The 63,208-nt window shown below is 39.8% G+C and overlaps 4 protein-coding genes across 5 annotated transcripts; 2 read left to right on the top strand and 2 right to left on the bottom strand.

The window, feature by feature from the left end:
* Positions 1-5,633: 5,633 nt before the first annotated feature.
* On the bottom strand, positions 5,634-14,768 carry CHCHD4 (coiled-coil-helix-coiled-coil-helix domain containing 4). Its single transcript, XM_048070984.2, has 3 exons — positions 14,640-14,768; positions 12,459-12,557; positions 5,634-6,799 (listed from the first exon to the last, which is right to left on the bottom strand). Exons 1-3 carry the CDS (start codon positions 14,659-14,661, stop codon positions 6,504-6,506), a joined length of 417 nt encoding a protein of 138 aa, XP_047926941.1. The 5' UTR covers positions 14,662-14,768; the 3' UTR covers positions 5,634-6,503.
* A 111-nt stretch (positions 14,769-14,879) lies between these two features.
* TMEM43 (transmembrane protein 43) lies at positions 14,880-27,459 on the top strand. The gene is made up of 12 exons (XM_048070330.2): positions 14,880-15,035; positions 15,642-15,791; positions 16,826-16,960; positions 17,656-17,750; positions 18,511-18,560; positions 20,069-20,138; positions 21,895-21,965; positions 22,118-22,239; positions 22,878-22,952; positions 23,034-23,135; positions 24,653-24,770; positions 25,754-27,459. Exons 1-12 carry the CDS (start codon positions 15,024-15,026, stop codon positions 25,954-25,956), a joined length of 1,203 nt encoding a protein of 400 aa, XP_047926287.2. The 5' UTR covers positions 14,880-15,023; the 3' UTR covers positions 25,957-27,459.
* A 1,206-nt stretch (positions 27,460-28,665) lies between these two features.
* XPC (XPC complex subunit, DNA damage recognition and repair factor) lies at positions 28,666-40,437 on the bottom strand. 2 transcript variants are annotated; one of them, XM_067002993.1, is made up of 16 exons: positions 40,183-40,431; positions 39,536-39,734; positions 38,453-38,589; positions 37,442-37,565; positions 37,261-37,345; positions 36,609-36,766; positions 36,278-36,398; positions 35,312-35,401; positions 33,886-34,821; positions 33,248-33,408; positions 32,933-33,014; positions 32,381-32,515; positions 31,723-31,892; positions 31,304-31,397; positions 30,693-30,782; positions 28,666-30,034 (listed from the first exon to the last, which is right to left on the bottom strand). In XM_067002993.1, the coding sequence occupies exons 1-16, from the start codon at positions 40,304-40,306 to the stop codon at positions 29,822-29,824; spliced, it is 2,919 nt and encodes a 972-aa protein (XP_066859094.1). In that variant the 5' UTR covers positions 40,307-40,431; the 3' UTR covers positions 28,666-29,821. The 2 variants fall into 2 exon arrangements, 1 of the variants encoding a protein (XP_066859094.1); XR_010833892.1 differs by lacking the exon at positions 28,666-30,034 and having other exon boundaries at positions 31,304-31,429; positions 40,183-40,437.
* LSM3 (LSM3 homolog, U6 small nuclear RNA and mRNA degradation associated) lies at positions 40,334-43,228 on the top strand. The gene is made up of 4 exons (XM_048070335.2): positions 40,334-40,465; positions 41,317-41,427; positions 42,404-42,499; positions 42,823-43,228. The coding sequence occupies exons 1-4, from the start codon at positions 40,445-40,447 to the stop codon at positions 42,901-42,903; spliced, it is 309 nt and encodes a 102-aa protein (XP_047926292.1). The 5' UTR covers positions 40,334-40,444; the 3' UTR covers positions 42,904-43,228.
* The last annotated feature ends 19,980 nt before the right edge of the window (positions 43,229-63,208 follow it).

Below are 63,208 nucleotides of genomic sequence, written 5' to 3'. Positions count from 1 at the left end.
GTCCATTTTGTATGAAAATGTACAGATTAAACACAGAACAAGTTCTGTTAATTTATGCTAATCCAATAACTGATTGAAATTCAATGCTGCAAAACCTTACATGCAGGTACTTGCAGGTATTTAATTCCCCATTAAAACACATACATGAAATTTTACAGGTTTGAGGTCTAAAATGATACTTACCAGGTCCTTAACTATTCCTTTGATTTGTGGGATGCAAGGGATGAAAATAGGTATTTTTGGTATGTGGAAAATGCCTTACCTATAAATGCTCAGAACTTAGACGGCTGCTTGTGTTGGTCCCCATGCTTAAAACCAAACCCAACAAGTTATCAGAGACTTACCTTTGCAACTCTGTTGTAGTTGAACTTATTCTTCAGTATACTGTAAAACTGTACCTCTGAGGCCTAACTTACTTTCTTCATACAGTAATGATGTGATAAATATTGCCATCACACTTTTGTCTTGCAGCTTGCGATGAGAAAGCCATGATGTACCACTTTTAAATGCACAGGTCTGAGTCCTGAATTAAAATTTTGTTTTAGGAGATTGTCCAGCACTGGCTTATGTTGTCATGGCAGCACTACACCTGACATAAAGCTGCTACATGGTACCAATGTAGAAGGACAATATACAATACAAATTCTGGTAGCTCAGATTCTCAGGACTGTGGCTCTTCTGTATTTGAAAAATTCTAAGTCTAGCTCTGAAAATACTAACTCCAATTCATTCATAATATGGCTCCTTAGGAGAAAATCACGTTAACAACATGTGTACACATTCCTAATATAAAAACAATGATTATAAACAGAACTAATTCTGAATCAGAAGCTTCATGTACAGCATTGGAAATACAAACTACAAGCACTGAACCCAACTGTCAAATTCTGCCAACCCTTGCTTGTCCCGTGCAATGCAGTCCCAAATCAGAACGGTATCGGCTGTATCCAACTTAGGTCATTTTTAGGCTCTTTGTATCTCAAGGAGAAAGAAGTGATGGCCCCTTGGGCCAAAGAAGGGAACAAAGCACCTGTAAGGAGAAAGGTGACTGGCTGCAGTGGAAGAGGGATGAAAAGAAAGCAGTAATAATATTTGGGAGTATATGAGAAGGGGACAACATAAAAAGGAAAAGGAACAGCATGGAAACAGCATGGTAACAGCAAGAAAAAGCACTGGAAACAGATGCAGAAATCTAATACCCCTCTCTCATGCAGCACCCTGTGAAAGGAATAAGAGTATTTTGAGAGGATGCTTTCACCTTCTTAGGAAGCATAAAGGACCTGCCACTTTCAGAAAAAAACAAATCAACAGGACCTGTCATCAGATCTGGTACAGCAAATCCTATGACCCTTCAAAGCATTGTGGCATCTGGGTTAATCTGCAATGTGCAATCATTACAAATCTTCCTGTGCTCTTTGTTTTGGCTATAACAGGGCCTTCGTGAATGGTCTGCGCACTGATTCATCAAGACTAGTCTGTAATGTGTTATCTTTAAATTTTTTTACAAAATACATTTGATATTGATTTAGAGATTTTATCTCCATTCAGGCTCTGACTGCTGACCATAGCTTATGCTAAGAACACAGAATTCACTAGAGGAAGCACAAAAAGAAATAAAATGTCCAAGGATTCCTGAGGAAAGTAAAGTCAGCAGCAGACAGGAGAAAATCACAGCCCTACATTAGGCAGCCACTGCCGTACATTCTACCTCTGACACTACTGGGGGAAACCTGTCACCTCAAGTTTATTTTCTTTGAATTGAAAAAAAAAAAAAATCAGTTTTTGTATATCAAGAAGCAACAGTTACTGCAGTCCCCATAACAAGGAGGACAAAAGGTCTATTGTTTAATGATTTCAATTAAATTAGCAAATGGCAGAAAATTAAGCAGCATTCCGAGCATTTCAGTGTTGCGTGGGGCTCCTTTCAGTGGATCTAAATGCCTGAAAAGGTCTTTCCAGCTTGAACCACTGGCCGATGCACAGCATACTCTAACCATAAGCCCTTGTGCTTCTGGCAGAGACAGGCATAGTGTTAGTAAAAGCAGTTACATATTACATTTACCAATACTTCACTATTTTAGCAGTCTTTGACATTATTTCTTGGTCTTCATAACACCAAGACACGTCAGTATTTAAGAGACAAGCTTCTTCTTCTTCCATGCTTAGCTACAGAACTAGAACTCCAGTCATCTTCCCTAGCAGTCAAAATTAGTCTACAGTGAAGAGCACAAAAACCCCTAATATCTTACCATTTCAAGCCTACAGAACTTCATGCTCTGGCTATGAATTTGATACCAAATTACACAGTTTGTATTTCAAATAGCCTAACACTGATAAATGAACAATACTAGGTACTGTTTGACATTACTGGGAAAGAATTATAACATTGGTGTTACAATTATTGCTGTACTTTTTCACCCTTCCTTTACTGGGGGGGATTTTTCTCATAAGTTCTCAGTATTACTAGCAAACAATCAGCTCCAGAGGGGTTAAAAGCAGTTAAAAAAAAACACAACTAACTGCAGGCAGGCTAGTGCTGTTCTACAAAATGAAGTCACGTCCAATGAACAGAGCTGATGAAGAATAAATGACAAACTGCTGGTAGCTTCTCTACGATGTACGACACTAACAGTTAGAATTTTAATGAGAAGTAAAACAAGAGTCTAAGAAGTATATACTATCCTTTTTTCTTCCCTAGGAATAAGAAAGTAGGTTCTACCTATTTAGATAACAACTTTCCTCAAAGAGATTCATTGACATGTGATCAGATAAGTGCCTTAGATGAACAGGAGACATTGCTGTAAGGTTTAACAAGGACGTTCTCAGTAAGAACTGGATAGAATCTAGATCTTGTTTCCAACACAGCCCTGCCAGATTCCCAGATGTAACGATCCTTAAAATAAACTGTAAGATATACATCTCCCTCTTGATACCCTTGTGTACGGCATTCCTACCTAGTGCAAGGAAGAAGGCAAATAAAGGTCATTTTCACATCTGAATCAAGGTCATATCTCTAGGAAGGTTACTAAGCACAAATTAATGCCAGGTCTTTGAAATGGAAGTCGGCTGTGTAGCAAAAGAAAAAAAGATAATCAGCAAATAATTTTAAAATGTTCTGGAAATACACTTGTAACTAATTTTAATAATTTTTTCAGGAACTATATTTTAGAATATACAGTATGTTAAAATATTTGCTAATAATAGGCAAGTTTTACAGAATCTTTATCATCAAAATATGTGACACTTTCTCCATTAATTAAAGGTTAAGTTGATTGTAGGAACAACCCCATCCTAACAAGTAAGTTACCACAAATTATATATGAATTTGCGGCCTGCATCATACATGGGTTCCAAGTGACTGAAGGCAGCCCTACCCAGCCTTCAGAATTACAGCTTGTTTCACCCCTGCACTACGTCTGGAATTACAAGGACGTGAAGCATTACACAGTAATATTGTACAAGGCAGTATTTTAGGAGCAATGACAAAAATCAGTTAAATGGATAAAATCCAACTAGGATTACATTTGCACATAACTGTCTGGACTAAACAGTTTGCATTAAAACCATGTTCTATCACGTCTAGAAGTACTTCATGTCTTGCTAACAGTTCCTTCCAGCTAAACGCTAATCAGCATTTCTTGATACTTGACACTTAAGTGTTTTTGTGATTTTTTTTTTAAGATAGAGAACAACAGAAAAGCACAGAATTAAATAAAGATCAGTTCTTTCATACTGAAATCTTTCCTTCCCTCCCAATGATTACTTTTGACCTGACGCATAGGAGTACCTGGTAAAGCATGAATATCATTGGAAAGTAACTCCATGCAAGCAATTTCTCAGAAATATATAAATCACATCCAAGATCTGGTAGCTCACTGATGGCAGACAGAGAACCCAAACGTTATTTATACAGCAAATAAGAAACGCATTAGAACATGACAGCATTATACAGCTACACATTTTGTATTCAGACAACAAGAAGACAACTTCCATTCATCTGTTTACTTCACAAGTTTGCCACATACTACGAGGGATCACTTTATCATACAGTTAAACTAGATGAGAAACTAGTTTAAAAAAGAAAAAAAAGAGGGGGCAGGTGAGAAAGACCAAAGAAATGTTTCCACTTTTAAGGGCTTATCCAGAACATGAATGCAGCGAAATGATGACTCTTTCTAATTTGACAGGGAGAGGGGGAAAAGAAAATGAATTTCCACACAGATGTCTTGAGGATGACAGCTGAGTCCCTTTCTCAAAACATCTCAAACACATTACATAGAGGTTTTCAAAGCTTCTAGTACAAAGCCCTTACACATTACACCGTATTTGTACCACATCTAGCACAACAGGTTACCAAGCCACAGCAAGCTCGAACAGAAACAACTCCACCCTAAACAATCCTTCATATATGTTAGATTATATGCTGTAAATTCCCTCTGTCCATATAGCTTCTGGATCCTAACTACTGTGGCACCAGGATTCTTACATTTTATGTTTTGTACACAGATGCTATAAACACTTGTTACAGAGGTTAAATCCAAAACCTGTAGAGCATTGAGGCAACGTGGGAAAGAAAAGCAGAGCAGGAAAAATTCAAGACAAACAAACAGGTCTTAGAACAGAGCACCCCTTCACAAACTGCTATTGCTCCGTCACAAATAACGCATTGGATTTCCATTTGAACAACCAAAAGCTCAGGTGCATGTGACTTTTTTTGTATTTGGTGCCCAGTGTTTATCTGATTGCCTAACATTTCATGTTCATGGTCCAACTGCCTATGTGCCAAGGTTTATCACTGCTGCTTTTGTGCCTATTTACTCGGGTTAACTTGGCATTTGTCTTCCTGTGCATGAAAGAGTCACGCTGAGAAGCTCTGTCACACCTTGTCTCTTTTAAAAGCAGAGATGCTGAGTACCTGCTGTCCATCCCCCCAGAACTGAGTTGTCAGCGACTCAATTCCCTCTTCTCTTTTTTTGAGGATCCAATGGCAATACTGAAATATAAGCAGTTCATGCAGACCTTAAAATTTAACAGAAATTCCCCTCAAACATTCAGAAACATCACTACTAACACTGAAATAACTTCTGCAAACAAGATACTAAAACATTGTGACGAAGCAATGTTGCTGAGCACTCAAGACTGCTGCACACAGAGACAGGCAAGTGTTTAAACATTATTAGACTTACTGCACGCTTTTTATGCTTTAGTTAATCAACACATGGAGGAAACCTGCAAGGAACACTTACTGAAAGGCACTAGTAAAATCTGTTCTGTACTATCATTCTCAGAGCCTACATTTTGCTATGTGAGAAAAACAATGCAGCATTCCCTTATCCATAGGTATTAAACTATAGTGAATTACTATTAAATTAGTTGTACCTCTATACTAATTCTCACACAGTTTACTAGCTCTTCAGGTCCTCTATAGTGCTGGTTCATGATCCAGTCAACTATGGCTACTACAAATGCTTTACATTTTTTACACCTTCTTGCTTGAAGAGAAATAAAGCAGCCAATGATCTTCACAACCCACAAATTGATTCCAAGTTTCATCCTTGCAATGCAGAAGAATCTTTCCAATACAAGCAGCATTAGTTTAAAAACAAAACAAAAAAACAAAAAAGAGCTTTCAGTGAAGGTAAAAAGTATTTGCTTTTTAATATGCACTTAAGTCACAGTATTTGTTTTGAGATCATTACACCAGGTAACATTTTCATTGTATTCTCGAAGTATTTTCTATGAGCCTGTCTAAACATTGAAGGCATAGGCGTTAACTAAGGGAAACGAAAAACTGCTTTAAGAACAAAAATAAAGCCAGTGATCAACATTCTTTCTATTCATTTATATCAGTGGTTGCACAAGACATTGTTTTTCAAAATTTAAAAGCCATCACCATAAGCAAACGAAATCAAAGGAACCACACACTTCATTGTTTTTCTAGCAGTCCTTACCTGATGTCAACAGTAAAATGCAACCCAAATCTAATCATACGATTTGAAATTATCTTACAAATTTTAGATTTAGGCTATTTTCTGCATCTTGTATCATTCTAGCAAAAAAAAATCATTAAGGAGAAACAATCATTTAATGCAATTTCTATTAACAGAACAGAAATACATTACAAAAGAGCAGCTACCGATCAGAGCATACTGAAATGAATACAGACCTGGTGCACTACCAAACTTTTTGCTGACAGCTATGTATATTTAAAGAGATTATTCAAGTCAAAACTCAAGGAGAAATTGAGGTGTGAGAACAGCTGTTAAAGTATTAACTGTGTCCGGTAACAGTTTATACAGCACACACACATACTGGTTCTTTCTGCAGTATTTATTTGCAAGGCTGTAGCACTGAGAGTTCTCCTTCTACAATAAATTACTTACTATGATACAGTGTATAGAACAATGGTGAAACATTTCTTGACAACTCAAAAGACAGACATTCTGCAAAAGTCCACGCCTCTGAAAATGAGAAATGGAGACAACAGCCTCCTTGCATCTTCATTAGCTAGATCCTTTCTCTTCTTTGGCAACAGAAGCCTCCACAGGAGTATCTTCCAAATCTTTGCTTGACTTCTCTTTCTCTTCATTTTCATCTTCTTGAGGGTAAAGATCTGGGTATTTTTGCATGCATTCCTGCATGGCACGGAATTGGTCCACACAGTCTGATCCCTTTATTTCTTCTGTGCTATAGTGGAAACAAGAAAAGGCTGACTTGAACTGCTCCCCACAAGGACCACTAGCCATTCCACCCAGACACGGGCAGTTCCAATTGATATCTCCATTGGGCAATATCAAGCCTGAACAAACAAAAGAGAGAAGAAAAGTTAAACGCTCCTTTCAAAAATTAATTTCATTCAATGAAAGCTGCTAAGCTGCAGGTGTAAGTGGAAGTATTAGTAATACCATACTAATTCTGTAGCTTCAAGAGTACAAAACACCTCATGTTTCCTGGCCCATTTGTTTCTCTCTGATCTTTATGATCCATTATTGGGCACAAGCAAGACTGGTTCTATATCTATGCCTGAATTAAGGCTCTGTCCCTTGACCACAGACCACTTAGAATATTCTAAGGCAACTCCAAAAGGAATCAGAGTCAAGTCAATCCACTTGCCAGACTCTGTCAGGGAAGCATGAAAGCCTTAAAATCACATCACACAGGACATAAGAATTTAATTCCTGTATTAAAATTAGAATTCTTTTAAATCAAGCTGAATGGATGCTTTTATTTCTTTGTTTTAGATGAACTCTGGAACACTAATCCAGGACTTCTCCCCTCAAAATTTGAGCAGGAAATCCATAATAACAAAAAAAGAAAATCAGTTTCTTTTAAGACATGCAAAGATTAAGTCTCATACGGCAGAACAAAAGGAATAGTGAGAGCATGACTGTCTGATCCCAGAAATCAAACAGCACTTTAGATGACAACTGAAAGTGAGTTAGGTAGCATTCTAGACCCTAAATAAACTGAAGTAGCTGGAAATTTCTGCTCCAGAACAATTAGTCATCACAGAAATACTTTAATGATGGAATAGCAAGGTGGAGATATAAACGGGGAATATGCTCTTTGATATATCAGCTGATTTGCATGATGGAGTTCAAGCAGAAAGCCAGAGAACTCATTTTCTCTGTACATTTTAGAAAATCCTTTAAACAGTCAGGTAGGAAAATTTAATATGATGGACCTGTTAATGTGCACTTCTGAGGTTGCTATTAATAAGCAATACAACTTCATTCCCTTTCTCTACTTTGTGAGAATGTACATGTAGTTATGTTCATCAATGAAGAACAATGAAGAAAAATGCTCTGCAATCCAAGCTGGTTTATTCTTCACTTCAACAGTTTTCTCCCCTCCACTCCAACAGAAGACTTCCCTAACTTCATCGCCAGGCTGATTTCCTGCAGGAGCGTAAAACTGAAGTTTAAGTACTTTCCCTTTAGAGGAAGGTATGCAACTACCATTATTAGATCGTAAGTCTGTAGAAGTTCTGATCTGAACAAGAAATTATGAGATCATGAAGTTCCAGATATGCTTATTGTTGTATTAACAAGAACAAAAGGAAAATTTTACTCAATACTTCGCTCTCAGTCACACCAGTTCAGCAGAAAATTTCACTAAGTCAAATCTCAGTGCTGATCTCCTTTTCATTCAGGAGGTAAGTCTCCTCAGCATGACTTTGTCAACTACAATATTGTCATTTTTCATAGATAAAGCTTTATTCAGCATGACAGTTTTGTAAAATATCTGCATTAATCACTGTACCGACAAGATATACCTAGTACAGTGCATCGGGGCACCTAGCTGTCTGGAGGAGAAGCAGAAAAGCTAAGACAAGGAGATGGATGGCTGGTGCCAGATTTCTTCTTGCCAAAGATGACAAAGGAGAAAGAAGGGATGTTGACCATACAGTATAGAAGAAAATTGGCTTGCTTTGTTAACTAGACTTTGAAGTCCTATATTCTTCCTAACATCAGCCAGTCATTTTTTCAATACTTAAAAAAACAGAAAACACAAGAGGAGCTTTGAAAGGTTCTTGAAGATTACACAGCAACAAAATTACTTATAAAATATTTATCTTTAATAAATACAAATTATTCATTTTGGAATCAGAACTGCTTGTGAGCATGCAAATTTTAACCATAATAGAAGAGTTACCTGCTAAACAGTACATTCCTGGATATCACATAAATACCAGTTGGTACCTATGTGACTGAGGTGGCACCAGTGTCTTATGTTGTTCGGACAGAAACCACACTTTAAAAAGCAGATAAATAACACAAACATTTCCTTGCTGATAATTACAACAGGATGCACACTTAAATGATTCAGTGTGTCAGTTAGATAATAACACAGTTAAAATGGAAGCAGTCTTCCCAAGTCACAAGTCTGCAATAGACAAGGTTACCATCTTTAATTCTCCGAATTAACACTTCTTTCAAATGCAGCCTGAATGTCACTGATCCAGTGGGATATAAATTATTTGAGCCTGTACTTGGGGGAAGAAAAAACACCTGTTTACATCACAGGAGATCAAGGCTTGGGTTAGCAATCAACTGGTAACTTCTATTAGCTCGTGGGATCTGCTAATATCACGGACAAATGCGGAAATATTTGCGTTGCCTACTGAAATCTCATAGCTGATAGGACAGAAGTCAAAAAAACCCCCACCACCATACAGCTTTATTTTCTTCCAAGGGAAACAAAGCACAAGTTTTCTTGAGCAATCTAATAACTAAATAGACTTCTCAAAGACGAATGTCTGTTAATGCCAGATGCTACGTAAGAACAAAGCAATAGTAGAAAACTACATGTTTATCTTAAGGATGGGAAAGGCTCCTACAAAAAAAAAAAAGGCTCCTACAAAAAAAAAGCAACACCAAGTAAATTAAAAAAAATCAGTTGTATTAAAAAAATACAGATTATTATGTATCTATATGATAAAACTATTCTTTCTCAATATGACTGTTCTGTATACAGTACAGCAGAGAAGATAAAAAGAGACATAACAGGGGATTATGCCACAAAAATTGAACACTGGAAACCAAGTCTTCTATTCAAAGTAGAAAGTAAATTAGAAAAGCCTTCCTGTTACTTTATGTACAAAGCCCTTTCCAATTTTCTTTTAAATAAAACCCACACAAACCAGAGCTTCTGCACTTCAATGTATTCTAGAACGTTTTGCCCGTATGTCTTTCCTGGCCACAAATTTCTCTCCCATTAGATGCAGCTCATTCTGTGATGTGTGAATTGTTTTGATCTGCTGCATTGTAACCTGAGGCTGTTCAAGTGAGAAGCTTTCAGAGAACCCTTAAAACATGGCAGCAACTAACCACATACTAAGAATAAACTTATTACAATTTTTAAACATCGAGTTTCACATTCTGAATTATACAGACACACATTGTCACTGCGAGGTGTCCCTGATGTAACCAGCTTCTGGCTTTCTCTGTTCTCTATAGTTCAGGAGGAAGGTGATCTAGCATACTGTAAATACAGGATTGTATACAAATACACATATCAGAGGAATCAAAGAATATGGCATTCATAAAAGGAAGAAGCAGCTCCTTTAATTTTTGCTAGTTTATAATCCAAATAAATGGCACAACACTGTGTACTCACCAAATACGTACAAACAGAAAAATAATAATTCGGGGTATAAGGACAGAGACAGAAGACAGAGAAACCCCTTCTTTAGAGGCGCCAAGTGAGTTGTATTTTATGTTTGCATTCTGAATCATCATACTACGTCTCTGTATTATCTCTGTGTTAGATCTGAGACAGGCAGCCTTTCCTCTTAAAATCCAGTGTCAAAAATAGATGCTTAGTTGCAGGACCAATATGCACCCTCATGCTGTGGCTACATACCCAGCTTTTGTTAATTGAATATCTTAATTATCACCAAAGAAAGACCATAAATGATTGTAACAGGGAAGACGGGCAAACTTGAAACTACCACATGTAACATCAATACAGCTTGCGCGTTTTGATTGCATACCTTTATTTAGTTCAACAGCAAGCTTCTTTAGCTGCATACCACACAAGGCAGCTTAACAGCTCAGTGAACAATAAACTCTCCAAAGGTTTGTATGCGCTACAGATGTGATACCCAGAAAAAGTATCTTCCTTTGCTTTATTTCGCAAGCAGTCACCAGTTTTTCAGAGGGAACAGAAAGCAACTGGCCAATGAAAAGCAATTGGGAAATTCATGGTGCCATTTAATCATTAGAGGCTGTTATCTCTTCACTTAACAGACCAATAATGGACTATAAATTTGTCTGAGACAGGAATTAAAAATTCAGATTTTGATTCATTTCCACATATCATACTGACCAGAGTAAATACCCTTAAAATTAGCTCGCCTCAGACACTGTTTTCCACATAAGGGTGAACTCCTTTATGTGAATCATTTGTATGTTCCATCTTCTGCACAAGTCAAGGCAGTAACAGATATGTGCCACTTGGATTTTATTGCCTTTGGGTGTCTCGATATGAAATCTTTAGCAGCTTAAGCACTGCTGTCATGACAAAGATGGTGACAAAGCCCAAAGCATAGACTGTGTCCACCACGTAGGCAGGTCTGGCATGGCATCGCAGCCAGAAAAACACAACCTGCCTGAAAACATGACAGGTAGAGGAATTCCTGACAGATACTAAGCTGCAGCTTTGAAACATCTTTCTGAAATAAGACACAGCCACCTTACGACCTAAGGCAACTTGATGTTTCTATATTCACTTCTCGTTATTCTCATGTGGGTCATTATAAAACTAACAGATTCTGTTCACATGAAATAAAACATTTGTGTATATATGTTTGCTGCACATACAGTTCTAATGAAACCAGGATAAACAGCTAGAGTGCAAGATCATTTTCACACAGCTCTATGTAAGAAAACAAAGTTATTTTAACGACACAGAAAGATACGGTTCAAATTAAACTACATATCACATCAGTTAACAAAGCATCCCGTGTGCTACAGCTGCTAAACAGTGCTTAAATGCTGCCCTCTAAAGGTCACACAGCCACTTGCATATCTTCAGTTTCTAACAAAATTTTAGTCTCAGTTGAGCTATAGGCAATGAAATCGCACAAAGTGAAAAGGGTAAAAGATGTATAAGCACAAAGGCAATTAAAAGAAAAAAAGAAACAACAATTTCACAGACATTCAGATCATTTTGTTAACCTAGGGCAAAATTTTGTTAATCATCATGATAGGAACAAGGTATTTCATTCACCCATTAGAAACAACCTAAAATACGCCCTATATAACCAAAATATTAAGAGTCAGTCTCAGAAATATTCTGATTTTTTAAGTCTCCTGAACTAATTCATTTGCAGGTTCGATGTACTTTCTGTAAGATCTATAATCTTCATTGAAAACTTGAACTCACCTCTTCTCAAGACAAGATGGTTACACCTGAAAACTAGTGATTTGAACTTACCTGTCATGAAATAAAAACATTTCACATCTACTGATTACATTGCCACTTGTACCATATAGGATAAGTGATAAACATATAGGATAACAACAAGAATTTACACTTTTTAAGCCCTAACTATGTTAATACAAGAAAGACTTTTTTTTCCTGGATATCTCTTCGGATATACTATCCGAAATCATAAGCCATCAAGTGATGTATTTGAACAGGTCACTTTGAAAGATTGTGACAAATTAAGGAAAAAAAAGCCCGCCATTTGGAAAGCATGTCATTTGCACTGTCCTAATTTGGAACTTAGGACTGACAAGAGTTTGTGTGTTTATTTACTGAACAGATTTCTAAATTTACTAAATAGATTGCTTATTTAACGAATCAGTTGCCCTGCTATCAGTCTGTAAAAATGAATCAATAGTTTGCTCCTACTTCATACAAAATTTGGTGGTTTTGTTCTTTTTTGGGGATTGTCAGATTACCATATATGTCACATGTCACTTCCTACTTCTAGCCTGCTTACTACTGACCTTGTTCTTCATAAGGGTCATCTGGGTCATCTGCAACCAGTTCAGCACTGCTTGGTGTTTCATGGTCCTCCTTGGTCACAAATATAATTTTGTCTTTTCCTGTCGCATAGGAGACAAAAAGCAAAAGTTCAGAGAAAGCTGAGACAGAATGAGTCATTTACAAAGCTGCTGAACAGCACGAGATGATGAGATATTCAACATGATGCTCTGGTGGTAATAGTGAATTAATTCTACTGTACTTATTTATCACCTTCAATTACAAGTTGTTGGTTCACAGGAACAAACATAGAAAAACAATCTGGAAAGTATTCACAGGGAAGGTGATAAAAACTATATAAAAAGACCTCGAAATAAGACCTACAATAAAATCAGTGGAAGTTAAAAAAGATTAGGTAGTAATTTATCTAGAAAAATGGTGAAAGAAACTGAGCCTGTCCTCTTTGTACCACGCTCATGTACCTGTAGGAGATTATTCTCATTAGTCAACAAGAAAAGAAAAAGACATAACCAATTAAATTGATTTACAATAAACATTTGCATAAAGCACAGTTAGGCAATGCAAACAAATGTCTACAGAGATTGCAACAAGTCCTCACTAAAGAGAAACAAGATAAAACAGGTACTTATTTCTGGAGGAGACGAGAATCAACTGTCAGGACTCACAGAAGCAGTAGAAGATTGCACGTTATTCCTGAGCTGTGACAGCATTTAACATTCCTCAAAGAATTTTAATTTATTTATTTATTTATTTATTTATTTTTAAAACACCAGCATCCCCCTCCCCACCCTAATGGAGGCGGGGACCAACACAGTGTGGTGACACGAGCTGGGTGCAAGCAACCCAAGAAAGGAGGTGGAGAACATGAAATAGTTTGGGAAGTGTTCTTTTAAAGCACTCATTTAAATAGTGTTAGCATACATAATAACAGATCGCCCATTTATTTGTCAGAATATACAGAAGCTACCTGAAATTCTTTTCCTCTACAGTTCCAGTTTTCGCAGCAACAAACCGTAATGGCTGCAGATCACAGCACAGTTCATTGAACTGTGAAGTTAAAAAGTTGTTTTGAAACAAGCTCAAGCTACTACTCTCCTATAAGGACTTGCTCAGCTGAAGGGGTTTAGACAAAAAAGGAGCAGTGAAAGCAAAACTATACAGAACTACAGGCAACCGTTCAGTAGGATACTCATTAAGATCAGCAGTCTCCATTAGGGACCAGTGCCATGTTTTGCAGTTATTATGTGAATTAAATACTGAAGAATACCTTAACGGTGTTGAACCAACTACACCGAACCGTGCTGCACACGTTACCAAGGGCAGAAAAGCACCAGGGTGTGCTTCCTGCTCCGGTGCCACTCCTGATTTAACAAAGAGGTTCTGAAGGGGAAAAAGGAGGCTTGGCTGGAAACCAGGGCAGAGTTTCCCAACAACTCTGTGAAACTATAAAAAATGTTCAGAGGCAGGAAGGTCACTACAAGGACGCAGCGTATTAGAAATTAGTCGCTCCTTGCATCTCAATGTGACCTCAACCAGCAGCTGCTCAGTGATTCCCTTGGCTTTGCATTCAGACATGTCTCACACATTCAAACGTGTCTCAGAAGCAAATAAACCCAAGTTCTTTTTAGGAAGAAAACGATTGTCTTTTTTTTTTTTTTCTGTCAATTCTGCGTTGTACTCCAGCACGCTTTACACCACAGAACACCTCAGGATTTCTTATAGGAAACTAGAAACACATGAACTCTAACCCCTATTACTCTAACTGTAATTTTGTAGGATGCCATAAGTCAATTTATTGATCTTATGATCCAGAATATTGTTAAATCAGGTTAAAACCATGAAGCAAAGAGGACTGTAACTTAAGGCTGCCTCATCACAGCATTCAAACAGCATTCAGCGTGCATCACCAGCTTCCTGAACTAGAGAAAAACAGCTTTTAAAACTAGAAAACGCTTCTTTCTAGCGTAAAACCAGTCACGTTATCAAACGGGAAAGAAAAAAAAGCACCAAAAAACCAACCCCCGGGGCAGGAGGCGGCCAAGCCTCAGCAGCCCCAGGACCCCTGCAGCAGCCCAGGCCTGCCCCCCCACTCAGTGGCCGCTTTCCCTCCCCGGCACTCGGGCCCTGCCCGCCTCACCCCGCCCCGCCTCGCCTCCCGGCGGCCCGGCCGGAGCCCGGCGCACCTTCTTGCCTGCAGTAGGACATGGCGGCGCCGCGCACACCACGGCAACGGGCGGCGGCGCGCGGCTCCCCCCTCACACACACTCCCGCCTCCGGAAGCGGCCGCCCGCCGCTGAGGCGCCTCCTCGCCGCGGCGGGAACGGAGCGACCAATCCACTCAGGACTACATCTCCCAGAGCGCTTCGCGCGAAGGGGGGGACGCCATTTTCTTGCCCGCCGTGCGGTGGCTGGTGGTTGGGACTACGCGTCCCGGCATGCACCGCGGCGGTGGCTGAGGAGAGGCGTGAGGCGGGGTCTGCCTGAGGCGGGGTCGGGCGGAGCGCGGTGCTCGCGGCGGTTCCTACGGCTCGTCCCGGGGTGCTGCCCGCTGGGGGAACGGCCCCAAGATGTCGAGGAACGTAAGTTTGGCCCTGCCGCCGCCCCTTCTCGCTCTGGGGGCTTCTTCGGCTGCCCCGGGGTGGTTCGCGGCCAGCCCCTGCAGCCCCCGCACCGCAGGGGGTGTAACCCCCGCTGTCATCCTTTAACGCCGCACCAGCGAGGGGGGCGATGCCAGATTTGTGTTGATAGCCCTCTTTGGTGCCCGAGCAGCGTTTATTTTAAAGTATGCTGGCGCTTGCCACTGGCGAAGTAAAGCGTAACGTGTTATTTATAGCTGTGTTGTAGCTGGTGTGGAATCTGGGAGCATTACTCAATTTCTCATGGCCCGAGTGCGGGGCGTGGGCACCAAGTTGGGAACGCTGGGACTGACTGAAGGAGGCCTGGAGGGATGGGCTGAACAACTGTTAAAGCAATTGTTTTCTCCATCAGGTTTAAGTTTGCTTATTGACTGCATTTCTCGTATCAAAAGCATGACCTGGTATTTAATAAGAGTGGGCAAGTTTAGGCCCAAGGCAGGAGGTACTACTTTGCAGAGTAACAGTTTTAACAAAACTACAAAACTCATTTTGGAACAGAATGCCTTCCCCTTTCACACCGATACTGCATTTTTGGTTTATCTCCAACAGTTCTCTGACACAAGCAGCAAAAAAGAGCATGTTAAAATCACAAGTGAGGCCAAACCGGGGTTCCTGGAGAGGCTCAGCGAGACCTCTGGAGGCATGTTGATGGGACTTGTGACATTTCTTCTGTCTTTCTACCTTCTTTTTACCAACGAAGTAAGTGAAGTACTGTCAGTCTTTATACACCGCTTTAACATGTCATAGCCGAATTGACATTCAACTGGTTTGGCATGTATAGACGCGCTGAAATTGTCATGCTAAAGTTTTAATATTGCATCCATGAAAAGAGAGCAGTATGTCTGGAGAGTCTGGTGCTTATGCTTGGGATGTAACAGAAGAGTGAAATCACAGGGCCACAGATGTTCTTTCTATAGAACAGAGTGTGACAGAGACGTAGGATGTGTGTGGTGGGAGGTAAGATCCAAAACCTATGAGGTGGTGGGGAAACAGGCTATATATAGTGTTATTGAAAGAGGCTTGTATGAGACAGTCACATTCCATTCATCTCCCTTCTTGAGATAACACAGGGTCCTCATTTCTAGTGCTGTTACAATTTCGTTAAAGGAATTCATATTCCATGTTGCAAAAGTGAAGGTGTTAATTATTCTCAGTGTTACTTTGTCTTGGTTTTAGATTTTAAAAGTAATAAAAGTAAACAAGGAATTCTTACACCCTACCCTTGCAAACGTGCATGATTTTGGCAGTTTTGAAGTGAGGTATTAGACCTTCACTTAGGTGAATTTTCACCTAACACTTTCTTTCGTACCTCGACAAGAGGAAAAGGAACTACTCCCTGTTTCAGTGACTGTGCAGGAAAAAAATTAAGTAGTCAAGTAGTTATACAAGCCTTTGGAAAAAGGATTATAACTAACATAATTTTTGCAGTCATTCAGGAACAATAAGGTAAGAGATGAAGAGCAATAATTTTAGACCTTTGTAATAATAAACTATGTGTGTTTGTGTAGTTAAGTCAGTGTTAATTGTCCTGCTGCATGGGTAAGAAGTACTGCACCAAACTGTCAGATGTGGAGAAAGAGAGTGAAGGATTACAAGTGGGTTTTGAGAGCGTGCCTTGAGTCTGAATGTAGGAGTCCCAAGGGTCTGCAAATTGCTTGTCTGCTAACCTTTTTCACAAAATACTGCAATATCTCTGTTTCTCTACAACTTGATTTTGTTTTTCTTGATTACAGGGACGAGCTTTGAGGACAGCCAAATCTCTTGATGAAGGACTTTCTCTTGTGATTCCTCTTGATAACATTCACAGTGTGTCTCAGCAGAATGAGGGGAGACTAGTGCACTTAGCTGGCGCTTTGAGCACATCAAAGGTAAATACAACCAGCATCTTGAAGATAGGAGAATTTCAAGCTCGGAGGGAAGAAATCTTTGCTGCCAATTAAAACTGATATCCAGGCAGAAAACAAGTAGCTTGTCTCCTCTCCTGTAAGAATTACGTGCTACCATCCGAGCTATAGTTCTTGGCCAAAATCAGGGAGGTGCTGTACAGCACCAGTCTTCATTCTCCTAAGCAACATGCTGTGTTTACCCTTCCACTAACTTGAAGGATAATTTCAGTTTCCTTTTGCATAAGGAACCTGTTGTACATTCATGGCATTGTAAAGTGTTTATGCTTTTACAGTACAGATGGGATGGAGATGCTACCTCATGTGTTTAAGGTACTTAATTCAGTTGTGAAGTTGTTAAAGATTTTTGAATGAAAGAGGCCGTGTGGTGAGAAGGCAGCACTGATGCATCGTGTTGCTCCTTTGGCCATGCAGAAGTAACAAACTGGAGAAGCTTTGATCCTCTATTTCATCTTCTGGGACTTTTGCACATTGTCGCTTTGTTTAGAAACATGTTTTTCTTTCAATTCATGTTTTCTAAAGGATGAACTTTACCTTTGCTCTAGCAAAGTAATAAAAGTATAGTAGTAATAAAAGTAATCAGTAATAAAAGTATAGTGTTTGAATTTGTGAAGTACAGCATTTATACTGACTTTTTTTTTTCTTTATATTTGATATAGCCTTTGTTTGATCCCAGCTATGGGCTGACAATCCATGCTGTCAAGCTTAAGCGCACAGTGGAAATGTACCAGTGGGTAGAATATGAAGATTCTAGGTCAGTGAAAGAAACTTTTAAAAGTTGTTTATGAATATGTTGTCTTAACAGGATCCCATTAACAAATACTCTTTTTGTTTTCTTTTCCCACTCACAAAGCCAAAAAAAAAGCCACCTACCAACCAACCACACAACTGAACTCTGTCAGGAGAGTTCTGGAATTCTGGGGTGTTTCATGGAATCACTTTAATTTCCTTAAAGATGTCAGGTTTTGTAGATGGCTGATGTTGCAGAATTTGCATTTGATAAAATCAAGGCTGTTTATAAAATGTTTCCACTTCCTGATTTAGTATAGCTTTGTATGGGGTTTGTTGACCTCCGTGCTGTGGCTGTGGCTTTTTGTTTTCATTATTGTTGTCCTGTTCTGGGCTTCTTCAGAAACCATTGATTTTTGGTCATATGTGTTTTCAGCAGAATTCAAAAATCTTTAACAATTTATGGAAAAAATATAAAACACTCCTGTTTTTCCCAAAGGCCCAGCTGACTGCTAACCTTTCTAACGTTCCTGAAGCTTCTCCAATGTATTGATGTTCTTTCTGACTGCTAGGAATTCCATAGTTCCACCCCCGTAATATTCCCTGCCTGTTAGTTGATTAGCCAAATCAAAACTGTTATTCCTGAATATTTGGTCCTGATTTTTTTTTTAAATAAAACTTTATAATCCTCTTTTTTTTTCCCCTGTGATTGCTAAACCTTTCCTTCTGTTCTTTAAAACTTGAGCATAGACCATGAAGCCAATTCTTTTATCTTTTCTTTGCAGGGAATATGAAGAAAATGGTGAGATTAAGAAAGAAACGAAGTATACATACAGTAAGTTGACAAACATATGTGCTGTTAGCAAGCAACTGCTACAGAATATCTGAGTCTTGTCTTGGAAATCCCAGCGTTCGGAAGAGCATCTGGAGATAGGATGTGTGCTCCAGGGGTAGGACCCATAGGGTCCTTGGTGATGGGAGATGGAGAGCACACTGTGCAGAGCTGGGAGCAGAGTGTGTTCAGAGCTACTTCTGAGATTGCTCTTCCAAAGTGTTGTAATTAGGCATATGTCAGGTGTGAGCAGAAGAGAACAGACAGGGAAGAACAGCGTAGCTCCAGCCTATAAAGGCAGCACGTTGAGAGTCTGTTTAGGTGTTGATACTATCTAATGAAAACCACCACCACCTTCTGATGTGTGCTGTAGTTTTTGCCAAGTATTTCTTTTTTGGTAGGAGCAGAAGTGGGAGGATCATTCTGATCTACCCAGTGGCAAAAATAATACTATTGAGTCATTGTGTATCTGGGGATGAGTCTCTCTGCTTCATTTACTCCCAGTTAAAGCACGTGGATACGTAACGTGGGGGTGCGGTTTCTGGGTGCGATCACAAAAATTTCCCAGCTCACTGTAGCATGGGGCTCTGTAGCATGGAGATCTGTAAGGAGCAAAGTTAGTGGTGGGTGTGAGCTATTAAAAATGGCAATTTAAAAAAAACAAAACAAAACAAAAACAAAAAACTGTGCTCTCAAGATTGTTGGATTCTGTCCAGGAAAAATTGGTATTTTTCTAGATCCTGGTGGGTTGTCCTTGTCTGGCAGCCAAGGGCCTAGATAGCTGATCGCTCGTTTACCCTGCAGCCAGATTTGGGGAGAGAATAGGAAAAATAAGAACAAGAGAGTTTATGGAGTCAAAGACGGGGAGATCACTTGCCATTGTGGACAGAACAGGTTTGGTTTGTGGAAAACTAACTTAATATATTGTCAGTTAAATAAAATACGTAATTACTGATTTGGATATTGGGAAAACCCCTTTGCTCCCACCCTTTTCCAGGCTCAAGTTCACTCCAGACTCCTCTCCCCTCTAACCCCCTACTCTGCTCTGGGGATGCGGGGAGCCTGCTGTAGCCCAAATGAAGGCAGTGTTATGCATTTTTGACAGTGGCAGCTACAGGTTCCATCTCTATCTTGTTTGACTGCGCTGAAATCTGCTAGTTCCAGCAGAGCTCACAGCCTTTCCTTGCAAAACCAGTTTGATCCCAAAGACTGGAGCCAGGACTCAAAGTCTGATCAGGGAAGGTGCCAACAGGAAAGCTCCCACTGAGTGAAGATGAGTTACAGTTTTATCTCTAAAATCCCTCTCTAAGCCCTTACATTCATTGCTAATATGTTAGGAGGCTGGATTTAAGTATCATTACAGACTATCACATTTTGTCTCTTGATGTAAAAAGTATTACTGTGAGTGTAATTATGTAATTTAGAACTGATTGATTGAGAGGTGTCTTCAGTAACTAAGATCTCAGTGGCAATTCTTTCCATCTTCTCAACCTTCGTATCATTTTCTTTAGATACTGAATGGAAATCTGAAGTTGTGAACAGCAGGAATTTCGATCGAGAAATTGGACATAAAAACCCCAGGTAATTTATCACCTAGCACAGTCTCTCTAGATTCTGTCAATGTATGTGATCAAAGATGAGAGCTCCATGACTGATCTTCATGACACAGCAAAGTAGATGGAAAGTGTTTGCCTTTTTCTATTTGGGAGAATTTAGGCACAGATAGGTAGCAGTTTCAAGCTGCCTGGTGGAACCAGCATTATGCTACTCATTAGCCATGGCTGGACATCAGGCTATTATTGTACCTCTGGACCACGTGGTTTCCGTGTGGGAGAAGTTGAATGGGTTTCTTTCTGGCTTTTATTGTCTGTTAGTGTAGGCTATTACTAGTTCTTTCTTCTCTCACAAATAGAGTGAGAATAGCAGGCATCCCATGAGCTTGCCATACCACTTGCATGCTGTTCTTTTAAGCTAGCATGTATGAGCTCAGGCATATTTGTGGCAATTGCTTTTATATAATCAGTTTTGTATTTCTCTCGTCTGCAACATTTTAATTACACTGCGGTGTGCCATTTTTAATACTAAGTTTTAACTTGCTTGTCATTCTTACAGCACCTGCTAGGTTCCTTAGGATGCAGGATACCATCTGGCAAAAAAAATAAAAATAAAAAAAATGTGTAAGTGACAAATACAGCCAAAGGAATAGGAGAACCAGGATCTGAATAAAACTTACAACTCTGCCTAATCTCCAGAGCTTTGTTTTGGCCCTATGGGCTCATCCAAATAAACTGCCCTTTATTTGGAAATACTACGTTAGGAAGGAAAATGAAGACATACACGTTTTTAATTATAAGTCCCAAGTAACATAGACCTGTTTAGATGAGAATGGAAAAAGGATGCATAGATGACATACCTGCTTTGTCTCTTGTCCCCATGCATGCTTTTTTGTTAACGAACGTTCAGTGAGCATTCTCCAGCAAATGCAAATCTGCACTTGAGAGTAGGGAATATTTGATTAGTGCTATTGGAGTACATCATTTAAAAAGTGCTGCAACTTAGAATGCTTCATCTGAGTGTACAAACCAAGGAGTCTGAGTGTAACTGTGGTGGATCCTTGCCTGAAACAGCACTACGTATGCAGACATGATGAACTTTAGAATACATACTTGGCATTAATGAGACTATTTTGAGTGTGTACAGCATGTCTTCCTTTCATCCATCCATCTTACTGTTTATGCAGCTTAATAGATTTTGTTTTCAAAAACGTTTATTTATTGCCGAGGAGAATCCAGTAGGGCCACTTATGAAAATGAAGTCAAGTCTGTAATTAAAGGTTTACAGAACTGGGAATTTATTTAACTTGGCCATGATATAGAAGTACCTTTATCTGGAGAAGGTTTATGATCTGTTTTTCTTAATTTAGCAAATAAGATTTAATAACTTCCAGCAGAAGCTAAGTAAATTCAGGCTAGAAATAAAGTACATTTAGACGTGTAGTTAAACATTGCAAGTATTCATCTGGGAATGTGATTAATCATTGTCACTTGAAACATAGGGTCAGCACAGAAAAAAAATGATGAATTCCTATGGTGTGGATGGAAGGTTAAGCCAGGTGATGAGACAGTCGTACCTTGCTTTAACTTACTCTAGTGGTTCCAATGCCAAGAAGTCAGGACAGTTTCTCAATGGATTTGTTCTCACATATGTCAGCTATTTAGCTCATTGAGTTTCTCCTGATGTTTGATACAGTACCTTTTATGTGTTTTATATTACATACTGCAAATTAAGAATTTGATCATAATTCTGGAACTAATCAGGGGCTCTTTCTGTTCCCCAGTGCCATGGCTGTGGAGTCTTTCACTGCTGTTTCTCCTAATGTTCAGGTTGGAAGCTTTGTCCTTTCCAAAGGTAAGAATTGCTTTGTACTGACTTCGTGTCTTCTGTTAGCAGCAGACTTCAGTTCTTTCTGCAACAGCAGTCATTTCAAATGAAGCCAGGAAGCCAGCCTGCAAACTGGCTGTTAGACACCAGACCTGAGCTTGTTTCTTTATTCTGCTTAGGTCTTGTGGATAAGATTGATGACTTCAAGCAGTTGAGCTTGTCAAACCTTGAGGATCCACATGCTGACGTTACCCGGGGAGGAGATTATTTTTACCACAGCGAGAACCCCAGGCGTCCAGAAGTAAGATGAGAAAAAAACTAAAGCAGAAATTGCTATAATGTGAAAAAGAAAGCTGGGGTATGTCCCATTTCTATTTCAACATGTAGAACTTGGGGTACAGAGTACCACATAGGACAATACCGTTAGTACAGTCCTTCAGTGAGAGTGATTGTCTTGAAGGAAGCTTCTGACTCTGCTTGCATCTTCTCTGTTTGTTTGTTTGCTTGTTTTTTTTGTCTAGCATGCTTTTAGATAGAATGGCATGGGATGGTGTTGGGAGGTAGGTTCCACCCGTGCCTTGCTGTACTGAACTGAGTACAAAGAAGTAGCTTGTTCTCAGCTTGTGCTGCTTGCCCTCCTCTGAAAAAAGATGAAATGACAAGGGATGAACATAGGATCTCTTTGGTGTTAATGTGTTCATGCAGCTAAATCAGAGGGGATGTTGCAAAGCAGCATTTGAGCTATCACATTTTGGCTATCAGCTAGGTCTCAAAAAAGTGCAGCTTAGAATTCCTACAGGATATCCTCTGGCTTGACATAAATGCTTAAGAAAAGTGATGATACAGAAATAGCGTTCCCATGCACAGTTGTCTTTTCTGTGATTCTCCTTTGTAAAGAAATCTTTCTCTGTTGATTTGAAATATTCTTCTTATTTGTAGGTGGGAGACCTTCGTGTCTCGTTCTTCTATGCAGGTCTGAGTGGAGATGACCCCCATTTGGGCTCAGCTGATAAGGTGGGTCTTCAGCTGCTTGAGGATTTTGCAAATTCTGTCCCTAACTCAGTAACCAGTAAAATTATTTCTCTTTCTTCCAAGGTGACTGTGATTGCTCGCCAGAAAGGTGATCAACTTGTTCCATATCACACCAAGTCTGGAGTTGTCCTGCAGATTCTCTACCCTGGGGATCTGTCCGTGGAGGTAAGATACCACAGTGTACAAGTGAAGGGTTAAAATTACAGATGGTAGTGCAGAAGCAGCAATGGAATAAGCTCTCATTCTCCCGCAGGCCTGTTCTAGAGGAGGAGATAGCTGATGTAAACATTGGCTTTTCTCCATGCTTTATCTAGGGCAAAGCGTTACAGCCTGTGTTTGCCTTCCTGCTTTCTGCGTGTTCTTTGTGTTGCAGCTAAATGCTGTGCTTCACCTGCTAGCAGTATATAATCTGACTATAGTTATTCCTACTTCTTTTTCCATTTTAAGAAGAAGCTGTAGCTAAACTGTAGTAAAAAAAAAAAAAAAAAAGTCCCCTTGTAATGCTACTGAACATCATTTGCTCTAAGGACTGTTCCTGTGCCTTCTCATTTTGCTTTTATTTTCTCTTCGGTAGCTTCCCACTTACACACACACAAACACATGCTTTTGAAAAGGTCATATGCAAAAACTGTACAAATCAGGCTTTAATTAAATAAACCGTAGGAGCTATCCTCTCTTCAGCCTCTCTAAACAGGGAGTTTAGGCTTGCTTGAAATGTTTATTGCTCTTCTGGCTGAGAAAGAACCTTCAGGCGGTGCATAATGCTCCAATAAATCCTGCATGCTCCAGCAATTTGGTGATTCATTTACTACTTTTAGTAGGTTGGTTTCCATTAATGATTGCTTTATGCCCTGCCGCAAAAATCCCAGATGTCAGGAATTTACAGGAGCTTCCAAAAGCAGTTAAAGCGTTTGTTTTGAGTTGAAAGAGTAGCAGTAGAATCAGCTCTCTGCTGTGAGCTCTGAATCTTCGTCAAGTAGAATTTTAGTTCATTGGAAACAAACTCACTGAAAATGAATAAATTCTAAAGTATTTGTACATACAAGTAGTCAATCAGTCATACGTGTGTCTTTTCCTATGAGTGTTGTATTATTTCTTAGCCATCTGCATGTGTAGGTTTTGTAGAGGGAGAGGGGCACGCAATCCATTTTGAAAAAATCTTTCTTGGAATTCTTGCAAATAGATGTTTTGCTTTGCTTGGTGAAATATACACATCTTTTATCTTTTCTTCTCTGCATACTACTTTTTTTTTTCTTTCATGCAGTTTTCCTTCATTGCCTTTTCTCTCTTCCTGCAAAGATACTGAAACTAAATCTTGCATGTTACATGTACTTACTTGTGCCCTGTTTTCCACAGTAATGTTCAGTGTATCCATTTGCACCAAAACCTGTGCTCACTCTCTCCCTCTCTTTCTCTTTGGTTATAGAGAGTGTCAGAGGGTGCTTATTTAGCTGTCTTAATTTAGAAAAATAGAGGCTTCCCTTGTGCTGCGCTTTGAAATCTCTTGTAGTGTGCTGGGATATTACTGCCAAAAAAAACGCCATAAAGAATGAACTGCAAAGTGTCTTTTACAGGAGAACTTGCACCCCTAAAATACTCTGACTTGTTCAGAATGTACTGGAAAGAGTTGGATCTCAAAAGAAGTTGAGAAACAGACTGCATGTAATGGCATTTGTTTTCAGGAGGTGTTTCAGAAAGAGCACGAGAGTAACACCATGAAGACTTGGGCCCTCCGTGCAGCCGGCTGGCTGGCTATGTTTGTAGGCATCAACCTAATGACCCGAATTGTGTACACTTTGGGTAAGTTTGTGACAGAAAGCTAAAATGACTTAGAAATAGGATCATAATCCACAGAGCGTCCTCTCTTGCTCAGATGTGCAATCAATTAATTTGGAGGCCAGGAAGAATCTTGTTTGATCTTAGATTGGATTCAGTGTGAAAGTCCCTGTAAACAATTGCGGATAAACAGGATTCCAGCACCAGATGGAGACTTTGTGAAGATAAATAAACAAACAGGTATCTCTCTGCCAGTCTCAGAAGATCCCAGCCCAGTGCTTACCAAAATTAGAAGCCAAAGCACAAGCTGAGCTGGTTCTTTCAAGTCTTGCTGTGGCTGCTGCAATCCAATTTCTTTCTACACCCATATACAGGTGGTCTCCCAACAAGTCTTAATTAGTAGTTTTATAATAACTTGTCTTTTGTTATTCTACGCTACTGTGAGCACAGCAAAGAAGTTTTGGTTCATCCTTTTAACTTAGAAGAATGTTGGAATAAACACAGAACAGGAGGATGGTGCCTCAAACTTGCATAAACTTCAAACATCAAAGCTATTATTCGCTTTGATAAACTTTGATACTCCTTATTTATTTATTTATTTACTTATCCATACACATACAACTGGAAGGATTATTTTTGCCAGAAATTCCTTTTTGGCTTGCATATTATTGCAATGCCTTATTATTGCATTGCCTTAGACTTGTTCCATAGCTGCAAGGCTATCTGTCTACACTGCCTCTTAAGCATTGGACAAGACTTCAGACTTAATTTTGCATGACTTCCTGTCTGAACAGATGAGGATGCCATTGTCTTAGATGTTTAGCTGTTGCTTATTTATCAAATGCCTGGAGGATACTCTGCTGAAATGCCTTTTCCAGTGCCCTTGATAATAATTTGAGTCTTCCTTTTGATTGCAATTGTTTATGTGCGGATCCTAGGCATGAATAAGAGTTGCTTGTAAATGATAATCTTGTCAACTACTTTATCCCGTTTAATTCTTTCTGCAGTGGACTGGTTTCCTGTTGTGAGAGATCTGGTTAACATTGGATTAAAAGCTTTTGCCTTCTGCGTAGCCAGTTCGTTGTCACTCTTGACTATCTCCATTGGCTGGCTCTTCTACCGCCCTCTCTGGGCTTTGCTGATTGGATTGCTCTCTGTAGTTCCAATCGTGGTTGCAAAATCCCGTGTTCCACCAAAGAAGCACCAGTGAGAAAGAAGCTCTCGGGTTCTGCACTGAATCCTGGCTAGAAACTCTTCAAGTGCATTTCTGTTCCAGTTACTGCAGCATGCTTACAGCACATCGTGGTTCAGCAGTGTGCACCAGCAGCCGGGGAGGGCCATTCATAAATGTATTATCTATGGAAAAGATGACTGTAGCATGCTATTTGTAGGAAGTCAGTGATACTGACTTCAGGAAAAAGCATTTTGGAGCATCTGTATTCATTATAACTCAGAGAGAAAGCAGATACTATCATTCACCATTTATTAATTCCCCCTGAACTGGCAAATCCTTACCAACAGGTGGGGCACTGTGTATATTATGGAGAAAGTGCCAGCTTCATCACATGGTCTGGGATCTGAAATCCTTAGGAAAAACGTGTTCGTACCTATCTCTGACAATCCATCCCTCTGCTGCCTTTTCTGATTTGTACAGTCATGTGCGCTTCTTTGGCTAATGTATTTGGAAGTGCATCGTTAAAGGAAAAACAACTTTTGACAAAATATTTTTGTAAAATATATCTTTTGGACTCAGTATTTTTAAAGTAACTTGAAGTCTTGAGTGTCCAGGTTAGCCATGCTCTAAGACAGGGAAGATCTGCCAGAAAGCAGTGATTTTCCTCAACTTCTTTTAAAAGTCTCAGAAGCTGTTCTTGGTTAAGCACCCAAAATGGTAGCGTTACATAAAAACTTCAAATTGCACTTCTTTAAGGGGATACTCAGAGGTCACTCACCTTTAACTTTAAAAATAAAACCTGCTGCCTTGAAACAAGACTGGTTAATAATCAAATATATATTCTTTATAATATTTGGTGTGTTTTGCCATACGTACTGTTTTTTTCTTGAATTTCACTTAGCAAGGACAATGAAAATGCTCCATGAAATTAAGTCATGAAAACATTTCTGCCTGATTAGCTTTCATAGACTTAGTAGCTTAAACATTGCGCTATCATTATATCATAAGAACACTTTTCTTGTAGTGTTGGGATGCTTACAGGTTTCTGTTGTAACTAGTACTTGAGACTGTATTCCCCATACCAAAAGGATTTAACTTGAATATACATTGAAGCAAATGTTTCCTATAAATGGTACTAAAATGGAGATCTGATTTATAAATCACAAACATTTTGAGAAGTAGGAATTACCTTATTAGCCTTAATTATTTTCATTCTTCTTTCTGGTATTTTAATATTGTCAATTCAGTCTCATGTCTCTGAAAGCAGTGGTAGCGAGTGGAAGGTTATAGGAAGTGCACGTAGTCTCATGCGTGTAGCTGACATGCATTGGTGATCCCAGGCAGTCTCTATCTGCTGCCCTCTGACTTTTGCTGCATCAAATGAGAAATTGCACTTTGCTGGGGAGAAAAACAAACGCTGGACTGCTGTTTTACTGATGATGCAGGAAGCTAACCATTATTACTATATTAGAGATGAAGATACAATTTTCTACAGAAGTGCTGAGCTTTTGTATGTTTAATAAAATACAATTTTCAGAAGGTTGGTCTGCGGGCTTCTTTTTTGTTACCTTTAAGCATGGCACACTTTGTGTCCAGAAGTTGCGTCCAGGTACATGGAAGATTAGTTTGTGGCTTCCAGGTGAGCTAGTTTTCTACTGTTGGTGAAGATAAATGTTCAGCTGGGTTTTGTATAACCTGCAACTATTTCCCCATCTTGGGAAACAAGTTCCAGATAATCTCGCAGCTGTTACCTGGTCCATATATATATGATAAGGCTGATTCCAGACTACCCTGGTTTTACTCCCCATCACGTACTACTTAAGTAACAGAGTTTCCTTGCCTCCATCGGATCATTTAAGGAGTATGATGGTTCTACTTGACTGGATTCAACATCTTTTATTTTTAAAGAGATTGGGGGTTTACATATGTACTCAACATCTTAAAATACTTTTCATCTTATATATTTGTGTGCCCACAGGAGTAATGGAAAATACAGTAAGATTCCTTTCACAGAAACAAACTTGGTGTTTCCCAGCATAGGCATTTGGGGGTAGCCAAAGCTTGCTTTCAATGTATGTATGCAAACGTTTCTATAGAAACGATGGAAGCAATATTTTTCTTGCCTTACCAAAATCTGACAATGTGTACCTATCTGTCAATAATTGTTCCTTTCTGCTTTGCTCTCCCTTAAGTTGTGTTCACTCTCTCATTTTTTGCACGCTTAGTTTAGGAGCTGGCTCTCTTTGGAGCTGTGTCCTGCCTTCTGCAGTCATTTTGTCTCTCTTTCCCCACTGACTGTATATAATGACTAGACTCACAACTTCATGTATTTAAGTATCCCGAGTTAAGAAGTGCTGAGTCACTTTGGTACAACTGGTATCAGCTCCTAGTTTAAGCAGATGAAAAATTACTGATGCCAGGCAGAGCTGGACTTGAATCCTTGCATTCAAAGTACTTGTCTCAGGGTGTACCTTCCTCCATACCCACACAATGATTAACACAAAACATACTATGGGCTCGAGTCCACTGCAATGGTAATACTTCATGCAAGACAGACTTTTTCGTGAAGTCATGTTTTTGTTTTAGAACTCAGTAGCAAAAACTAAAACTCAGAATGAGTATTGCAATTCTGCAACATCCTGGGACCTGATGCGTGATGTTTAGAAATAGTACTCTTACAGTGCTCTTTGTCTCATGTAAGAATCCTTCCAGCTGCTGCCAGAAGGGAGTAACAGACAGCATTAGTCTGTTTTAATACTTTATTTTGTTCTACAAATACAGTACAAAAATAGATTTTTTAGAAACATAATTAAATGAAAACCATTCTCTTGCATTTTAAAGTCTTCCTCTGTAACAGCATCCAGCAATAAGTACACTATTTCCCTCTTTAAAAATAGAGACAGTGTCAGTTTGATTTGGTTTTAAAGATACTGCAAAAGACAGATCAGTATTTCTATTTCAAAACTGCAGGAAAAGCTTGTATAGATTTAACATTCCTCTCGTAACGTTTTTTAAGTACTTAAGTACTAGATAACATTTTTAAAAACCTCCCTGGTTTCACTGAATTTCTTTTCTGACAGCACTGCCAGATTTACACATTTTTTTCCAGAACAATACCAAACAGTCTTGATAAAACAAAACTGAAACGTATACATTTTAAATGACTTAAGATGACATATTTAACCTTAAGTTTGAAACAAGGACACGGCTTCTTCCTTCTAATGAACAAGATTTCGGAAAGTAAAGGAAGGCTGAAGACGATAGGCTGAAAAGCCAAAGCTGAGTTTTCACAAAAGGCACGTGTTCTTCAGAAAGTAAGTTTTCGGATTCCTCTAAATCTTGATTGCATGTTTCATTACACCTTAGAGGAAGTATTTCCCCCTCTGTGATGATGAGACAGACAGTGAGACTGGAACTCGACGTCACTACTGATTTGGATAAAGTATGAATTGAAAGTATTGAAGTGGATATTAGCAGTGTCTTGGCCAGCTCACCACAGACTGTTAAATAGCAGCTGCATGCTTTAATTCTGGGCAAGTAGGAAAAATGGAAAGGAGAAAAATGGGAAGAGACAGTGCTAATGAAAGAAACGCCTTAGAAAATTGATTTATTACAGTGCTGAGTGGTATTTACAAAAGAGAACAAAAAAGACCAACTTCATATAGATAGAGATCTTAGAAAGTCCAACTCTGCATCTGCTTCTCCTAAGTCCAAGGATAAAGGGATGAACTTAATCATCCACAACAGCAAAAGACATTCCTGATACTGAATTAGGTTGCTCCCTGATAGCTCAGAAACACAAGTGCACAGAAGACTAAGAAGTTCTTAACTGGCATAGGATACATTTGTTGTGACAATTCTGTTCTTGCATCTGGAAATGGTAAATAAATGCTTGTTCTGATCACAGTTTCTCAAAAGGAAACAACTGTGCTGCCTCTCCCTTTTTTTCTCGCTTGCTCTTTTTAGTTGTCTGCTCTTCCTTCTGCTTCTCTACCTGGCGATTTTGGGGCCAAGAAATTGCCACATCCCGTCCTGCAGTCCCTGAACTTGGACCTCCTTCTTCATCAGAGGAGAATCCAGCTCCTTTCTCTGTCTCAGGTGCAGATGGCTCAGTCTGAAAAAAAAAACCATGAAAATGGAAAAGGAAGCTCTAGGAATCACTTGTAACTACCCCTTTTCTAAAAAGGCTCATTTTCTGTCATAGTGGCTCTCAATGACATTACAAAAGTTGACTGCCCTGGTCTGGGCTTCTCACCCAAAGCAGTGTGTTTCTATTTCTGAATGTCAAACATTCCTTCAACTCAAGCAAGTGTTTAAGGTCACAGAAGAATAAAAATTAACCATCTTTAAAAAGATCATGCTTTTCACCTTTCTCAACAGGGAAAGGATTAAGACACATCTGATTTCATACAGAAGAGCAGCCCACTGACGTTCTTATAGCTATATACTTGGCTTAGAGAAAGAAATTTAGGAAGGAGGTATATCACAACAAAAGAGCAATATAAAAATAACAATGCTTTGGGGAAACAGTTGTCTCTTGTTAAACAATACTTAATCTTTCATGGACATGACTGTTGGATTTCTGGTGTAGATTTTTTTTTTAACTAGTTGTTAGTCAAATATTAACAGGAAAGAGAAAGATTTTTGAGCAATTACATTCTGAGGTTCTACGCTCTACTGCTGGAAAAATAACACATTGGAAGTACTGGAAAAAACATCTCTCTGTAGAGAAATATCATCCTGAAAAAGAAAATAACAGAAATGCAGAATACCTTGATGGAATAGCGTTGCTTCAGTCTCTCTCTGATGAGAAGTCCTTTTGTCAGCAACTTCCAATTCCCCAGAGCTCTCTTCTCACGCTTCTGTGTGGTATTAGTATTGAAAAGAAAAACATTACTATTTCAAGTTCCAATGTATTTACATTGACAGAAAATAGAAGTTTGAAGACTTTTAAATGGCAATTAAAAAAACAACACACCACCAACTTAAATGCGTCACATTAAAAGATTATAGGCTGGTAGGATTCTTAGGAGTACGATGTACTGGTGTCTGCTTATCTGCTAACCATACGAATTACTGTCACTCACTGTGTAAAACACACTGGAGCTTCCTCAAAAAGTTTAACCTCATACATGTATTCCTCACTTCCATTTCCCAGGAGCCATGGAAAACTGTTCCAACGTATGCACTATTTCAGATATCACTACACATTTGTATTGTTTCCCATTGCAGTGCAGACAGCAAGCCCCAGGTAAGGCATTTGGGGGATGCAATTAGCCTCTTACCATCATAGAGCTGTGTCTGCTGCTTACATAGCCTACCTTTTACTGTCCACAGCTTAAATTGAATTTAACAGTAAGGAGGCTGCAAAAATAGTTCTCACCTCCTTCTCCTTCTTTTCTATTTCTGCTTGTTCATTCTCCCAGGCAGCAATGAGCACATCTTTATATTCTTCACAAACAACGTAGCCATCAGTACTAGGAAGGAGAACAGAATCCTCTGTCAGCTACTAGAAGAAAAAAAAAAGGGAGCAAATGCCTGCTGACCCAGCCAAACTGAAAGCTGCTGAATACTGACAGAACTAACTAAGCTGTCTCATGGGATCTAAATGTGTAATTCGTCAGCTATCCTCCCCACACAAGTGCAGACCCTGTAAGCATATAAAGTCACTTCTGCATGCCAGGGCCATTAACTCTACTACCACAGCTAGCACAAAAGAGGAGGACATCCTCCTTAGCACAGGGGATACAACTTCTGCAGAAAATCAAAATTCCTCAGCTGCAACAAAGCACCTTTACGTACACTGGATGCGAGTAGCCACCATGAAAATCAAATCCTGTGATTGCTTGAGCACAGTCAATGTCCAGCTTCCGTGCCAATCTGTTCAGGTTGGGGAGTCTGAGCTGCACACAGCCAACAGGTAACATGGATGGCAAGAAGAGATAGACGTTTCCATATTCATTCCGGGGAACCTGTTATTGCAAAATTAAAGAGAAATGACACTCCTGCCCTCTGGAGAGAGGTGAAAATCCCCGCTGCAATTCAAGGTCTCTCCTCTATTGCTGACCTTCTACATTCCACTCCAGTACCATAATCGTATTCACATGAAAAGGCACAAGTCTAGATTTTAGCTGCATGGTTATCTCCTAGTTATGTTCACCAACCAGACCTTGTTACTCTGGCTGTAATGCACAGAATTAGCAAAACAAAGATGGGGTAGGTAAATTGGATCAACTAAATTAGAAAGTCAGCAGCCTTTCATTACTCGGACTCAGGAATGAAAGGCCTTGACAAAACTTTCACCATTCTCTCGTGGGTACAGTTACGTCAGAACAATAAGCCTGAGTCCAGATGTTATTGACTGATCTCACCTTTGAAACATACAGCTTCTGGAAAAATAAAGCCCACAGCTTCATACAAAACAATTCCTTTAACACCAGCCCCCTGCCTTCCTGGCTACCTTTCCATCCACTGCTATAGGTGGCTGGTACTCCTCTGTCTGCCAGCGACCAAACAGTGCCAGGTCCTCTTTGTCCCGGTTTGCAGGCTCTGCAAGGCGTGCCTTCCTTGCCTGGTTGGAATATCCCTTCACCATCTGTGCAAATACAACGATCAAACTTGTAACACCACAAAAACAAGCTGACAGTGATTTCAGATTTTCCTGGGACAAAGGAAAAGGCATCAGAAAGAAGAAATGCCTACTTCCTTTCTTCAGTATCTATCGCCTATAATGATAACTCATGGCTCCTGTATGGTACAGGGAGCTAGATTCCTAAGTTTACATGGAAGAGGATGAAAAGGGTGCAGTTCTTCTAGACACCCTTGGCATGGGAAGAACAGACAGCTGCGCTTTGTTTTTCAACAGGCCCAGTAGGTGGACAGATTCACTGTGCTGCTATGACATGCAAGCAAGTAAGAAATCTATGTCTGCCAACAGAAAGAAGGCAAAAACAACACAAAGCTTGAACTTTAGAGGGCAGACATTGCACAGGAGGAAGCCAAACCCTCTTACCTTGTAAGGTACTTCTCCAATCCTCACCACTCGAGCCTGCTTTAGCCAAGTGTCCTTGGAGTGGAGCGTGTGTACACAATCTCTAAAAAGGCCAAGAGAAAGCAACCATTTCTATCAGAGACTTCCAAACCGATATTCACATGCTAGAAATGGTAAAAAAAAGCTGTATCTAAGTGGTATGCAAATGCTGTCTGAGTTGCTCAATGTCTCACCCTATCCATGTATGTGGCCTGAGACTATTGTTGATGCCACTGCGGTCTTAACACCAATTAGCTCTTTAATTTATTACAGAGATCACAGACACACTCCACTCACCTGGAGTAGACAGCCTCTCCCCTGCAGTACCCTAGGATAGCAGCTGACTCAGGATAGATTGCCTGATACTTCAAGAGATGCCTCTTCAGTGCATAAAGAGGGTGGTTCTTGTACTCTCCAATTGCCGTTGGTAGAGGTTGATCTTGAAGCTTAACTTGAAACTGTAGGAATTATGCAAAAAAAAAAAAAAAAGAGTGATTTTGTGGCTCTCTTGAATTAGCCTTTTTAAAAATAATAATGATTATAGTCTGTATCAAAGGAAAAAAAATACCAGAAACTTTATCAGGTGAACCAATGGACCAAAGCACTCCTGTTGCAAATAGATGTGTACTCAGATCTACGTATCCTATCCTAGACTCTCTCCAAGAAGGGTAATGCTAGGCTATACAGAAACCCATGCTCGTACGTTTTCAGAATGAGCTGTCCAATACTTTTGTTATCCACATTCCTCTTAACAGCCTCCATTTGATTATTATTTGAATTGTATCATTGTATATTCCCTTTAAAACATGAGTATTTCACGTTCAAATAGAAACTTCCTTCCCCATGGAACCGTTACTGATGATTTTTACCTGAATGAGAATCCAAGGACTGAACTCTTGGTATTAAAAGTCCTGAAAAAAATGATTATCATTTACCTCCCTTTCCTCCTTCTCATCTCTTTCCACAAAGGGACTTCTATATGGCTGCAGCGTGTCCTCCCACCACTCAGGGTCCACACGGTTCTTCCTCGTTGTGGTCATCCACACTGGGTCATATCTTTGTGTCACATCCTTGACGCTCCCATCGTTGTCAAATCCCACAATGTAGTAAAGTGGCTTTGTGGAATATGTGAAGCACTGCTGGGGCTGGCCAACACTGCCATGAACACAGTCCACACATACCCACTTGTCCTCACGCTCAAGGAAAACCTCTAGCCACTGGTCTGTGCCAACCACTTTCCTTACCACCTGCTGCCCATCATCCTCATCACTAGAAATTATTTTGTTCCTCTTTCTCGGTGCATGAGGCAATGCTGGAGCCGTGCTTTTGACTGGTCTGGGCTCAACTCCAGAACAATTTTTGGATTGCTTTGATTCTGAAGTCCCAGTTTTGGGGCTTTTGATAGATGTTAGCTTTGATTTCTGGGAGCCCAATGACCTTCTCTGCTTTTTAGATACAGTTTCAAAATCCTCATCAGAGAGATCGCTCTCCTCCTCTGAAATCTCGAAGTCAGAAACACTGCCCTCATCACTTCCACTCTCTTCTTTGTAACACACTTTGGAGGCCACTCGTCTCCTGCGATCATTCTTGGGCCTGACGGGCACATCTTTTTCCCCTAAACCACTCTCCTCATTACTAATTTCCTTCTGCTCCTGGCTGCCTGAAGGCAGCTTTGACTTGTGTGTCCTTTTGGTCCGAGCAGTTCTGGGTTTCTTTGGCTCCTTGTCGTCTTCTTCACTCCCTGAGGATTTCTCATCCTTCTTTGCTTTTTTGCAGGGGCATTTTTTTGCCACGGCTTTGGGTGTTGTGCCAGAGCTTTCCCGCCCTTCAGAGGTACTGCTGAGCGACTGCCTCTTGGATGAGCCTTTTCCCTGCAAGTAAGAGGCTAGGTCACCTTTACCATAGCTAACAACATGCGGGGGGGGGGGGGGGGGGGGGGGTTGGAAGAAGATAATACTGAGATCAGCATGAAGTAAATAAAGACCAAAGGCATGGTCAATTTGTATCTTAGGGACTTGAAAACTTCAGGCAGATGGATGAAGAGAGGTGTACTCCAGCAGCATTTGCTGTCTAAGTTTTAAAGAAATGTTCATCAACTGAAAAATGAGGAAACATACAAAATACTTCGCTTAAACATACAAAATGTGAGTTTTGTTTGTTTGTTTGTTTGTTTTTTAAAATGAGAAACCTCAAGACTAAGGGTTTGTGTCTTCTGCACGACAGACAGAACATTGTTACCATCCTGGTTCATGCAGTAAGTGATTCACTTCAAGCTGCAACAGTCAGGCAGCTTTTTCACTCCTTTTGGGGAGTGACTAATTAGGGAATTCTACACTTTTCTACAAACCCTATGAAAATTACCTTTGCTGTTGTCTCCTTGAGAGGAACAGGCTGAAGAGACAGCACAAGGCGACACAGTAGTTGTAATGCTCGGAGAATAATTAAGAATATCTGCAAAAGGAAAAATAAAGCATGTTTAACCTTTTTTTAAAGTATATGAAAAAAATCTCAAAACTCTTTTACAGCTCACAAACCATTTTCATTCCTAGCTTTTACCCAGCACTGTAGACACTGACACAGACATGCAGGTAGCCCAGCTGCTATAGTATCAAAGCACTGCACAGTTGTCTTTGGCTCTTATTTATGGTACAACAGTGACAGAGGCACTGCTGTGAACTCACAGATAAAGAGCCAAGAGGCTAGATGACCCATCCTCCTGGAGTACACGTGGTGAGTTACTGTAGTCCCATCTACAGTGTCAGCCTCTTGTTCTTGAGGCAAACTGAGTAAGATGACTCTAAATTCTCCTTCCCAAAGGTGACTGAGGCCAACAACACACCACCAGCTAAACCCAGCAGAAACACCAACTATTCAGAAAATGGCATTACAGTCACAACTGAGTGCTAACAGCTGTAACCCAGCACCTGCTTTCCTGCATGGGACTTCTAAGTGTCTAAACCAGGCTTGCTTTGTCTTTACCTCCTGTCCCAGGAAGTGGCATTTCTATTTACACAGCAGGGTTGCAGAGACCACAATAACTGCTTTGCGACACAGAAGCTGCAACATCCCATTTATCAGCAACAGGGCAAAGCTGCAAGCCACACATCTGCAAAGCAGCAGCTCTTTCAGTTCTTTCTTAGGCACAGTTCATACTGAAGAACTTAATCACAGAAGGACTCCAGACGAAAATACAACAGAAAGAAAAAAGCAGGAAATACTCTAAATCACCAACTTGTTTTCTACAAATCCACCCCTCAAACACCACCTTGTTTGCAATGATCTAGCATCCAAATTCAGCGACCAACCCTGCAGTTCCAAGTCACTTACATGAACCAACTCTTCATCATCTCGTGCAGCATAGATGGCAAAGCGCCTCTCCAAGGTTGACTGAAGGGACTCTCCTTTTTCAGTGGAAAGCTCATCATTGACAGTGAAGGTTCCAATAAACCTGAAATGTTGAGACACCTATTTATTGTCGACTGTTGTGCGTGTATTCTTACAATTCATAGTTCATCCTTTCCTTCTTCACAAAGGACAGCCTCTCACTCTTGTATTTCAAATCAAAAAATCAGTGAAAATTTTTAATTACATTTACCCCTTTCCCTGGACCCTGATTCTACATTCTATATGATAGCAGGACTAGGAGAGAGTATTTTACCATTTCACCAAGTTGGAAAGGTAGAGAATGTCCACTTGGCCTGCAGGCACTTTTGTGAAGTGTGTGGGGATGATGGACAGACCAATGGCATGAAGATCTGGCTGGCTGCAGATCCTGTTCCTATAGAAACCATTCGCTAATAAACACAAGAGGTGAACCTGAGAGAAGAAAGTTTCTATAGTGAGTTCAAACAAGATTTTCTTTGCTGGAACTACTGTCCATGGTTAAAAACGAAGATGCCTCTACTGCTCCTTTTGACAGAGACAGGCAACTACAAACAGGGTGGACACAGGACTGTCATCTAATCACCATCATAATAGAGTAAAGCCTTGAAGTTCCTGTCAGTGTCTCCTGCTCATTTGACCAACAGTTTAACATGAATAGAATGAGCAGATACACGCAACGGAGAAACACACCCCCTACTCACATCTGTTTTCATTTAGAAATTTAATAATGCAGTCATGGATGTTTCTAACTTACAGTTCAGGAGAAGTCCAGTGAGCATTTGTCTGGACTACAGCCTTTTTATTTTTTCTCTTCTAGCAAGGACCCAAAATTATTTTGATCAAAAATTACTTTCTTCCTCATTATGGACCAGTTCAGAGATCTTACACTCATTTTTTTCTCTGCCAGGTTTCTTTGTGACCAATACCTTATGTGTGTCCTCACGAACCTCCTTGCTGAAACGTTTCATCATTCTCCGAAGATAGGTCTCAAACTCAGCTTTCCTTTTTTCTCTGCATAAGATTACAGAAGAAATGGATGTTGTAGTTTTCTATGGATCTGCCTTTCTAGATTCATGAGATGCCCTCCACTGCCTTCCCTGTTCTTACCCTCTCTCTCTTCTCTTACGTTGTTCTGGAGTTTCAATCTCTATCTCAACTGGATTGCTTGGCAGCGCCACTGACGAAAGAACAGCAGCTTCTTCTAATTTACCTGTGACAGGTTCCTGGAGTTCTGGAAAAAAAAACCACAAACAAACCACAAAACAAAATATTACTAAATAATACGCAAATGTAGAGTACTTGCCATAAGGAGGACTGACAATGGGTAAAAACCCACCCACTCCTCCTCATGTGTTCAAACAACCTACAAAGAGAACGTCCCCAGTAATTACCAGTTCCTGGATCTTCTGTAACACAGTGTCTACTCAGCTTTTTCAAGTAACTGGGGGATGCTAGTAAACTGCCACTGAGGAATCAGCTCAGCACAGTCTAATGACAAGTGACTGCAACAAGCAAATTTAATCAGGAGAAAGCTGAATGAAGCAGATACCACCCAAAGAGTACTTGTAGAGTACTGAAAAAACAAACAAACAACAACAACAAAAACACAACTGACTTCACTTTAGAAGGCATAAATCTATAGCAGCAAATTATGAAGATTATGATCATCATGATTCTTACAGGTTGTTGGTAGAAACCTCATTGAACAGCTCAGTTGATTGCATCTCCATTTTTCTTTAAAAGGAAGTCAAGAGTTTTCAATCTTCAGACCAATTCATTCTTTGCTTCTCGCAGTATTAGACAATGCTAACAGCTAAGAAAGTGCTATACACAGTAGCATAACCCTAACATACACCAAAAAATTGTCAAATGCAAAGCTTTACCTTCAAGTCAGTTGTCTGTTTTTTTCCTACTTTGGAATCATTCTAGAAGTATTGTGAGATATGACCTTTTAATACAGAACATACATGGAACATGGCACATGGAACATGCTCTGTACACTTAGAGTATATATTTACCTAAATCCAAATGAGAAATGGCTCAAAAATCAAATTACAAAAAGACCCATTGTGTATAAGAATATTTACTGCTTAAAACAAATAAACATGCAATTGTTACCTTCCACATCCTCCCATTCATCTTCACTTTCATCATCATTGTTGTCATTGTCGTCAGTATTGTCTTCATCCACCTCTTTTTTAACAGGAGATTCTCTCTTCAACTTTGTCTCCCTCTGAGGGGGCTTCAGTGAGTCACTATTAAAATTACCAAAATGGTTTTAGCATCACAAAGTTCAGGTGCTTGTTTATTTTAAAAAAATATAGAAAGAAAACACTTAAAATGGGGAAATACATGAAGCATGACCTCTACATCAGTAACAACAGATGCAAAGGTTTTGAATATTTGACACGTACACCACAGATGTCGTCTCAGAAAAGCAAGCAATCTTTGCCATAAATAACCACAGGCTCATTGGGCAACATTTTTTCAGTGCAAACTTAAATCTTGGTTCTGTGAGATTGTTTAGGAAAAAAGATGCTTGAACCTAAAAAAAAAAAAGGTCCCATCCTTTTTAACAGCTTGTATAAATGAGTTCTTGGAGAATTCGTTCATTGAATAATTTGTCCTTGCCAAACCTTCAAAGTGTACTGGGATTGGAACTGTTTCTGTCTCACTACGCTAATACCAAAGGATCTGGTTGGCCAGTGAAGTGAGACCAGTTTCATTTCTTCTCATTGATATACTCCCTATAGAAATCATGGCAAAAACATGCTAATATTGTATTTGGATTCTTAAAAAAACACAGAGGAATTATATGTTTAAAACGTTTCTACTCATCATCCTAAACCCTAATCTCAGGGTCATACTTCTATTCATGCTAGATTCCATAAAACCTCCCTTGTCCTATGTAAAAAATAGAACAAATAACATCATATATTTAAACCATTGTTTTGAAAAGGCTCAGATATTTGCTTTCTGTACAGACGGTCTTCCTCAAGACTGATTCTGCAATCAATCAGACGTACTGTCTGTTAAAGTGTGTGGTACAAATGAACTAAACTGGACTTTCAGCCTAAAGGAATCTACTTACATGCATATTTGCAGCAAAAGGCCCTAAAAAACACCCCAAAAAATAAACAACCAACAACCTGAAACAGAGAGCTCCTCTATACTCTAATGATGAATAATAAGTAAACTTACCTGCAGGTTTGCTCTTTGCTACGATTTCCTTTATTTTTTGTGATTTTTTTATTTTCTTTTGCTAGCAATTTTACCCCTTTTTGTTTTGAAGGTTTACTTGCTGACTTGGAAACTCCAGGATCAGAGTCTTCTTTCTTCTTTGTAGCTGGAACTTTGGGTTTGTTCTTCTTTATACTAGGCTGCTTCTCTTCAAAATCATCTGCATCGGATAGAAGAAAAGAACGTATATCAAAGGATAAAATCTCATCTCCATAGCAATCAGAAAAAATACCTCCAAAGACTTTGTTAGAAGCAAATTATCCACCAGTTACGTAAGAAAGCGAACACTCAAAATGAAGAGTGCATCGCCGTTTCGTAGTAAATAGGCAAGAACTGAACAACAGCTACCGGAACGTACTCATAACAACGCGGTGAACAAGAAGTACATAGAGTTTCCTGCGGTCCTACCAGTGGGGTCAGCTGAAGAACAAGCCCCCTACTTACCCAAGCAGCTTATCCCTCTTCCAATCCCACATAACGGCCCCTGTCCCTCCTCGCAGCCAGCCGAGCCTCAGGGCTGCGCTACGGGCGAGTACCGCCCCCCTGCCCCCCGACGCACCAGGGGCCGAGAGAAGCCCCAGACCCCGGCGATGGCCGCCCGCACCCACCTTCCTCATCCTCCTCCTCCTCCTCCTCCTCCTTCTTCTTCTTCACCTCGGCCCTCGGCCCCCCGGGACGCTTCTTGCTGGCGGCCTCCGCCGCCGGGGTAGAGGCTTTGCGTTTCTTCGCCATGGCGCTACGGCGGCAGCGGACACCCCGCCCGCCTGCCCGCCCCACGGCCCGCCCCGCCGGAGGGGAAGGGGACGGGGAAGAGAAGGAAGGGGAAGGGCCATAGCGTCTCGCGGGAGAAGGCGGGCGGCTGTTTGAAAGATGGCGGATGAGGTGGATCAGGTGAGCGGCTCCCTTCGGCCGGGAGGCACCGGGGAGGTCTTCGCCGGGCCCTGGCTGCCAGCCCCTGAGCGCCGTGGTGGCGGCGGGGCCCTTCCCGGCTCCTCGCCGCCATTTGCTGAGCTCCTTCCCGCCCTCCCGCCTGCTCTCCGCGGCTGTGAGGAGAGCGAAGGGGGGCGTAAGATGGAGGCGGCCCGCCGTGGGTTTTAGGGCTGCTCAGCTCGGGTGTTGTAACAGTCGGCTGTCCCTCGCTGAGGAAGAAATGGGTGGCATGATGGGGGTGGTGGTGTAAAAAGGTGTTCACACTTGTTAGACGTGGTCCTGAAAGTTCGCCTTCCTCACAAGGAAGAGCCCCGAGTGTGTCCGGGTCTCTAACCTGCTTTGGGGCTTGGCAGAACTGAGGTGTGGTGCTCTGCCTCAGCTAGGGGTGTCTGTGTTACCCAGCCGGCTGATGTGGGCTCGTGAAATGTGTTTGTGTGTTTGGCTTTCTACCTAGAGCCGTGTGGTGCTACAGGTACGGTACTTTCTGTTACCATGCTCCTTTGTGCGGATTAGACTTTCTGTTTCAGTACTGACGGTGCTTGCGGATTAAAAAATACACCTCTTATGACAGTATACATGAGGCACGATTTACTACAAACTAACCTGGAGTCTGTTAACTAATTCTGTACAGACTGCTGGATATCCAAAGAGTGTTAATACCACCTGCACTCAGAGTCACCAGGATTTGAAGGTGTTTCAAAATACCAGCTTCTGTGTTCTTACCTGTTTGTTTTCAGTGTCTTTCAAATGCTGAGGAATCTAGAAGTTCACAGTCATCTTTATAAATAATTTTCTTTATTGTGTTTTTTTAGCAACAAACAACAAATACTGTAGAGGAGCCACTTGACCTCATTAGACTCAGTCTAGATGAGCGAATCTATGTTAAAATGAGGAATGACAGAGAACTTAGAGGCAGACTACACGTAAGTAAAACTCAGAATGCTACTATGCTTATCCAGACAAGCACTGGGCAACACTTTTTATTTGCAACACTTTATTATACAAGCTTGCCTGTAATATTCTATTGATTGTTCAATTTGTTTAAAAGCACAAGTAATTAATTATATCTCTTGATTAAAAATGGAGAAGTGGTTAGAGAAGGCAGGTTAAAGGTCATCTTAGTAACAAGGGTTGAACTCTTTCTTCTTTCAAAGGTGTAATATGTTCAGGGGCAAAATAAAATTTGTTCAGTACTCTGCTATAAAATGCTCTTCCAGAGATTTAAAAGATGCATTTTGTTTTTTCTTGCCTGTGGTCTTCTAAATGATATCATGTAATTCATTCCTCTGCTTCTGACTTCTGTTTCCATGTCTGTAAAATAATGATGCAGACATCTTCTTGTAAAGGACTCTAAGGTCTATTTAGACTGAAATAACAATCATTATCAAACAACTATCTTATCAGGCAGGACCATGAGGGTATGCTGGGATATGTACTCGGCTGAATTCTCTGCAAATTTCATTTTAAGTGCTTTTTTCTGAGAGTAATATGTCTCTTAATAGAAAACCAGTCTGTCTCATTAGGTCTGTCATTCTTCCTGAATACAGTACAGTGTTGTGGAAGAGAACCAGTTGCCCTATGTATTAACTAGGCCTCAAACTCATTTGGGAACACAAAGATGATGCACTGGTGTAATTCCTAATGTGCTTTTGTAGGGTGGAGCTTGTGCTTATTTTAAATTTTTCTAACACTGTAGGAGTTACAGTTTTCATAGCCATTTAGTTGGCCCCAGAAAAATAAATTCTGGGAATATGGACTGATGGGAAAGAATTGTTTTGACATAACAGTACATTTGGGTCAAATCAGGCTAAAATAATTCTGTCTGAACGTCTTGCGAAAATTGTCATTTTATTGAGTTTGTTTGAATTTTGGAAGAAATAGTTAACTTTATTCCTACAGGCATATGATCAGCACTTAAATATGATTCTGGGTGATGTAGAAGAAACTGTAACAACAATAGAGATTGATGAAGAAACCTATGAAGAAATTTATAAAGTAAGGACTTCAGTGTATTTATCTCTATAAAAAACTTTTTTGAAGTGAAACTATGTCATATAGTTAAAATAGTGTATTGATAACTACTTTTTGGACTAAGATTTAACAAGTTTCAGACAAGTTGTTGCGGAAGTCCGAAGGATATGGAGAGACTTGGTGTTGATTGTTTTGATTTCATCAGCATGACAGAGTTATATATCTGAGCTCATGTTTGTTGGAGTTGTTTCTGGTGTTTTGTTATGATTGAATTTGGTCACGTGCTTAGCATGTGTTCTGTAAACTTATCTTTTTGTAAATGTAAACTTTTCTTTCCTTCTTCATAGTCTACGAAAAGGAATATTCCGATGCTCTTTGTCAGAGGTGACGGCGTTGTGCTTGTAGCTCCCCCGTTGAGGGTTGGCTGAAGCAACCAAGGATTTTACCTTGTTGGAAGGTTTCAGGCTCTCGGACAATGGTTCGTGCTTTGATCATGTGTCTCAAAATTGTGTACACATTTTTGTAGGATGTTTTTGCCTATTCTTTTTGGAAGGAGAACAAATTTATCTTGCAGAATGTGCATGTAGTCAGTTGAAGCAGTGTAAAACAACCACGTTTTCCCTGAATTAATGTAACTGCTGTAAATTGGCTGTCTTGTCACATCAGTAAAAAAAATCCTTTTTTTTTTTCTTTTTCAAATCTTGGGAATAGCAGTGTCTTTTTTTGTTTCAAATAAACTTGGCTTATCTTTCAGTTTTGACTGGTCATATTTTTGTTGGAGAAGTTGTTACGTACTTATGTAGACCTAATATTGCGGTATGTGGATTTACTTTCTGAGAAAGTAGTAATTTGAGCGTGTTGTGTTAATTTTTGTCCTTACTAACACTTGAGACTTGCAGATTAACATTTCTGGGGGGACAGCACTACATCTATGATGCTATAATTTATGACTTTTCTGTGTTCAAATTCTCTAGCCTTACCCTTGTGGCAGGGAAACTGTATGTGTGTATATATACACCCACATGTGCATTTCCCACTTATGATACATAAAGAAGATAAAGTTTTAGATAGTGTTTCAAATACTTTTATTGCAGCTTTATTAACAGAACAGTGGTTTGCAAAAACATAAGCAGGGAACAGAGATGCTGCTTCACATGCTCTTGAGTTGCCTGTTGTGTGTTCATTTTCCCCTATCTGTAGCTTGCTTCAGTTCTTGAATACATTAAATTCTGCAGAATGCTTAAGATGCTTATTGGTTATCTGCTGCAAAGGTGTACTGGAACCCTGAACAAAGTCCTTTTTTTAATATATAGTTTCTCAGGCCTGCACTACTTGCAGATTATTCTCCTGGGGGATAGAAAGGCTTGAGTACAGTTACTCTATGCATTGTTTAAGTATGTTTGAAAGGCATACCTAGACAATAGGTCTACACTGGGACACTTTTTACAGACCTTGACTCATGACTTTATAAACTTGTCTAGGTTCTTAGGCGTGCTTTTTATGGTTGGCAAAAGCAGCTTGCTTTGGCACTTTGTCTACAGTTAAAATCTTCCTAACTTACAATGTCCATAACCTGTGACAAGGGTGAGGAATGCAAGATCTATCTTGGTCAGCTCCAAGCTGGATCCTTTTTAAAGGAAAGCTAACTTTTTTATTATTTATTTTTATTACATATTTATTTAATTATATATATCCTCAAAAAGTGAATGTATACTTCATGCGCTCAGAAATAAAGAGAGTAGGGACTAATACAAAAAGCTCTGGCTTACAGGTGGCTGCTCCTTTGCGGCTCTCATGAAATGTCCTCTAGCATTGGAATAGATGTAAAAAGTAGGAATGGTAGCTGAAGCTGAAATAGTGAAGCTATTACTGAGAATTAGTGTTAGTAGCAATTATGTTAAACATTTTTATCGTGTAGATTTATATGTATACTCCTTTTACTGCAGCCTAGAAAGGACAAGTCATTCCAGTTGTATACACGTGAAAGAATTTTAGAGCTGTGCTTGATGCTATTTTCATATATAGGTAACTCAGATGCAAAAGAGAGGAAAATGTACATGTACAACTTAAAATTCTTAACGTTATTTGAATGATGAGAAGGTATGCAGTGGCTTTGTAGTAGGCTTCCTTCACTATACCATCCTTGTTTGAAGTTGGTCTGAGCTAGTTTAAAAACAACTGTTGTCTGCGATCCATATCTCATCCATCCCTAACATGCCATCTCTGCAAGATCAGCTCAACTCCTGTTCCATGCGTGCAAAACTCCTTGATGTTGGAAGAATCCTATGGATGCTATAATAGTTCCCGTTTTGAATTGATACAAGGATGACTGTTCTGAGATTCTCTTTATTGTATTATCTCCTACCACTCCAGAAACCCAGAATAGATACCTAGGGGGAGAGAGTAAAGATGGGTGAACACAGTCATAGTCTTCCAGTTTCAGGGATCTACAAATCTGAGAAGGGAGAGTTCTCTTTCACAGAACCTTATGGAGTTTTCTTCAATTAATGAGTCTACATCCGTCTAGCAGTCTTGTATTGTTACAGGATGTCACAGGCTGGGTACATGTTCTCTGAAGAAGTGCTTCTAGTTTTGCCTTTGTATAGTTTGGACTTTGGTTTTTAACTTGCCACCTGTTACTTTCATGTGATGCCCCTTATGTCTGTGCAGCACTGTTGTCTTCTCAGTATTCTGAGATAGCAGATTACGTGTTTACTTTTTCATCTTTTCTACTCCTAATTGTCCTTCAGTTATCTCTTTCCTAGACTGCAAAGAGATTTCCTGTTTAACTGTTTCAGGGAAAAGCTGCTCCATTCCTTTTGTACTATGATTTTGTAATTGAAGAACTGATGTGATACACAAGGTACAGGTTATAGGTACATCAGGAACTTCTACACTGATAACTTTTAGAGTAGATAACTTGTTAACAGTTATGCATTTTGAGAATGCTAATGGAGATGTACGGTGTAAAGTTCTCTTTACTTGAACCATATATGCCTGCGTAACATGCTTATCTCTCTAGTAATTCTTACTAGACATTATAAACTATCAGCAGAGCTGAAAAGTTAGATTTAGTAATACACAACTCACTGGAATCCCTATAGAAATCTTTTCAAAATTGTCTCAACACCTTCTGCTTCTTTTGAATTTTTAAGTAACAGATTGTGCATAGTGGTTGCTCACTCAATTATTGTCTAATTGAGTCCTTGGGTATTTGTGGTCTGGTCATAATGTTCTGTTATTACGTTGCTGAAATGTCCAGCAACATCTTTTACTGACCATTGAACTTGAAATGAGCTCTTCAGAGTGGAAGCTAGCCTAAGGTCATCTGTGATGAATGTGGATTTTAAAAAAATAAAGTTTTTCTACAATCTTGTCTTTCTGACTGTTTTTATTCTTTTGTTGCATATCAACTGTAATCTTACATACATACTTACACTTTATTTTTCAAACATGAGGCGTACGTACATAATGTATCGTTAACTTTCCTAAAATAACTTCTCAAGACTTCTCAAATGCCTTTTCAGCTTGTCTCATCGTTTTAGATTGCCAGAATTTCTTTATGTGATTCAACTTCTTAAAGATTATTCTAGTAGCTTTTTATAAATACTAGTAACCTCCCTAGTAGCCTTCCAGTTGTTTTCAGCTTTTGGATTTCATCTTTTTTGAGAAGGTGGCAGAGTAAGTTCTCAATTTGTCTTTGCAGACAGTGCAGAAATTCTTTAAACATTTGACTCCCACTGGCTCTTTTATTACAAACTATTTATTTTGTAATTCCCATTCCCGAAGTGCTGGTACAGCTGGACTCTTTCCTGTCCTCTTAATTTTGTGAGTGTCAACTGCTTGTGAAATTCCTATGCAGACTTTTTTGAATGTAACTCCTGTAGAACGCTAGGTGGTGTTGTTGTCTCAAACTTAAGCTTGGTTGGCTTTGCCTGATTTTGATGTATGTAGCCTGTGTCAACAGGCCCTGTAGTTGTACGATTACTCATTTGTTTTTAATTAGTATGGCACTTGCTGACAGTTTTAAATCAACTCTGCTGCTCACCCATTAAGTCAAAATCAAAATATGTTTTGATGTTTATGTAGGCACAGAGCAAGCCCTCAGAAGAATTGAAGTAAAACAGTGTGTGTGTCTTGCATTGTGAGACTTCAAAATGCACGAACTCCAAGCTAGCAGTTGTGCTGGTAGCATTAGCTGAAGCAGTATACCATTTAGAACAAACTGCTGTGGTTAACCACTTTGCTGCTGAGCACTGCTTGGAGATGAACAGCACACTGTTGTGTGTGGCATACAGTGCGGCTTCTACACCAACCGCTGCAAGTGCTAGTTGGATGGCTGTTCAGTAGCTTCACCGGAGAACTTCCCTGCTGAATTAATGGCACGGTGAAACAGCCTGTGCTTGAATGTATGGAGATCAGACTCTCGAGGTGAAAACATCACATTTTACTTTTAGTCACCAACACTTCTTCTTGAACCCAGAGAAACACGTTTTGATCCAGCCTACATATCTAACAACACACAATTTTGTTTTAGTTCATGTAGGTTTTTTTCAGGTTGTGCTTGTTTTCGTTTAGTTGAACAGGGTTTACATTTTCTGTTTCATTCCTATTCCCTAGCACAGGACAAGCCCAGGATGTGGATAATAGGTTCCAGTAGGCCTTGAGCTGTGTGAGCAATGGCAGACCTCTGCAGGGACTCAGGGCTGGAAAAGCAGAACAGTGTTGATTATACTGGGAGTTCTCCAATGACATTGTCTTCTCTTGGTGTTTTGTTCTTGTTCTATAGGCATTAGGAATCTATAATTTGAACTATTTTTAAGAGAATAGCATTTAAGCTTCTAAGCCCTTAGAATTCTTATTAGAACTGGAGCACTGGGAAGGGAGCGTGATTCAGTGCAAGATGACAAATGCTGTGCATTGTTTTTTGGGCTGATGATGACATGTACAGAAAATCCCATCAGGCTTATTAAGGTTTAAGGCATTCATGCCAAGATCATTGATGGGCTGAATACATCATTACTGAGGGTGTAGGGCTCCTATGTTTCTAAACAGGAAGCTGCTTTCATATACTAAACAAAAAGAATGGGAAAGAAAAATAGAAAGTTCTACAGAAAATTGAAGCACAGTGTCTAAGCCAGACTTTTCTGGGGGGAAAAGAATGGGTGGAAGGAAGAGAATAGATGATGTGGGTTGGAGCGGAAAACGAGAACCACTGACGGAAGAAGATGTAGTCAAAAACCCTGTTTATGAGTGAATTTTTTCATTGTTACCCAAATTAGTTTGAATGGAAGAAAGGCCTACTCCCAAATTTTGGAAACTTAGGCCAAAAAGCCTATTTAGTTTTACAATGGCATTTGATTGGTTTATGATGTGACTGCCTGCAACAGCAAGGGACTAGGCCTGCTGACTGTCTGTGTGGCTAGACAAACTATTGCTGAAAGATTCGGGTGATCATGACTGATCATGAGAGGCTTTTAGCAGTGTTTTCCACTGTATGTTACTTGGCAAATGTGGATATTTACTTAAGGTGCATATAGAAATCTTTGGAAGAGATCACAATATTGAAATGCAAGCACTTTTTGAGAGTTGGGATGATACTTCATCCAGAATATACACAGGGGTCTTTAGTCTAACGACACTTTTTAAATTCTGAAAGTAAGGGATAGCATAAACCTTAAATATATAGCTATATTTAGATCATAAAATACCTTTTAATCCCTCAGATAATTGATGTATTTCTAGTTTCTCTTTGGTTTTAATGAAGAAAATTGCTCAAGATTTTATAGAGCTAGTTTTTGTATTAGTTGTCTGATAAAGACCTGTGCTTTCTGCATCTGTGCTGGCTAAACATGATGCTTTCTTATCAGTCTGTTGGTTCACATCACCCAAAGTCCCTGTCAGTACACAGTTCTGTAAAGCAGATGGTGTAGTGCTTTGCCCAGCCTGTTTCCAGATGATTTGATCAAGGAACTTTCACTGATGTCTTCGTGTTATAGTTACCTGTTTGACAAGTGGAAGCCTCAATTCCATCAACTCTACTGCGATACTGGATCTGTTGTAGCCTCTAAAGGAGGCCTTCGTGCTACGGCCTTCTTAATCTTGTTCCTTTCTCACAGCTGTTGCACAGCCAGGTTGTGTTTGTTGGTAAGGCAGCTGCAAAAATCTTTTCTACCAATGATACAGTTTATTAAACGATTCACTCTCTGTTCACTACCTAATAGAACTGAGTGTGGTGATTCTGCTACAGTAAATTTTCATTTGCTCTTATCTAATCTGCCGAACTGTTGGACATAAATAATTACATCAAGTATGTATGTCACTGGAGCCTGTCACACTAATTAGTGTAATATGCTGTCTGAAATTTTGAATAAGGAAGCCAGGTAATCCCTTCCCCAGTCTGTCCTATAGAAATCACAGAACTTTCATGAAAGCAAATGTTTTCTTTTAAAGAAGAAGTTGCTGCTCTAAATTCAAGTCAAAGCTCTGCTCCCCTCGTGAGGGAGCTACAGGCTGCCATGAGGCCTCCCCTCAGCCTCCTCTGCTCTGGGCAGAACAAACCGAGGGACCTCAGCTGCTCCTCACACATCTTCCCCTCCAGATCCTTCACCATCTTCATAGCCCTCCTTTGGTGGACACACTCTAATAGTTTTATGTCCTTCTTATATTATGGTGCCCAAGACTGCATGCAGTGCTCGAGGTAAGACTGCACTGTAACACTTTGAGCCTGGCCTGTCAGCCGATTGTTCACCCATCGTATTATGTGTTGTCATAACTGAATGCATTACTGAATTCCTCCAGAGCCTCCAAATTTCATTGGCAGGGAAAAAATCTGAGCTAATAAATAGTGCTCTAAGTCTTGATTTCTTTAAATTAAATCTGCAGTAGAGGACTGTGGCTTTGTCACTCATCGTATCATTGCTCTAAGTAGTCTTTATGCCATAAGGCGATACAGCCTAGGTAGACCTAATTGCATTTTCGTAGCAGGTAATTGTTAGTTCATCCTGTGCTGTAGGTGGTGTAGTAAAGCAGCGTGCCATAATGTTTTGTAACACCTATATTTAGTACTTTACAGTAAAAGCTGCCTCCCTTGACTGCCCAGATGTTGGTTGCATTCCAGTGGTTAGCAGAAATCTGAGGAAGAAATGAGATACCACCAGATAACATCTGAGAGCTAATTTGATTTGTTCTACATTTGTAATGCATTCCTCCAAGTTAAATTCCTGTGGACTGAGGTGCTGCTTATATAAGGAAAGAGATGCAAAGCTCTGTTGCAGCCTGGGAGAATACACTATAGTTACATTGGACATAATTTTATATGTTTTCATACTAAACCTTCCGATCATTGTTGCTGTCTCGTGGTGTAATTCAGATATTCAGGGAGTTGTTTCTGTATCAGGGCTGTCCTATCCATAAAGCACTGCCCTTAATCTCAGTACCAGCTAACAGAGATTTTCCTCGTGATTAAACGTTGAGCCTTAAAACCAGCATTGCTATATGGATGCTGTTTCCAGTTTCATAGCGTGCTACGGATAACACAAGAGATACTTGTCCTCTGTTCTCAGTCCTAGACCCAGCTGTCATAGCTATTTTTTCTTCCTTGAGGCAGTTATGTTTATACTATGATTTTTCTCTGGCATGTGCTGTTTCATGAGTTAAGGACAAATATTTTACATGTGATGTTTCAGGTGTTGAATATGAAGTTGTGTAACTTGCCACTACTTCTGTTTTTCTCTGGATTCTTTTAGTACCATCATCCCACAGGAGGGTTCTCTTATTATGAAGGACTCTGATGTCTCTGGGATGAAACTTCCCGAATAGGCATTTCTTCATCTTACTGTTAACTTTCTGGTACTACTCTTGATGCACAACTCTAAAAACAGACAGCACTGTTCTTTCAAATCAACACTACTGCACTGAGAAGAGAACATTATCAGTCCCACAGACAAATAATAATAGCATCACTCTTATGACAGAGATCTGCCGGTTCTGGATCCAGTGTCTCTTCTGCTGTCTGGATTCTTTTGGCACAGCACTGTCTCTTATAATCTAGTTCTCTTTTCTGAAAGGGTTTAAATCCATTCACCTGATTCAAAATAAATTACTGGTTACAAAAAAGCCATGTCCAAGGAAGTAAGCAAACACTGACCTAATCTCCACGATATTTTTCCTTGTTTTGTAGCCTAGAGCTGGTTAAGTTGTTTGTCAACTTCCAGAATATACTCTAGTATGTCCTTCATTGTAAATGATGACATTTTTTCTCTTCTGTTCTCCTCTGATTTTTAATTGTTTTGTTGTTTTCCAGGAAAACAAATCATAAATATCAGTGAACACTTGATGAACATCTGCATGGATATGAAGTTTCTGTAGACACTATATTGACCTCACAGGAGAAATGTCAGTACAGTTGGGATCTGTGGATATCTTCTAGCACATCAAGCAAATCTCTGAAACTTTTTAAACTATACTCAAACTGCAGCTGCAGCTTTGTTCTGATGATAATCTCAATGTACTGTGTACTGGCAAGAGAAATGTCAGGCATGTGATTTGTGACACATTTATAGTAACCTAATAAAAGCACGGTACTGATCTACCGTAGCGATTGAGAGAAATTATCTGCTCCTCTAATCCTGATTTCAAAGTGGAGATCAGCTAGGAGATCTACTGTTTGAAAGATCCTAGTGCAAGCGATTCAAAGAAGTGGCAGGCTTCTGTATTTCCTCCTCTACAGTGCACCATTTTCATGCAGGAAGCAGTAGGTGGATTCAACCAGCATCAGTATAAGATGCTTAGCAGCAAGATGATCATGGAATGATGGCTGCCAGGATGGTATAAATATTCAAGAATATCTTACAATTTAAAAAGGAGAGGGGTGGAGAAAGATTTCCTCTCATGCTGCTTCAATCTCACCAGTTTAGGGCACTTTTTTTTCTTATTTATTTTTCATCTCAAAGGCTCTGTCCTGGTCCCTTGTAGCATGTATCAGGTTTAGATTTAATTTTCAATCCTCACTGTAGTTTCATGTTCCATTGAGATCTTAATGAGATGGTGCGAAATTGGGGAAATCAGATAAATCTGGTGTTGAAGTATGAGTGAAGGAAGATGCAATGCATAGCTGCTGACATCCTTGGAGCACGAACTCTTACAGCAATATATTATTTTTAATTTCTGGCAAGCTGTGTTCAAAGTTCCTGAGCTCTTATACCAGTACAGCAGGCAATCAAGAAGAAAAACTGAAGTTTGCCTTTGCAAATCAGTAAGTAATCTAAGTTCCTTTAAACTGTGGAAAGACGTGAATTAAAACACTTGTCTCGACAACAAGAAGAAGGAAAAAAAGCCCCCAAAGAAGCTACACTTTCTCTTCGCTCTTCAGGGTCAGAAAATTGTGTAGAAGAAAAAAATGTCTGGAATTAGATATCCTGGAAACATATGTAATGTTTGCTTAACAATATTTGGTTAGAAATTTTATCCTTGCCTGGTTTTGGAGCTCACTGAAAAGACCCTCAAACAGATGTACTGAGGTGTAAATTCATGCAAGCAGAAGTGTTACAAAGGAAAAGGCTGAGCTGGGATTTGTGACCCATGGCTGCCCACGGGGACTTGAATTTCCATGTGAATTAGCCATTTTCTTTTTCAAAATCATCTGTTCTCATCAGGTATTTAATAAAGAAGTATAGCCGGGTAAGGAATGATTTAACTTTTGGCCTGTTTAAAACATGCAGATGCATCTCTGAAGTGTTTGCTTTCTGTTCAGGATGTTTCTACCTCAGGAACTCTTCTCTCCTTGTGATGAAAGAAAAGTGTTAGACGGTGAGTTGCAGAGCATCCTTTCAACTAATTGTCCACCCACTTGTTTACTTTAAAGTAAGCCTTTTCTGTGGCATTAGCAATTAGTCATTAACCCTTAGGATTCTTATTTCTGGTGAGAGTTTATGATGACTGAATATCCAAAGCCATGGAGTTCTAGATGCAAAGAGGGCATCCAAATGTTTAAAACCTTTTTTTTCTGAGCCTGGCTCCAAAATTTTGGAAGTCTGTAGATACAATGTATGTCTAATTTTCATAGTATTTTCTCCTTCTAGCTGTAGACAAACTGCCTTGATTCCTACATTTCTCTGCTCAGGGATATTCTGCTCTCAGAGGAGAATTGATCTTTTTTTCACTCTTGAAACCAATCATCACAGCACTGCTTGAATTCTCATCTCCTGCATGCCTAGCTGATGCAAGTCTTCATAATCATAGAACCATTAAGGTTGGAAAAGACCCTTAAGATCAGGTCCAACCACATGATGAGGTACTGCGTAAGTTTCTCTCTCTCCCCCTCTCACTCCCACCCCATGGTGAACTCCAGCCACCATCTCTGTCACTTTGAAATGCTTTCTGAAGTTAGGATCTCCTTTCTTAGAAATGAAACCACAAACTGACTGCTTAAGGACGTGATCTTCCTTGTAGTTAACTCTTTAGGCAGTTATGACATTTGAAAGAATTTGATGAAAAGCTTTGCAGCAGCTTGTCAAAATCAAGTCTTTATTCAAGACCACGAAGGAAATTAACAGGATTTTTTAAAATCGCATTATAATTTTAAGACATTCCCTACTTCATTTTTGGTCCCACACGTATGTGTTCTCCTGACTTGGGTCTAATGCCTTTTAGAGCTGATCATTTTTGGCTGAGCTCTCTTTTCACACCATTACCTTTCTTTAAAAACGTGGGGTCTCCCTCCAGCTTCTGCATGCAGTATGCAATAGTTCTGGATCATCACTCAGTCAGCAGATTCCCTCTTGCTCAGGAAACCTGCCTCTGAGTTCCTATGAGTCCTTCTTGAATATTTAGTTATTCTGTTTTTAAGCGTCTGCTTTATGTCCTGCTTTTGGTCTCTAGTCCTTTTGCTCCTTAAAACTTTAGGTGTCTTCGGCCAAGCTGGAAGAATCCAGTTGTCTCTAGGATGGAGATTTCCAACTGGCGAAATCCAGTGAGCTCTGACATCCTGTATGGCAGTTACCAACAGCGGATTCCTGGATTCTCAGTTCCATGATACCGGGGCATTGGGGGTCATTTTCAGGCTTTTCTTACTTATAAACCTTTCCTTCCCATCTACCTGATCTCCCTTCTATTTTCTGCACAACATTCCCAATTCTGCCTTTTTTTTTTTTTTCTTTTGTGGGGACCTCACTGTGACTCAGTCTGTGAATCGAGTTAAGAAACGGACATGGTGGGTGAGGGAGAATTTTCAGGAAATTTTCAGTTATTCAGGGTTTGCTGATAACAGTAGGATACTATTGACAGAAGTATGATAAAAGGAGGAATTGTTCGTGTTGTCTGAGCAACTTGGGGAACTGACACAAGTAAAAGAATTGTACCTTCAACCTGCGTCAGTTCTCAGGTCAGTTCACTGCGGGGGGCAGGAAACAGGAGCTGCTTTAGCCAGCACTTCACCTGGGGAAAAATGTTTGTTAAGTTCCTGCTTAAATTAACATCACAGTCCCCTTAGTGAAGAGTAGAGGTTTCAGACTCCACTCTTTTCTTTGGTAGTGCTGATAAGTAGGAATATATGCGACAGAATTCAGAAGTGAACATGGAGGGAACAGTGATCTCAGAACAGAATTCCCAGGGAGTATATGGAGGGCATCCCCCCTCATTATACTTGGCCTATTAATGGTTTAGACATTTAAAAAACAAAGCAATAAAATAACAAAAACTCAGATAAACACATGACACTTAAAAGAAGACGATGTTCAATTGAAAGTTGAGATTAATGTTCAATACTTTGGCTTTTTCTTATTTCATTAGAAGCGATGCACCCATATCTTATACCGCAGAATTGTGAGAGTCCTATAAGGAGAGATTGTAAACAGAGCATGAAAATATTTGATGTACATGTCCAATTTGCCTTGAGCAGTGTTTTCTCTTCCACCAGGCCCTGTTGCATAACTGTTCCCTTCAGTCTGGCTTGTGTGTTTGTGAGCTGGATGGTTACATGATGAACTAATCAGCATGTTTTCTGCTTCTAAGGACTGGTAAATTTTAGTGAAATCTAGAGGTCTCTATATGTAGTAATAACATTCATAGAAGCAAGGGTTAATTTTCATAGGATTGCTTCCCAGAGATTTCTCCAAATATGCTAAGTTAGTAGTATTTTTGTGTCCTTTGAGTAGTAAATTTGGGACAAAGAGGCTTGTCATATTTCTTTCCTTTTTTTTTTTTTTTTTTTCAAGCTGTTCTGCCAGGGAGTTGTGTAGGGTGATAGCTAGTCCTTGGTCTGTGTTTAAGAGCAGCAGAAGCAATTACTGCAGGTCATACTGACCTTGGGCTAGGTTCCTTTTGATTTTATGTTGCTTATTAATTCCCCTTCTAACCCAACATCTTTTGTTTCTGATTGAAAGCCATTGTAGGAATGCAATAGCAAGGGAAAGAGGAATGCTTCATTCATAAATCTGAGAGCATTTACAAAGGAGGCTGTAAATTATTATCTAATTTATCTTTCATCTCAAGAAGAGAAGGAAAGACATTGTAATTAACGTTTTGTTCAAGACTGCATGCTGAAACAGTGGCGGGGCTGCAAATAGGGAACACTGCTGTTCTCTGTAAAAGGTCTCAGATCCTAGAGTAATGGGCCCAGTAATGCAGCCCGTACCATAAGCACATGGATCACTGTTTCCACTGTTACGTCGGTAACATGGAAGACGGTGGTGCACAGAGAGTTTGGCATTGCCAGACACTGTAAGGTATTGGAGGAGGAGTTAAATTGAAACTACTGGGGAAAGTTTACTTTCCATCAATACATAATGCAAATGAAAGCACGTCATGTTACTAGAAAGTAAGATACTTTCAATATTAAGTGTTAATCTTAAAGATAAATAATAAAATAAAATAAAAAAATGTCTATCCTGAATAACTTAATCTCTTTCTCTGCAGACAGCTGATAGTGATTGACCATACTGCAGTAAAGTTCAAGTCAACAAAAGGTAATTCAAGAGACAGAACAGAATACTGGGCTAAGAAAAGGGATGCGATCCCCAGATTTGGTCTGAGCTTTGGGAATCAAAAATTACAGGTTTATTCTAACCTTTTCTTACTCTGTTGTCACAGCAAAATCACTCAGATGTCATTAGCACAACTTAAAATTGTGTAATGACTTTTGCACTGGTAGCTTTGGATCTGCATTAGGCAGCAAACTGACTTGATTGAAACTCTTAGCATGCAAATTCTTTATCTTTCTGCATTTTTAGTCTGTACTTTGCTATTTCACAGATGTTTTGAGAAGAACTTATTTATAACATTTTTTAAATAGTGTTACTAATAAATTATTATTATAATTTTCTACTGTCAATCCAGAAAGGTAGGTTATGGTACAGAGTTTATTTATTAAGGCATCCAGCTACAACTGCATTTATTCAAGGTTCATTTTTTAAAAACTCCCTGTTATGTATCAAAGGGTCTTATGATATGTTATCAACTGTGAAAATACCCATGTTTATGTGAAACTTTGCAGGACATTATTTCTTGCTGCCTTTCTGGACACCTTTGCAACAAAGTATATATGCAATTTCTATGATTTTGGTAATGTCATTAGGTTTTGGTGAGGTGGGAGGAAGATGCATTTATTTTGTACTTTTTAGTGGTGTGTAAATGTTAGCATAGGGCATACTTATATGCGAATGCAATTCATGAAAGAATCAGCAAAATGATGGGTGAATACATACAGGGTCAATTACAAACTTCAGAATAAGAAGAAGCTCTGTGGGAACCTTGCTGGTTACAGGGGAGTAAGTAGTCTCACCCTCTTGAAATCCAAACCGAGCCCCTCCGTTGAGTACTTACAGATAACAAGCCAGGAGCCTTCTCAGTAGTGGTGTGACAGGACGGCTCAGGAAAGGTACGGGCCCTAGCATGCGATACGTGGATACGTGTTAGCTGGGAGCCAGATGGAACTCTTCTGTGGGCTGTACCTCAGGTTGCTAAACATGAAAGCTTCAGCAGTGTGAAGCTCTGCGTGGGCTGTTTGGCCACAGGCTACGTTCACCAGCCCTCATGTGCACTAGAATGTCGTGCTTTCCAGCCTAATACAGATTGTGCTTCGTTTTTGTTTGTTTGTTTGTTTGTTTTGTGTGTGTCTGGTATTGTTTTCAAAACTATTTAACATAATGGAACTTGTGATTATCTGACCCTAACAGGGACTCACGTAAAATGCATTAGTTGAGGCCAAAGGAATTACCATTTCACCCAAGGCTCACTCTAGCCCATATAAGCTCTCTCCTATGCTGAGAAACTGACAACTCCACTGCAGATGAACCATCTTTACTGGCATGATGTTGCTCAGATTGATGCCAGGCATTCTCATTTTAGACTCAGGGTTTTACACTGACACCCTGTGCACCCCTTGGGCACACTTTTACACACTTTTACACTTTAAGTGAGAACTCTCTGCATAGCTCTGTGACTTCTTTAATTCTTGAGGCTGAATTTATAAATTAATGCACCCCTGCTTATCCTCTATGGCTTCACTAAGGAGACTTGTATAAATTCTGAATGAGTATTACTTTTTAGAGAAATAATCCAAGCAGTTCAGAAATGCCTTCCAGCTCTACAGGGTAACTCCTTTAAAATATCCAGATAACCAGTGAATTCTGGTTTTACAAAATGCAATGTCAAATAATTTTCAGCAAGGGTTCAGACCATGAAGTTTGTCTCTGGCAGGTTCCAGCTTCTTCAGCATATTGATACTGGCTTCACCTTTCTCTCCAGCTCTCTGTAAAGAATCTGCCTCCGCGTTTGTTGAGAAGTCCTTTTGAAGGTAGATGGGAATTCATGATTAAGAATTATTGTTTGATACTTAAAATTTCCACTAATTTTGGAAAAACATCCTGTCTCAGTGATCCTAATACAAAATACTCTTCATATGTGGTTATTGGAATGAGCAGATGCAATGGAGGATGGAGGACTGTATGCATGTAGCAGCTGTGCCTTGGCTAGCCTGGTGGTCTTAATGACTTGATGATGTGTTGGGGGGGGGGGTATTTTTCCTGTTTTTCTCCTGGAATTTCTCCAATCAATAGATTTCCAATAGTTACATGATGGAATGACAAAAATGATCCTGTTTCCTAAGAAATGTCTCTGGTGGCTAACTTTTTAAAGGTCTGGGAGTTTCCCTATTGAATTTAATAGGGCCTTTGGCTCATAAACACATTAAACAAAGAAACAATAGATCCCTAGGGGAATTTTAAAATCTGAAGTGTAGGAACTTTAATAATATTATGAAGAACTAATATGTCTGATGTGGAAACTTAAATCTTAGGCAAGAATTTTGAAAAGAATGTTCGAAGTGAAGATTTAATTACATGATTTATTGTTAATCATTTATTATTATATATATGGTGCCAGGGGCATTCCTGGTGCTTTACAGATGATTACAGAATAGCAATTCTCAGATCAAAGGTCCTGATCATGCAATCTTTATTCATGTAAATATTGCCCATGGTGCCTGATCTTCTTCCATGTTAAAACTCAATAATCTCCCCCTCAACACACCCCCATCATAAACAATTAAAAGAACTTCAGCAAGCAAACACTCATTAATTATCCTCCCCAGAACACTGAATGTTTTGGTGCCATATATTGTATGGATAGAAGATATCTATTGTGTTTTAGCAAAACTCACATTTTTGTGCAGCTTTAATTCTTAATTATAGTGTCAGCAAACATTAAGATTATTTTCATGATAGCAGCGGCTTATTTCTGGAACAAAAAATGTCCAGTGGCTTAGCCCCATATGTTTCAGACACTGTTGATTTAATGGAGCCAATTTGCTTGCATTAATTGTTCCCTCATTGACCAGTATGGAAAGTTTCACCTTCAGAGGCGGATGCTGAATGTGAAATGCCCCTGCGAGCTATGAAGATGCTGAAATCTCTGCAGAAGGTTCTGCTTTTCTTTCTTTCTTCCTGCGACAGTTTGTACTCTACGGGAAATGCCACCAATAAGCAAGGCACTTAAATGCTTTTCTTATTCTTCAGCTGAAATGGCTGCTGTTTACCTACTGGGTTGCTGTAGGCAGCCGCAGAAGTGAACACAGCTTGTGCAGCAGTCTTTTGGCTTATGTCTTTGAGACATAACAGCTCTGGTGGAGAGAGATTGAGGCGATTGTGCGCAGAAGGCAAAGGAAGTTTTTTTCCCCTCCATCTGTTGCAGGATTTAATATAGCTTTTTGCAGCATGTTGGCCTGTTCCTCTAAAAGCAGTGGCATGTAGCACACAGAAAGGTATTCTAGTTAGTGATGTGTGATGGTCTGCATACCGAAGATTCCAGTGGGGTGATCGGGATTCAGATTCCTATCTGAATATCACTGGTCTGGACAGTGGGTAGGGAATATTGCTAAGGAGGCACTTTGGATGATACCCAACATTGAAAACACACTCTTTTTTCCTTTCAAGGTCGTGTTTAATCATTAAGATTTAAACGGTCTAAGGTGTGATATAATTCCTCAGGATGTTAATGAAGTTGTACTCTGCAGGAATGGGCATTGCTCTGGCCAGTAGTTGCATTGCACTGACCAATTTTGTGTTTACAGCTAATAACAGGGAAGCACTTTTTCAAGCAACTCCTAATTACCTTTAGAAACTTACTGCCATGAGATAGTGTTGAGGTCAAAAGTCTAGGTAGGTTAAAAATGAGACTAAGGTAATTTATGGAGGGTAGGTCAATTTGTGACTCTTAAACACAATAGTTCTGGTGTGATCTCCCTGTCCTAAATTGTTTGCTGCTGGAGAGTAGGAGGATGTCCCTGGGGAAGAATTGCTTTACATACACACCCTGTTTTTTATGCTCTTTACCTGACTGTAGAAAACAATGCACTGGGCTAAAGGCAGCTGTCAGCTGGCTCAGCATGATTGTTTTTACATTCTTACGTGTTCCAGGTTCTTGGAAACTTGTGATTTCAGACCCTAATAGCACTATTAATCCTCCTTATATTGTATTCATAGCCACACAACCCTTCTCAAACTCCCTAGCTCCTGTCTCAGCATGCCTTGGGTTGAATTCTCAAGATGGGCTGGTCTGTCGGTGCTACCAATTCCCCACAAAATTCAGGTTCCCCCAAATCCATGACAAATCTCCAGAGGGATGGGAGATTCACTGCTGTCATGGATCCTCCAGAGACTGCTCAGGTTCAGCACCAAACAAAAGTTGTTTAACTAACCTTCCCAGCTGTCTGCTAGGTCTCTCCTAAGTGCTTTGGCAGCAGGCAGTTTTGAGGTATTAAAGCTGAAGTATGGCTATGAAGTGGTTTACTTTAGGTACAATGGAAGGAATTGTGAACTAGAATTAGGATTATCTAGACACAGAATGTGAAGTTTCTGGCCAAACAATATAATATCGCTTTTGGAGGGCTTCTAAACCACATAATATTATATTAAGGATCAGCTTGATGGTCACAGGCAGGTTTGGCCTGTCTTCCCCCTTCTCTTTTCTTGAGATGTTACAGTTCCCAGTCTAATGCATTAGCAAAATCTGCAGCTAATTTCAGTTCACATGAATAAAACAAGCTGTATTGTGTGATATCTGAATAGGGCTACACATACCACGCAGTCCTGCCTGTTGTGGGACCAGTGAACTCTGGCACAAAAATGGGGTAAACAGATGGGAATGATAATAGCTGCGGCTCCCACAGCTACAAGCACCTCTGATCATAAGCCAAAGACCTTCTGGTTGAAAATAATTTGGGAGTGGGACAGGCTCATCCCATAGGTTGGATGCAGTCTGTAGGCTGTCACCTTCTCTGATCTAGACATCCGTAGTATTCAGGTCTAGCTGGAAGGCCCCTAAACATGCTAATTTTTGTTAATTATTCTTGTTAATATTCTGGTAGTGCTTAGAAGCCCTAGCTGAGATTGGGACTCCATTGTGTTAGGTGCCGTGCTAACATACACACCGTGTTCCCTTCTCAATCTGTCTTGAGTTCAGCAAGGAGTATCGAAAGGAAAATGGAAGTTAAAGGTAAGGGATTACTGATTTGGGTTGTTGTAGCTCCACTGAACACAGTGGACATCGTCAGGTTTAAGTTTTTCCCAAAGATTTGTTTTCCTGGAGACTGAAAGCATTCTCCTCACTTTTTGAAACAGCTTCAGATGCACTTTTTTTTTTTTTATCTGTAATGCTATGCGTTGATATAAAGTCTCACAACAGAGCCTGAAACTAGATAAGTGATCCTGGCATGACTGGAACCTATCTTCAACAGCATGTAGAAGGAGAATTGAGATGCACTTTGTTCACTTTGTTTTCTAAGTTTTCTATAAATGGATGTTTAAAAACAAGTGACCTCCTGGAGGCCTCAGGATTTGAAGAATAACTCAGAAGTGTCCTACAGGGTAGTGTGACCCACAAAATATCTATTACTCATTCCTCTTTAATTCTGAAACTGCAGTACCTTTGTGTGTGTCTCTTTCTTGTGCTTCCTCTTTTTTCGCCTCTAACTTGAAGGCAATAACAGGACCTGTGGCTTTGCTCCATGCATGTCACTGCCTGCCAAGAAGAGCAGGCAAACGAATAATAGTATTTCTTCCTTGAAATTCTTTCCTTGAAGTGAAATTAATGAAGATCTTTACCAGGAAATCAAATAATTCAGTTTTGTGGAGAAACAAAGGAAGGATTTAGACTTTGATTGGTTTACCCCTTTTGCAGTTGTTTTTACAAGTAATGGTGGAGCAAAAATGGTCCTTAGAAAGCCTCAGGGAAAAGGAAAAGAAGGAGTTTTTGCACACTTAAATTTTGATCTTCCAGCAACTGATTAGAAGCTAGTAAAGCTAAAGACAAGACAGCATTGTGATCAAAATGTGAAAAAAAGTAATCATAAAAATACCTTTCTAGCCTCTGATGCTGAAAGAGTCATCGCTACCAATTTTTGCACCAAGAACTGGGAGCTTTGGGACAGGACTCTGTGAAGGCCCTCAGCTGCAAGAACAAAATCCCTTCACCACCAAGCCAGCTGCTACGCTGCTTCTTCAAGGGTGGGAGGTAAACACGCAAACGGGCTCTAGAACAGCAGAGATGTGTGGTAAAATGACGTGCTTTTTCTATCTCATCATTAAGCACCGTTCACCAGATCTTGGTGGTGTTATCATCGGACAAGTATTCTCTTGTAAAATTGATACCTCCCTGACTACTACTTAATAGTAATGTAATAGCTGTGTTGAAGTCATGGTGGTCTAAGGATAGAATGGAAGCTAGGCATTCAGAGAGAGATGACATCTTTTATTAGGTATTTGTATGCACATTCTGCCTTCCCTGAGAGACCTTAAAAGAGTCTAGTGGACAACTTTATAGCATAGGCTGATGAGTGAAAGGGATGCTTTCTCACCCTTAAACAACTTCTCTTTGGGCGGGGTTCAAAAAGGATAAAGTAATGTAAAGAAGCTTGCACTGTTGTGTTCTGTGGTGTGTTTGCTGTGTGAATAAACAAAAGACTTCAATCTCCAGCACTGTTCCTGCTCCGGTGACTGCTTTGTAAATGCTGATGGATGGCTCAGGGGAGGATATAAAGATAAAAGTCTGACACATCTTGCCAGAACTGAATTCACGTATGGATCGAAAGTGAAGTGTAACTACCACCCAGATCAAATTCTTTCAAGAGCCAGAGCTGTCTAGACCAACAGCAGATATTTATTTTTAGGGTTGATATTTGTGGGTTTTATTAGCAATGCTCCTTTCCCTGGGGTAAAAGCAGGGGAGAGAAGAACACCAAATCATCCCGAGCTTCTATTGTTAAAGCAAGCTTTATTTCTGTGGTGTTCCTGAAATATTCTGAAATATTCTCTGCTTTAAAATGCCTTGAGGAATCAGTGTAATAAAACTGGCATTTGAAAACTAAATGAGGTATTTAGAGAAAAGGGACTCTGTAACTTAGATAAAGGGTATCATAATGAAATGTTTTTTTGTGTGTGTGTTTTTTTTTTTTTTAGTTTTTTTTTTTTTTTACTTCCGTTGAGATAGTTCTGGGCAGGTAATTTTACCACTAGTTATGATGTGTAGATAATGAGGTTTGCAGGTTAGCTCAAACGTAGGTATGGATCTGTTAACTACAGCAACACAGAAGGCAGCCTTTGGTTCCCTTGTACTAACAGTACCCCTTCTTTAGCAACTTGGGTAGCCACTGCTAGGCTCTGGTGGGCCTTGCTTCTGCATTTGGGTTTGCACTCATGAAACACCTGCAGACAAATCTTTCAGGTGTAGGAAGCACTGACTTCTTCATTACGTTCAGCTGGGTTGTGGGCAATGAGCAGGAGGTGTGCATGAAGTTTTCCAAGCAGTTTACTCAAACTGGAGAGCAGAAGAGCTGAACTTGGATGTTTTGTTAAACAACTCTTCTCAAGGACCTGGAGTGGGATCTTCACAACGTGTTTTCACCACCAGTAAGGCATTCTTAAGACTTTCAAAATATTCTAAAGGTCTCACAGAAAACAATCTCTAAACAAAATCAGGTTTTTATTTCTGCAGCATTTTGTCTGAACAGCACTGTTCTGCTCAGCAAAGCTCGGTAACTGCCTATTCATAATGTAGGAACATCCCAGCACTGGAAATCATTTGCGCTTAAATATGTTGCATCGCTGACCTCCAGCAGTTGCTCTGAAGAACTTTCCAGCCAAGGCAGAAGTAAACGTGTCTCTTTCTAATACCCTCTTCAAAGTGAGTTTGAGGGGAATTTGTCAATCAAAAAAGAGCTAGCAGGATGGAATTCCAGTT

The sequence above is a fragment of the Anser cygnoides genome, chromosome 10, assembly GCF_040182565.1.
Source record: "Anser cygnoides isolate HZ-2024a breed goose chromosome 10, Taihu_goose_T2T_genome, whole genome shotgun sequence".
Lineage (NCBI taxonomy): Eukaryota > Metazoa > Chordata > Aves > Anseriformes > Anatidae > Anser > Anser cygnoides.
Note: the sequence above shows the minus strand (reverse complement) of the source record. Positions and strands in the feature narration are given on the sequence as shown.

What these genes read in the sequence shown, in the direction of transcription:
- CHCHD4 (XM_048070984.2), bottom strand. Translation starts at nt 14,661, where the DNA reads ATGTCCTACTGCAGGCAAGAAG. An exon ending in GTCCTACTGCAGGCAAGAAG is followed by an intron (nt 12,558 to 14,639) that starts GTGCGCCGGGCT and finishes CCTATGCGACAG; the next exon opens with GAAAAGACAAAATTATATTT. An exon ending in TGACCCTTATGAAGAACAAG is followed by an intron (nt 6,800 to 12,458) that starts GTCAGTAGTAAG and finishes TTGTTTGTTCAG; the next exon opens with GCTTGATATTGCCCAATGGA.
- TMEM43 (XM_048070330.2), top strand. An exon ending in AAGCTTTGTCCTTTCCAAAG is followed by an intron (nt 21,966 to 22,117) that starts GTAAGAATTGCT and finishes TATTCTGCTTAG; the next exon opens with GTCTTGTGGATAAGATTGAT. An exon ending in ATTTGGGCTCAGCTGATAAG is followed by an intron (nt 22,953 to 23,033) that starts GTGGGTCTTCAG and finishes CTTTCTTCCAAG; the next exon opens with GTGACTGTGATTGCTCGCCA.
- XPC (XM_067002993.1), bottom strand. Translation starts at nt 40,306, where the DNA reads ATGGCGAAGAAACGCAAAGCCTCTACCCCGGCGGCGGAGGCCGCCAGC. An exon ending in AGCAAAGAGCAAACCTGCAG is followed by an intron (nt 38,590 to 39,535) that starts GTAAGTTTACTT and finishes TAATTTTAATAG; the next exon opens with TGACTCACTGAAGCCCCCTC. An exon ending in TAGAAAAGAAGGAGAAGGAG is followed by an intron (nt 30,783 to 31,303) that starts GTGAGAACTATT and finishes AATACCACACAG; the next exon opens with AAGCGTGAGAAGAGAGCTCT.
- LSM3 (XM_048070335.2), top strand. Translation starts at nt 40,445, where the DNA reads ATGGCGGATGAGGTGGATCAG. An exon ending in TGGCGGATGAGGTGGATCAG is followed by an intron (nt 40,466 to 41,316) that starts GTGAGCGGCTCC and finishes GTGTTTTTTTAG; the next exon opens with CAACAAACAACAAATACTGT. An exon ending in CCTATGAAGAAATTTATAAA is followed by an intron (nt 42,500 to 42,822) that starts GTAAGGACTTCA and finishes CCTTCTTCATAG; the next exon opens with TCTACGAAAAGGAATATTCC.